Source organism: Lepidochelys kempii, chromosome 2, assembly GCF_965140265.1.
Source record: "Lepidochelys kempii isolate rLepKem1 chromosome 2, rLepKem1.hap2, whole genome shotgun sequence".
Lineage (NCBI taxonomy): Eukaryota > Metazoa > Chordata > Testudines > Cheloniidae > Lepidochelys > Lepidochelys kempii.
In genome coordinates, this window is record NC_133257.1 from 180,060,736 (window position 1) to 180,132,824 (window position 72,089).

The following is a 72,089-nucleotide window of genomic DNA, read 5'->3' on the forward strand; positions in this document are numbered from 1 at the left end:
GGTGGTATGTGGGAGGGTGGCCAGGGAGGCTCACAGGGCAGAAGCCTGATGTTGAGTTCCAGAGGGCCAGAGATGAGAAGTGGGAAGTGAGCACCCTCCTGCAGGACCTGTACAAGGAAAGTGAGAGAAGCAGGAGGCAAGGAGCACATGACAGGGGATGCAGATGGTGGAGCGCTGTTATACCAATAAATTAAAAACCAGCAGGATCTTATTAAAGGAAAAAAGGCAAAATACCACATTTATTGTGAATACAGAAAGAAACATAGTAAGCAGTTAGTTATAGCTATGACATTCCATTCAATCTCATATTTATTCACACATTCATTCATTCATACACACACACACATACAGGTTCTGCAAGGTTGTTATCATAGTTACCAGCCTTAGAGTTGCTCATGCCAAGCCACTGGCCAGGTGGCCTGGACATGAGGAGGGAGCAGGGCCTTGTCAGATGCTCATCTGATGCTCCTGGAAGTTGGTTTGCAGAATCAGACCCCAAAGTTCACTTTTTAGAGTCTATTTTTATAGGAATTTCTTCCTATGCCAGTCTATGGGAATTGCTTCATCATGCTGTTGCTGAATCAATCAGCAGATAGCACATTCCTGACGGCTCCAAGATGTTATCTTGTTCTTTGGTTCTCCCATTCTTGAAGCTGTTGGGTGGATTCCAGTCTGCCCTCCGGGGGGGTCCTCTGGTTATTTCCACTTGACGCCTTCTTCAGCCGATGGACACTGGATTCTTAGGCTGGCACCTCCCTGATCATTCAGTTATTATCCACACCAAGCATCCATCCACATACATCCTCTATCTCTATTTTAATCACAATTGTTAATACAACAAAAGGGTGGGGAGTCTCTGGGTGCTGTTTCTGTTGTTAGAGTATTGCTTTGAGTCTCTCTCTCTGTGAATTGCTTTGAGAACAGACTCTGTCTTAGAATGTACTAACACAATTAGCAGCTTGCACGTTTCACACATAGAGGGAGAGAAACAGTACCAAAAACCAAGAGACCTCTTAATTAGTAATACCCTGGAATTTAAACTCTGGGGAATCAAACTCATTTGTGATTTTAATACAGAACTTCTTTAATATGATCCAACAGCGCCATGAATTGACCAAGCCCTGTGGGGTCCAAGAGGTATCGGAGTCTGGTGCCAACAGCCAGGGTCATCCTTGAGTGCACCAAGGGGGACTCACTACCTTCACAAGAAGATGGGGGTTGTGTAGCCAGGGTTCTTGAGGAGGTTCTCCCCCTCAGAGGCCACTACAGACCTGTTTGCTGAAATGAGCTTCCAGGTCCTGAGGAGGTCCTGGTAAAGATCGGCAGCTCAGAGAGGTCTCAGGAGTGACCTCTCGCTTGGAGAAAAAAGAGCTGCCTGTTATATCAGAGCCCTTAGAGGCAGTGGAGGAAGGTGAACACCTGCATGCTCCATGCTGGACTACATGCAGTGTAAAGGAGTTTCTGCAGGGTCTGAAGGTGGAAGATGTGGACCTGGCTGCAGATGCAGACCAGGCCTTGTCCACCCTCCCGCATGGGAAGGATTAGTACACCTGCAAAGACCCAGTGCAGTCCCAGCAAGAAAAAACTCCAGGATCTTCTTCTGGAGGCTGGCCAGATTCTTGGGGGTGAGGTCAATGTGTTGAACTGGTGCCAGAGCATGGACGGGACCAGCTGGTTGATCATCAACACCCTCCCCTGAAGGGAAATCAAGCAGTGCATAGCTGCTGTTTATAATGGGCCCAGGTTCCCCTACCAGCCACAGGTAAACTGGTGTAAAATGCAAGATGGGACCAGACCTTATTTTGGAGCCCAAACAAAGAGCCAAATTGAAAGGACCCAGAGCTGAGGCTGAAGACCCTAGCAAGGGCAAATAGAATGTTAGTTACTGGACTCTATAATACCAAGCCACTGAAGACCCACCAAGGTTGACAGGCAGCCTGTCGTGGGCGCTTGGGGCAAGAAAAGGACTGCAGTACCACAGCCAGTCACTAGCAGGTATTCAGGAGGTAAGTGATCCCATTACAGTAGGACAAGAAGTAATGGGCTTAATCTGCAGAAAGGGAGATTTAGGTTAGCAATTAGGAAAAACTTTCTGACTATAAAAAGTAGTTAAGTTCTGGAATAGGTTTCCAAGGGAGGTGAATTTTTGCAGGTTTTTAAGAACAAGTTTGACAAACATCTGTCAGGGATGGTCTAGGTTTACTTTGTCCTGCTTCAGCATAGGGGGCTGGACTTGATGACTTCTCAAGGTCCCTTCCAGCCCTATATGAGTTAATTAAGGGGTGAGCTATAATGAAGACTATTTTGTGAACATAACTATCGTGCTCATTACCAGCATGAATGATCTAGTACACATTAGCAAATTAATTGGTACATTCTACAGGAGTGTTACTAATTGGTAACAAAATATTTCATTAGGGAGAAAAAGTTTATTTTATCACTGCTTTTTATATATAACATAAAACACAGGTGGACAGATAGATGTATAACCATTTAGCGACTTACGTTTTAACTGTTACAGATAGATTTTAGTTGTGGCTTAGACTATTCAGATCAATCTCTCCAAATACATATTCAATGCTCTTCAGTGCATGCTCCTTATTAGATGAGCCGTGAACTGCATTACGCAAAATATCTTGTGCAAATTGAGCTCTAAGTGAATCAGGAGAAGACTCTTTTGCCTCGTCTGGATCTGCTGGACCCATTAATTGCCTCCACTCCTCCACAGCATTTTCTTTAGTTAGGATCATTACCATTGATGGACCCCTGTGAAATCAAGATATACAAATATCATATGTACCACGAGAGCTTTGCAACTATAGAACATAGAACAACACTGAACCCTTTACTGAATAGTTAGCAAAATTTAACTCCTGGGGAAAAACTGTTCCTTATTCACTGCAGGAAGAGAGTATGTCTGGCTTTAGAGATGGATGAAAATTAGTTCTGAGGGTGAGGGGATAGATACTGTCAAAAGTCTCCAAAGTATAATGTGATACGTTTAACAAGACAGTCACATTTCCCTCATATACCCCTCTGGGTCTGCATTTGAAAGACCACCTGGAGAAACGTATGGTGAAAGATTGGGGATGCAGAAAGAGTGAAGATGCGGAAGTGGTTTTCTATTGAAGAGGCACATATTTAAAATGAAATTTGGATTCTTAAGACCCTTTGAACAGAAAAAGTCTTATTTACTGTTTATCCAAGTGGAAAACAATGGCCTTAAACAATTCATTCCCTAACAACTTCAGCGGTTAGATGGTTAGCCTATTTTCCCATTCTTTGTCCTTTGCAAAAAACAAAACAAAAACAAAAAAAAGGTGGGGAGACATAAGTAGTTGCCCAGGATTCTCTTTTTTTGAGGAACAAATCCAAAAAGGTGGTCATAATTCAGTTCAGTGTAATTCACAGGTTCTCTAAGTGAAACCCACTGCCTAATAAAGGAAAGACACTGTATTCTAAAAAGGTAATAAATATTTAAGTTCTTTTTATAAACATTCTAAAAATTCCCTACATTTGACACAGAAAATGACAAAGAAGTGCAGAATTCCAAGAGTCTTCTTTTGTTCAACAAAAACATTTTGCCTGCTCTATAAATTCAAAGTTATAACTGCTACGTTTACATAGCACAATATTGTAAAATCAGACACTTACTCAGACATGTAATTCACTAACTGGTCAAAAAAGGGTTTTCCTTCATGAGTCTTATAAAACTGTGTTGCCATTTCATGGGTGAAATTTATTTCTTTCATCTGTGATACAATAAAGCCAGCATTTGTAACCTTCTGCAAAATGTTATCTAGGAGAAAAAAATACATTGGTCTTAATTTTTAACATTATTTTAAACACATGTAGAAATGATAACCTTGAAAAATTCCAGAAACTGCTAGATTTGTTTTTTACATTTGGCTAATTCATATAATCATGGCTATAAACATGCTATTTATAATACAGAACAATCAGGAGTGAGATCCTGAATAGATCAAGATTCCTTAAAAACCTGCAACAAGTCATTCTCATCAGTCATTTACTAATACATTTCCATAAAGATGGCACAAAAAGAATTACTATTAACAAAAAAATTCATCCCATTATCTCTCATTGGACAGTTGAAATGTGACACGCACCAGCTGGCCTGGTAAGATCAAACTGCATAGTTCCAAGAAGGGAAAAGTGAGATTCACAAAAATGAATGGAGACATATAAAAATCAAAATAACCACTAGAGCTGTTACTATAAAACAGAGACTGTTTCTAATAGTGGTGGGTCCAGATGAAGAGGTAAAAACAATGGCAGTAGCAAGTTTAGGAAGACTCGACTCCATTTTTTCTTTCTCTGACTAAAGGAGATTTTATCTTTCCTTTGATACGGCTTCCTCTTTCTTTTTATATATCTCATTCTCAAGGTTCCTTCCCCACTCTGAACTCTAGGGTACAGATGTGGGGACCTGCATGAAAAACCCCCAAGCTTATTTTTACCAGCTTAGGTTAAAACTTCCCCAAGGTACAAACTATTTTACCTTTTGTCTCTGGACCTTATTGCTGCCACCACCAAGCATCTAACAAAAATAACAGGGAAAGAGCCCACTTGGAAACGTCTTTCCCCCCAAAATCCCCCAAAGCCCTACACCCCCTTTCCTGGGAAAGGCTTGATAAAAATCCTCACCAATTTGCATAGGTGAACACAGACCCAAATCCTTGGATCTTAAGAACAATGAAAAGGAATCAGGTTTTTAAAAAGAAGGATTTTAATTGAAGAAAAAGTAAAAGAATCACCTCTGTAAAATCAGGATGGTAAATACCTTACAGGGTAATCAGATTCAAAACACAGAGAATCCCTCTAGGCAAAACCTTAAGTTACAAAAAGACACAAAAACAGTAATATACATTCCATTCAGCACAACTTATTTTATCAGCCATTTAAACAAAACAGAATCTAATGCATATCTAGCTAGATTGCTTATTAACTCTTTACAGGAGTTCTGACCTGCATTCCTGCTCTGGTCCCGGCAAAAGCAACACACAAACAGAGAGAACCCTTTGTTCCCCCCCCCCTCCAGCTTTGAAAGTATCTTGTCTCCTCATTGGTCATTTTGGCCAGGTGCCAGCGAGCTTATCTTAGCTTCTTAATCCTTTACAGGTGAAAGGGTTTTTTCCTCTGGCCAGGAGGGATTTAAAGGAGTTTACCCTTCCCTTTATATTTATGACACTCATAGTAAAACATGAATTCATCTCCACCTCCGTGGCCTGTGAGAGGAAGGAACCATAGGCAAGTTTGGCTAATGCAGGGCTCAGCAACCTGAGGCACGTGAGCTGATTTTCAGTGGCACTCTGCTGCCAGCCTGAGGTTCCGTCCACCGGACCCGCTCAGTCCACTGCCTGCCTGGGGTACCGGCCGCGGGCCTGGGGCTCTGCTCCTGGCCTCGGCCCAGCGCTCTGCAGGCACCCCCAGCTGTGGTCCACTGGCCCCAGCCTGGGGCAGTGTGGGGTGCAGACAGGGACAAGAGGGGGCACAGCTCAGCACCCTCACCTTAAAAATTGTTCCAGGCCACTGGGATATTTTTAAGTCCAGGTTTGCTGCTTATATCAGACCACATGGAACAGTGTACTGTGTTTGACCTTGTGCGTGCCCTCTGTCTCCATTTTTTTCCCCACTGTCAGTTGAGGGATACATTTGACAAAATGTCAGCTAAGAAAGCAAAGTTAGATGTCCATTCATTTCAGCCTTCTTGGACAGACACATTTGGAATTATTCAAAAGAAAGACCGTGCTGTTTGTGCTTTCTGTTGTGAAAGTGTTGTTTGTCGCACATCAAGTGTTCAACGACATTTTGAAACGAAGCATGAGAAAACCTTTCTTGATGAAGCAGACAAGACTGAATCGATCAAAAAGGCAGTAGAAGGATGAGAAGCAAAGCAGTGTTTTTAAAAGCTTAAGTGTAAGTAAAAATCAAGCCACAGAAGGAAGTTACAAGATTGCACAGTGCATTGCAAAAACCGGAAAGCTGTTTACAGATGGCGAATATATAAAAGAAGTTTCTCAGCAGTTCGGAGGTTTTGTTCAATGATTTGCCAAATAAAGATACGATCATATCTAGAGTAAAAGAACTGCAGGAACAGTTGAGAGACGCATAAGCGAAATGGCAGAAAACATTAACGAAAGGCAGACGACTGCATTAAAAGACACAGCAGTGTTTAGCGTTGCAGTTGATGAGAGCATGGATATAAACGACGTTCCACGTTTCGCAGTTGTTGCAAGATATTGTACTTCCGATGAAATCCAAGAGGAACTTTGTTGCCTAAAACCCCTCCATGGCACAACAAAGGGGGAAGATATAGTGGAAAGTTTTGTAAACCATTTTGAAGAACGAGGAGTTGACATCAGAAAAATATTTTACATGACAACAGATGGTGCACCTGCCATGGTCAGAAAACTGAAGGAATTTGTAAAGTTACTTGAAGATCAAATTGGCCACCCGACAGTCAGATTTCACTATCATCCATCAAGAAAACCTGTGCGCTTAAATTTCTAATTCAGAGCTTAATAATGTGATGAATACAGTGGTGCGAATTTCCTTGTTGCTCGATCTGCTTTGACTCACAGACAGATTCAAGAACTGCTAGAAGAGATGGACAGTGCTTATAATGACATTCCACTTCACAGTAACATTCGGTGGCTAAGTCATGGCAAAGTTTTGGTGTGCTTTGTAAACTGTTTTGATGCAATCAAGGCCTTTCTGTCGGAAAAAGGACAAAACTACCCCAAACTGGATGATGACAAATGGCTATGTAAGCTCATGTTTCTAACTGACATCACTGCTCACCGAAACGAACTCAACCTCTGTCTCCAAGGTGTAGGGCAAATGGTTCTGGATCTTTATGAAGCCTGGAATGCATTTGTTGCAAAACTAGCAGTTTTTTCTTGGGATATTTGAACTTCGACTTTCCGCTACTTCCAACACATAAAAGAGCTATTGACATGTTGCACCGTCAGTGTCAATGAGACTGGAATGTACCTGCAAGAACTGGAATCAGAATTTTCTGACAGATTTCAAAATTTCCAGTGATTTGGCATAATGCTTTCTTTTCTAATTAAACCTGAAAAGTTCAATGAAAGCGACTTGGATTTGTCTGTATTTCAGTGGATGGGTGTTGAAGATTTTGAAATGCAGCTCATTCAGTTAAAAAGCTCAGAATTGTGGGCATCAAAGTTTATAGATCTGCGGAGTGCACTTGAAGCTACTGAGAGAGATCATGGGACCTCTATTCTGACCTGCTGGATGTCCCGGCCAATGAAATTTAACTGTTTAAAGAAAATTGCGTTTGCAATGCTTTCAGCATTTGGATCCACGTACCTGTGTGAACCGGTATTTTCACACATGAAATCTGTCCTCTGTCCCTCTCGGAGCCAGTTAACAACTGATCACTCAGAAGCCTGTGTGCAACTTAAAGTATCCAAATACATGCCAGACATTGGAAAACTCAGCAAGGAAAAGCAAGGGCAAGGATCACACTAAACTGATAAGATCTCCATTTTAATTTAATTTTAAATGAAGCTTCTTAAACATTTTAAAAACCTTATTTATTTTACATATAACAATAGTTTAAAGGAAAGGAGTACTTGTGGCACCTTAGAGACTAATAAATTTATTTGAGCATAAGCTTTCGTGAGCTACAGCTCACTTCATCAGATGCATTCAGTGGAAAATACAGTGGGGAGATTTATATACATAGAGAACATGAAACAATGGGTGTTACCAGACACACTGTAAGGAGAGTGATCACTTAAGATGAGCTATTATCAGCAGGAGAGTGGAGGAGGGGGGGAGAGAACCTTTTGTAGTGATAATCAAGGTGGGCCATTTCCAGCAGTTGACAAGAACATCTGAGGAACGGGGAGGGGTGGGAATAAACATGGGGAAATAGTTTTACTTTGTGTAATGACACATCCACTCCCAGTCTCTATTCAAGCCTAAGTTAATTGTATCCAGTTTGCAAATTAATTCCAATTCAGCAGTCTCTCGTTGGAGTCTGCTTTTGAAGTTTTTTTGTTGAAGAATTGCCACTTTTAGATCTGTAATCGAGTGACCAGAGAGATTGAAGTGTTCTCCGACTGGTTTTTGAATGTTATAATTCTTGACGTCTGATTTGTGTTCATTTATTCTTTTACGTAGAGACTGTCCAGTTTGACCAATGTACATGGCAGAGGGGCATTGCTGGCACATGATGGCATATCACATTGGTAGATGTGCAGGTGAACGAGCCTCTGATAGTGTGGCTGATGTGATTAGGCCCTGTGATGGTGTCCCCTGAATAGATATGTGGACACAGTTGGCAACGGGCTTTGTTGCAAGGATAGTTTCCAGGCTGAGGTTGATCCACACAAGAGATCCACTTCCTGGACACTATGGTGCTAATAATCGATGGTCACATAAACACCACCCTATACCGGAAACCTACTGACCGCTATTCCTACCTACATGCCTCCAGCTTTCACCCAGACCACACCACACGATCCATTGTCTACAGCCAAGCTCTACGATACAACCACATTTGCTCCAACCCCTCAGACAGAGACAAACACCTACAAGATCTCTATCAAGCATTCTTACAACTACAATACCCACCTGCTGAAGTGAAGAAACAGACTGACAGAGCCAGAAGAGTACCCAGAAGTTACCTATTACAGGACAGGCCCAACAAAGAAAATAACAGAACGCCACTAGCCATCACCTTCAGCCCCCAACTAAAACCTCTCCAATGCATCATCAAGGATCTACAACCTATCCTGAAGGACGACCCATCACTCTCACAGATCTTGAGAGACAGGCCAGTCCTTGTTTACAGACAGCCCCCCAACCTGAAGCAAATACTCACCAGCAACCACACACCACACAATAAAAGCACTAACCCAGGAACCTATCCTTGCAACAAAGCCCGTTGCCAACTGTGTCCACATATCTATTCAGGGGACACCATCATAGGGCCTAAACACATCAGCCACACTATCAGAGGCTCGTTCACCTGCACATCTACCAATGTGATATATGCCATCATGTGCCAGCAATGCCCCTCTGCCATGTACATTGGTCAAACTGGACAGTCTCTATGTAAAAGAATAAATGGACACAAATCAGACATCAAGAATTATAACATTCAAAAACCAGTCAGAGAACACTTCAATCTCTCTGGTCACTCGATTACAGATCTAAAAGTGGCAATTCTTCAACAAAAAAACTTCAAAAGCAGACTCCAACGAGAGACTGCTGAATTGGAATTAATTTGCAAACTGGATACAATTAACTTAGGCTTGAATAGAGACTGGGAGTGGATGTGTCATTACACAAAGTAAAACTATTTCCCCATGTTTATTCCCACCCCTCCCCGTTCCTCAGATGTTCTTGTCAACTGCTGGAAATGGCCCACCTTGATTATCACTACAAAAGGTTCTCCCCCGCCCCCCCGCTCTCCTGCTGATAATAGCTCATCTTAAGTGATCACTCTCCTTACAGTGTGTCTGGTAACACCCATTGTTTCATGTTCTCTATGTATATAAATCTCCCCACTGTATTTTCCACTGAATGCATCCGACGAAGTAAGCTGTAGCTCATGAAAGCTTATGCTCAAATAAATTTGTTAGTCTCGCCACAAGTACTCCTTTTCTTTTTGCGAATACAGACTAACACAGCTGCTATTCTGAAACCTAACAATAGTTTAGTTATATAATATAGACTTATAGAGAGAGACCCTCTAAAAATGTTAAAACGTATCACTGGCACGTGAAACCTTAAATTACATCGAATAAATGAAGACTTGGCACACCACTTCTGAAAGGTTGTCGACCCCTGGGCTAATCAAATGTCAGTAGTGGGGCAGCATCAAGAATTATTTCATGCCTATAAGAAGGTTTATAAATATAGCAAATGCATTTAGGAAAGACAAAAAGAATTGATCTGCTATAACTCACTGCAAATTTTATATTGCTAATATTTTGTAGGAATGAGGTCCACAGTTATTTTGGAATGAGATCCACAGGCTTGGTATGCTTGTTCTAGAATGTTTACCTTTATGTTCCTTAACAGCCGTGGGTTTGATAACTGCCAAAGTGTGTTCCACAGGGAAGAAGAACTCTAGTTCCTTCTTAGCTTCACCAGGTGATGCACTGCCATGCAGCTGATTGAGAGGTACACTCTCTACTGCATACTCTGAACGTAAACTAACAATTATTAAAACAAGGTTGTTCAATGACACGACATTTTCATGCATAAGTATCCCTACGAATCTCCTAAATTAATGTTAATTTTGAGGGGTGAGATGGTGGACACTGGAGGCACAAAGGATACTTACAAACCTTTTGAAATGAATAAATATATTCTAAACCAATCATTTTGGCTTTCAATGGGATTTATGAGCTTAAGTTACTTAAGTGCTTTTAGAAAAAGAGAACTTGTGGCACCTTAGAGACTAACCAATTTATTTGAGCATAAGCTTTCGTGAGCTACAGCTCACTTCATCGGAAAGCTTATGCTCTAAGGTGCCACAAGTACACCTTTTCTTTTTGCGAATGCAGACTAACACGGCTGTTACTCTGAAACCTGTCGTTAAGTGCTTTTGAAAATTCCATTCCTGTCTGCTGCCACCAGTGAATGCTCAACTACTTCAGAACGTTTCTGTGTCCTGTTTCTTTATGTGATACTAATGCTATGTCTATATTATGAACTCAGGATGTGATTCTCTGCTTATGTACACATACTTGGGCTAGTTCTCATTAAGCTAACAAATATACATAGCAGTATAGCAGAGTATAAATAGCAGCATAGCACGGGTAGCACAGCAGAGGCCCAGCTGAGCCACGCCAAGTACAAACCCTCCTGAAACTGGTGGGTATGTATTCTGCACAGCTCAGCCATGCCTCTGCTGATGCTACACACACTACTACAGCTACACTGCTATGTATACTAGTTCTAGCTTGAGGAGAACTAGTGTGAATATGTGAACACAAGCAAGGAATCACACCCCTAGCTTGTAGCACAGATGTAACCTAAGACCCTGGACTTGGAAGATTAATTGCAGTTTACCTACATTTAGCTATAAATACTGCAATTTTTAAACTAGTCACTAATTCCCATTATGATCACTAACAACAGGTCTTACTAAATGATAAACAGTACCACTGCTATAGATGACAGACACTGTGAGTGAATGTCTTAATACCACAACAGTTACTGAAAACAATGTTACAAACACTATCTGAAGTACCTAACATAATTATTGATACGATATTTACAAGAAATTAGTATACCTGAAAAGAAAACTGAGCCATAAATAGAACACTATACTTACACAAAGGCACCCAAATTTAATTTAGCTAAGACATAGGACACTTTTCAAAGAAGAGAATAAGTAAAACAGAAAACAATTTCAAGCAGATATATCATCCAGAGTAATATATAATCAATGAACAGTTAGAAAATAGAAAATAATTAGCTGACAGCTATGTAAATCACAGAAATAAATCAAACTAATCATTATGACTCAACAGATCCCTCTCTTCTCTTCAAAATCTTGCATACAATGTTCTTTTTTAATTTGAACTTTCCACTATGTTTACTAGCCATGTGTTGTTTTTTATAAATCCAGTTGATGCTGTATGTGCTAAACTATATAATCAAGAAAATCATAAAAACTTTCAGAAACATATCACTTTTCAGATGACAGCATTATAGTTACATTGGTTACACTGGGGTCTAAATGTATACATTGATTATGGATGTATATTGCAGATTATGAATAATGTATAGCTATTACAAATACTACCTGGCTGGACTTTTCTCCTTAGCCTCTTCAAGACTCTTTGGGCCTAGTAAATCTCTCCAGCGTTGTACAGCATTTTCTCGTATTAAACCAAGTGCAAGGGTTGGACCACTGTTAAATGTGATGGTTAGTATTAAAAAAGCAATTGGAAAAAAAACCCTAAAATATCTCTTAAAATAATTTGATTAAATTCAGTGTAGCCAGGGAAAAGGTGCCTTGACATTGGAGAGATTTAAAATCCAATATACAGTTAAAAAGCTGAAGTTCCGGTGAATTTTTTATATTTTTGGGCAGGGGTGCGGGGCATTGGGTGAAGGTAATTTAAATGAACATACTACTGAACAGTGCCATTAGATGCAGGGGATGTCATCAACTTACATATCGGGGTGAAATCCTGGCGTCACTGAAGTCAATTGGAGTTTTTTGCCATTAACTTCTACGGAGCCAGGATTTTTCCCCAGATCACCAGACCAGTACCATAGAGAATGTTGTGAAGATGTTGGGGAGAAGAGTCTTGGCCAAACTCTTTGGAAATTGTAATTGCTTCTGCCTGAAATGACTGTTGTCACTTTGCTTGAGGGAACATTTTCACTGCAGTGACAGCCACACCTACTTACCATACTCTGTTGACAACATAGGAGGATGAGTGATATTTGTCAGATGTTTGGGGAGAAAATAAAAGTGAGTAGAGGAGGGTTAATGGGCTGAATTAGAACAATCATTATTATTGTTTTTATATAGTGTTGATAAAAACACTTTTGATTTTTCAAATACTGTTTTTGCCATGACTTACTTTCTTGGGATCTAATTATTCCCCAGCTCTGTAGTGAAATTCAGAAACCTAACTATTCTTAAAGTCTGGAACTAGTCAGCTACAGGGGGTGGGGTCATTCCTTGAGTGAATTCTATCAAGAGGTAGCTAGCTTCTGGATAATACGTCTGATGTATCTGTGAATGTTCTTATTATCCATAAAACTCATTTCACTCACACTGAACACAACTGTATCTTGTGGCAATGAGTTATACATGTTTATTATGCATTGTGAAAAATATTGCTTCCATTTGTAAGTTCAAACTTGCTGCCTTTCAATTAATGTACCTTGTCATGTGTTCTAGAAGGGTTGGGAAAAAATCTTCATTTTCATGTTCCTTGTAAAACTGATGTGCTTGTTCTTCTGTCAGAACTATTTCCCTTTGCATTGCTATTGTAAAGCCATCATCCTTAATCCTTTTCAGAATAGAATCTACATATAAAACATTGAAATAATGCTGGATTGTCATCATTTAGTTCATTTTGTACTTGTCATATTTCCATATTATAGTTTTTCCAGTCATTTCATTATAAAGTTTTCCAAAAGAGTTAACTTGTTCATTTTGGAATATGAAAACTATAATTCGTAACAAACTATAGGGGTCCAATAATCATTGCTTGGACACTCAGCAAGAAGTTTTCTGCCTTTTTAAGGAAGGAAGGAAGGAATGTAGAGAAGTCACATTTAATTTGATTTAGCTCTCTGTCTTTGAAGGTTCTGAAGATGTGCCTGACTAATATATAGGAAAGGTAGACTGCTTATGCATATGTAGCGTGCAATTACACTTTCTTAAAAACCCTTCTACACACATTCGTTCTCAAGAGCAAAGCCTAACCAACAAGCAGCATGACCCAATTCATTATGAGGTCATGAGCTTGAAGAATGTGGATTTAGGTACCTAACTTTAGACATTCAAGTTTATCAGCTGCTGCTAACTAGCTGGGTTTTTTTTAAAAGCAAAGAACAACATTTTGAAATCATGGATTTCTCAATTGTAACTGATTTTCACTTGTTGTTTGTTTTTTACTGAACCTCTTTTTTTTACCTGCAGCTGTTTTGGTGAATGGCAGAGCTAGTAGGGCACAGCATAGCTCAAAGTATGCCTGATAACACTCTCCTGGATCAGAATGATTGTTCACTGCTACAGTATTAAAAGTCACCCTTATCGGAGAGACACTCATATTGGGCTTCTAGCTCTCAAATACCACTGGCTGATATGTCCATAAGTAAGTTACAAATATCACCTATAGAAACTTTATCCAGTCAAATGAGCGTTAGTCACTTGGGGTTTCAATAAGTTTGCTGATGGAAATACAAATGTTAATACTATAGCATTGATCATTCCAGCTGACCTCCACTCAATCAGCAAAATCACAAAAATACTCAGAATACATTGGGAAAAATTGGGTTGGGACTGTGGATCTGCCAAGTAAATAAACTTGAAGAACTAAAATTCAATGTCAAGTAACTATTTTTTCCAGAGAAGAAACGTCAATAAAGATTCTCATTCTGAAATATTATTATTATATTATATATTATTATATATAATATAATAATATATTATATTCTCATTACAGTCCCCACAAAGGAGGGTCCAGGAGTTCTAACAGAAGGCATAATTATGACTGAATTCTGTGGCTATTTTTGCAAGTATACACTATTTTACATGAGCAAAGGTGGCAGAATCAGGCCCTATATACGGACTGCAAAACTGCTCTCCCAGTTGCATGAGAACTAGATGTCAAATCAAGAAAGGAATGCCATGTAAATGTAAGAAGAGTGCTCCAAGTAGTACCCTTTCAAATCTATGTAACAGACATTATTCAAGCTAGCCATAGATGCTGCCTTGGACCTGGCAGAGAATGCTCAACCACTCAAGGACAGTGGTGCCACAAGTACTTCTTTTCTTTTTGCAGATACAGACTAACACGGTTGCTACTCTGAAAACTAGCTAAATTGTTTTAGCAGAAAGCATAACTCATTTAAATATGTTTTAATTAGACTCATTGATTTTTGATTGATGCAATTAGACTCATTGATTTTTCTAGAAACCATAATTATATCCCAGAAAGGGGATCTATAGAGGCAATTTTTGAAGAACTGATCTAGGAAATAAAATGCAAAAAGAAAAGGAGTACTTGTGGCACCTTAGAGACTAACCAATTTATTTGAGCATGAGCTTTCGTGAGCTACAGCTCACTTCATCGGATGCATACCGTGGAAACTGCAGAAGACAGTATATACACACAGAGACCATGAAACAATACCTCCTCCCACCCCACTGTCCTGCTGGTAATAGCTTATCTAAAGTGATCATCAAGTTGGGCCATTTCCAGCACAAATCCAGGTTTTCTCACCCTCCGCCCCCCCCCCCCCACACACAAACTCACTCTCCTGCTGGTAATAGCCCATTACCAGCTATTACCAGCAGGAGAGTGAGTTTGTGTGGGGGGGGGGGTGGAGGGTGAGAAAACCTGGATTTGTGCTGGAAATGGCCCAACTTGATGATCACTTTAGATAAGCTATTACCAGCAGGACAGTGGGGTGGGAGGAGGTATTGTTTCATGATCTCTGTGTGTATATAAAGTCTGCTGCAGTTTCCACGGTATGCATCCAATGAAGTGAGCTGTAGCTCACGAAAGCTCATGCTCAAATAAATTGGTTAGTCGCTAAGGTGCCACAAGTACTCCTTTTCTTTTTGCGAATACAGACTAACACGGCTGTTACTCTGAAACAGGAAATAAAATGATATTCACATAAAAGTAGGTAAAAATAGAATAGAATGAATAAATTGTATTTTTCTGATATACAGTTCTGTCAACTTAATGCTGAGCACAGAAACTAATTTGAAGACAGCATTGTCTAGTGTGTAGAACGCTGGACTGGAGGACTGGATTCTCTTCCTGGCTCTACTACTGGCTTGCTGGGTGACCTGGGACAAATGAGTTCATCTCTCTCAGTTTCTCCATCTGTCAAATGGGGATAATTATATTGACCCACTTTGTAAAGCACTTTTGACATTTATTGGAGAAAAGCGCTAGGTAAAAACTAGGTATTATTCATTAAAAGATACCAGGATTTTTGAAATCCAAAATATAAGGCCTTCTTTGTGTACTGCAGGTGAAAAATGTAGTTATTATCACTTACTTTTTCTTTCCTTTAATAGAGAAGGTCTAATTAAGGCCAATGTTTTTTCAAGATTTTGGCCAGTCTTCTTTTTACCAAAATCTGGGAAAAAGAAGGCAAGTTGCCTGCTAGCATCTTCTACACTGTCTTCCACATGACATAAATTTAACATATTCTCGGATTCCAAAACTTCTTGCAAGCTAATAAGAGACAAATAATACATCTAAATTAATGTATCCTTTATATTCATTTACTGTTTTACACAAACGTATCAATAATTGACTTGCTGAAAAAATATATTTTAATACTTTAGTAAAACATATAAGAATAGAATGCCAGTTACTTTATGATTCTGCATACCAACAAAAACCAGCAGTTCTAAGGAATGAGTATATTGTCCATTCTTAACAGAGTATTAGTTACTTCCTGTGTCATACCATAAGTACTTTGAAAGCGAAATCTCAGTCATGCAATGTTTCTACTTGGTCTGCCTTTGAATAGCCTCTGTGCATTTCACTGGACAAAATTAACACTGACAATGACAGTTTCTAAAAAAGGATTGATAAGGGGATCATGCTTTATATACCTAAAGCATGATCTTTGAAAACACAGCACTATAGAAATTCTTTGAAAAAGAAATAATTTTTATTGTGACATGTTTATAATTGTGAGGATCACCTATATGTGATCACTCTAATATTATCATGTCAGACTAAATTTATCCAGGAAAGGCTACTGCAGCTGTAAATCAGAAAGACAAAAGAATAATGACTGGTTCTTTCTAACATCTTTACATTCATGTCAGTACAGGGTCATGTAATTAGATTGAATTGGGTCAGTGCAGGTACATATAATTAGACTGTGGTAGCACTGTGCAGGCTGTACCATCCTTTAGTGTGCCTAGCCCATTCTGCAAGCCACTTTGGGGGGACTGCAGTTGTGATGGGCTGTTGTGTATCCCACACATGGTTAGGGAGACTCTTGCTTACTCCCTGCATCTGTTCAGCTGTGCATATAAGGGCATGTGACAATATGGCTCTTAATATTTTTTTTTATGATTTCTCATGTAACTGCATAAAACTTAAGTGTCATTTGAATTTTTCCAGTTACCTGTTTGGCTTTTCAGGCTGAGGCTCTGCAGATATATCCTCATCTGATTTACCCAGTTCTTTCCATTGTGGAACAGCAACAGTTACCTCCTTTGGTTTAGAAACTATCAGAATATGGGATGGTCCACCAGTCATGATTGTCACAAAATCTTCAAAATCAGGCTAAAAAACAAAATTTCTAAACTATATACTACAAAGAGAACTGTTTGACCTTATCACCAGAAATCAAACTATACATGTGCTGTATAACTTGCTCCCATCTCACTATTGTATTTACAATCACCATATACAATTCTATATGAAATATCTGATAAGATTTTGTGATAAGTCCATTTTAGTTCAAGTGATAAAACAGTATTATAAAGTATGCCTCAGCCTTTACAGTAAATATATGATCTTGAGATAACTGAAATTATACTATTGCATACAACTTGTGTGCCACATGTTCTCCCAATCTAATGTACCAATAACTCAGAGATGAGATCAAATGTGATGCTTATAGTATAGTGGACTGAGGCACATGATGTAAAGCAACAAAATATACTGCATTTCCTGACATGATTTTTAAAGTTCTATAAATTCCTGATTTTCAGGATATTCTCAGACACTTACTTCCTTGTTTGTTCTTTTCTCCCCTTCAGTCTTGGCCTTCATCCACACAGAGAGATACTTTCATGGGAAGCAACCTCCTGGTGTATCTTCATAACTTGGAGTCACTTTTCCACCAGTGCTGGAATTCTCTTCATTCCCTCTAAGCCCCCCATTTACTTCATTGCCAATCTTTCTTTAAACCTTTCTCTTTGCTTTAACATATGATTGAGTCTTTCCCCCGCCAACATCTCCCATCCCTTAACTTACATAATATATTTCTCCTTTCATACTAACAGGATAGTAAGCAAGAATATTTATTTGTATTTTACTGTTTTTAATGTGTAGTTTTTCTTTTTTCATATTCTGATTCATCTCTATGTATTATTTTACCTTTCAGATTTTATGGATATATTGTAAGGACACTCAATTCTACAGTTATTTTTCTCTTGGTGTAAAGCATTTTGGAATATGATAGTTTGCATGATAGACATATAAAAATAAATTAAATGAAAGTGAATAGAAAAATATATTTTAGTACTAAGAATACATAAAGTGTGTCTCTACACTGAAAAGTATTGCAAAAAAATGTTTACTATCTCGGTGATTTCAAGAGTAAATTTGCTCCATCAACAAATAAGAAGTTTTATCTAAACTGCCAGTCCTACAAACACAACCTGGTATCTGAAAAGTCAAGTTGTGTTCTTTCTGATTCATTCAAAATCCCCATTATAAAGATTCTATAGGCCAAAATTTGCTCTCAACTACACCGCAGCAACTCTATTGTCTCCAAATTCTGTCTTCAGTTGCACTTACGTAATCTCATCATTTTCAACAGGATTGCACAGTTGTAAATGAGGGCAGTATTCTACTTTCTGAAACAGTTGAAGTACATACAGTGTAAACAAGTACTATTTTTACACACTCATTTTCAGAGTAGAGTAGAATCACACTTTGAGACTAACAAGGAAATAACTACGGCAAAGAGTCCTGTGGCAATGTGTAGACTAACAGATGTATTGGAGCATAAGCTTTTGCGGGTGAATACCCACTTCGTCAGATGCATGTAGTAGAAATTTCCAGAGGCAGGTACAAATATGCAAGCAAGAATCAGGCTAGGGATAACGAGGTTAGTTCAATTAGGGAGGATGAGGCCCTCTTCTAGCAGTTGAGGTGTGAACACCAAGGGAGGAGAAACTGCTTTTGTAGTTGGCTAGCCATTCACAGTCTTTGTTTAATCCAGAGCTGACGGTATCAGATTTGCAAATGAACTGAAGCTCAGCAGTTTCTCTTTGAAGTCTGGTCCTGAAGTTTTTTTGCTGCAGGATGGCTACCTTTAAATCTGCTATTGTCTGTCCAGGGAGATTGAAGTGTTCTCTTACAGGTTTTTGTATATTGCCATTCCTAATATCTGATTTGTGTCCATTTATCCTTTTACGTAGGGACTGTCCAGTTTGGCCGATGTACATAGCAGAGGGGCATTGTTGGCACACGATGGCGTATATTACATTGGTGGACATGCAGGTGAATGAACCGGTGATGGTGTGGCTGATCTGGTTAGGTCCTGTGATGGTGTCACTTGTGTAGATATGTGGGCAGAGTTGGCATTGAGGTTTGTTGCATGAATTGGTTCCTGAGTTAGAATTACTATGGTGTGGTGTGTAGTTGCTGGTGAGAATATACTTCAGGTTGGCGGGTTGTCTGTGGGTGAAGGACTGGCCTGCCTCCCAAGGCCTGTGAAAGTGAGGGATCGTTGTCCAAGATGGGTTGTAGATCACTGATGATGCATTGGAGAGGTTTTAGCTGAGGATCGTATGTGATGGGCCAATGGAGTTCTGTTGGTTTCTTTCTTGGGCTTGTCTCGCAGCAGGAGACTTCTGGGTACATGTCTGGCTCTGTTGATCTGCTTCCTTATTTCCTTGTGTGGGTATCATAGTTTTGAGAACGCTTGGTGAAGATCTTGTAGGTATTGGTCTCTCTCTGAAGGGTTGGAGCAAATGCGGTTGTACCTCAGTGCTTGGCTGTAGACAATGGATCATTTGGTGTGTCCAGGATGGAAGCAGGAGGCATGAAGGTAGGCATAGCGGTTGGTGGGTTTTCGGTACAGGGTGGTGTTAACATGACAGTCACTTATTTGCACCATGGTGTCTAGGAAGTGGGCCTTCCATGTAGATTGGTCCAGGTGGGGTGGAAACTGTTGAAATCGTGGTGGAATTCTTCCAGGGTTTCCTTCCCATGGGTCCAAATGATGAAGATGTCATCATTGTAGCGTAGGTAGAGAAGGGGCGTTAGTGGACGAGAGCTGAGGAAGCGTTGTTCCAGGTCAGTCATAAAAATGTTGGCATATTGTGGGGCCATGTGGGTGCCCATAGCAGTGCCACTGGTCTGGAGGTATATATTGTCACCAAATTTGAAATAACTGATTTCCCACAGTTCACAGCTCCCTCTGAACTAATTATATATTATATACTCTAAAAAACAACAACCCATACATATATGAATCGTTGTTGGTTTTTAGAGTATATATAGCTTTTGCTGTTTAGAGTATTTACCTTATGTTATTCTGACTATTCCACTGTTGGCTAATGAGTTGGTTGTGTTAGGGAAAATAAACCTCTATTGCTTCAGTATGTACCAAGGATTGTATGCTATTCCATTGTTATTTAAATGCAATGTTGGAACACCAATAACCACAGGCATCGTACAGGAGTTGGACTGGAAAACTGAAGCAAAGAAGATGAGACAATCTTTTAATTTATTTTCTCTCTGTGTCATCAATAATTTTAATTAACTGAAATCAATTACATTTTATAAATGTTTTACAAGCCATATAGATGATATTATTATCAATATAGCCATCTCTATTTGTGTAGGCCTTTTACCTGTTCTATATTGCGACTGTAGAAATTTCTAACTTGCTCTTCAGTTAATGTCTTCTCCTCTTCTGCCGCAATGCCAAAGCCCGCTTCTGTAATCTTCAATTACAGATCAGCCATCAGGTTCAGAAGCATTTGAGGGAGACATATAGCAAATCAGCAAACATTAGTTTACATATTTTTGCCATGATTCTAAAAACTGACTGATTTTTATGTAGAATCTTAAATGAGGTAATACGAAATATCACAAATATAGTAACTTCTTCATTCAGCCCAACTAAATTTCCAGCTTTTCAAAGTACTGGACGGTGTTCAAGTGTGACACCCATTAAAATAAAGAAGCCTTTTGTTACACATTATGTACCTCAATATACAGATTTTATTGAAAATCTCTACTATTTGTAAAACATGTTTTATCATTATTGATTCCAGTAATGCAAATAAAGCAAACCTATGGGAAGGCAGCACATAATCATTCCTAATGACTGACAGTAAAAGCTTTATTATGCAGCAGTCAGTCATGTACTTGTAAAGTATTTGTACATACTTCGGAGAAATTGGTCTACCGCCATTACAAAGTATATATTAACTTTTTATTATAGTATATTTGCTTTTTGATTTTCGTATGCAGAAATAACATGAGTATCTATTTTTTAAAATTCCCACTAGCATGGTAGAAATATGTATACGTAGAGTAGGCATGCACTGATATGATCTGGATCACCATGCGTACTCCCTGCACAGCATATACCCACTATACGTGTGCATGTCCACAATTCAGCATTTCTGGAACTTAAATGAGCATTCCTCTAGTACTATGTTCTGGAGGCAGACATGATGTCTCCTTAACCAAATGTTGTGTCTGCCTATGCATCTAAATCATTACCAGTGTATATCCTGTGACTTTACTTTCCTATAAGCATGAGCTTATGTATGTCTGCATACAGTGGTGAGCTGGAGCCAGTTCGCACCGGTTCGCTAGAACTGGTTGTTAAATTTAGAAGCTCTTTTAGAACCGGTTGTTCCGCAAGGGACAACCGGTTCTAAAAGGGCTTCTAAATTTAACTGGCCCAAAGTGGCGCCTTAGGCGCGACTCCCTGGGTACTCCAGCTCTGGAGCACCCACGGGGAAAATTTGGTGGGTGCAGAGCACTCACCGGCAGCTCCCCGCCCCACCCCCAGCTCACCTCCGCTCCACCTCCGCCTCCTCCCCTGAATGTGCCACCCCACTCTGCTTCTCCGCCCTCCCCATTCCCTCCCCCCCCCCCGGCTTCCCACGAATCAGCTGTTCGGCGGGAAGCCAGGGAGGACTGAGAAGCAAGCGGTGGCTTCCTACTCGGGCCCAGGAAGGCAGAGAGGAGGTGAGCTCGGGCGGGGGGAGCGCAAAGAGGGCTGCCCACGCCACAGCAGGTAACCCGGGGCGGGGGGGAGTGCAGGGGAACCGCTCCCCACCCCAACTCACCTCCGCCACGCTCAGCCTGAGCGGGAAGCCGCGGCCTGCTTCTCACCCCTCCCCAGCTTCCCGCCGAACAGCTGATTCGCGGGAAGCAGGGGAGGGGGGTGCGGAGAAGCAGAGCGGGGTGGCGCGTTCAGGGGCGGAGGTGAGGTGAGCTGGGGCTGGGGAGCTGCCGGTGGGTGCTCTGCACCCACCAATTTTCCCTGTGGGTGCTCCAGGGCTGGAGCACCCAGGGAGTCGGCGCCTAAGGTGCCACTTTTGATGTGATCAGTGGGGGGAGCGACTGCTCCCCCTGCTCCCCCCCAGCTACTCTCCCCCGCCCCTAGGAGCCTGAGGGACCTGCCGGATGCTTCCTGGGAGCTGCCCCAAGTAAGCACCGCCGGGACTCCCCACCTCGCCCCCCGGCAGGTTCCTCTGGCTCTTAGGGGTGGGGTGGGCACGTGCCTCTGGCTCTTAGGGGTACGGTGCCCGGTTCTGGGGGCAGTCAGGGGACAGGGGAGGGGGATGGATGGGGGAAGGGTCCTGCAGAGGGGGTGTCAAGGAACGTGGGGGGGTTGGATGGGGCAGGAGTCCCGGGGGGCAGGGGTGGGCAACGACCCCCTCATGGGGTGAGGAGGGAACCCGTTGTTAAGATTTTGGCAGCTCATCACTGTCTGCATACATTCACACACATATGTAAAGAACTGGCTAATCTGTAGGTCTATTTGTAGGTCTAGAATTTTGAAAAATACTGCTGTGGCAAAGAAAATATTTTCCACATTTGTGAAATTATTTTCTGTGACTCATCTGCCCTATCCCAGAATTGACGGGTAACTCTCACCCCTGCCATCAACTGCAGAAAAAAATAAGGAACTGTTGGGAGGCTGTGTAAGCAACTTACCGCGCTTCAGTTGGAATACTTGTGTGTCAATCAATGATCTGCATAGTATACTTCAGTACATACCTCTTCCAGTACCATAAAATATGTTAAACAGCATCAGTGTGAAAATCATATTGCTCCAGCCACAACCATTTTATGTTTGTCAGTTTTATAGGATAAATATTAGCAGATCTGGCTGTACAGTTTTGTCCTAAATTAATATCCAATTATACTCCCATCTCATATCTTGGCACTTAACCAGAGACGATGGTTGGGTTTTTAAAAAATTTCGTTTACCTTTTGTTTAATTTCTTCTACTCTTCCATCTGCAATGGCATCAGGTTTTATAATTGCAACAGTGTATATGACTCCTTCTATAAGAAAAGGAAGAATACATATGCATATTTATAAATATATTTACTGAAATATATACACAGACTAATTTACTTTTTATACTTAAAACCTGAGCTCTCCATATGCTTCCTTTTAATTTTGGATTCTGCTCACCAAGATATAGGGTCCTGGGAACCAATAGCAGTAGAGGTTCAAATGTGGATTATAAACCTCTGTACATGAATCACACACTGAAATGCAATTCCTTTTCCCAACTGCTCACACCTTAGTACTACAACTTTGAAAGCAGAGATAAGGGAGGGTGAGTGTATATATATGAAGTAGATCCATTAAGAGAAAGAAAAGCTACTTATCTATAAGTGGAGTTCTTCCTGTACATACAGATCTGCCTCAGCAGACTCACATACCTCAGTATTGCAAATCCTGGAATAATTTACAACTATAAATGCTCGGGGTAGCACTCACACTTGCTTGTGGAGTTCAACATTCAAAACAAGGTTATAAAGGGCTCGGTTTCATTCTGTTATCTGTAATGGAAAAGACTCTGAAAAAAAAGCCAGGAAAGAGGGCAGGTAAGTGAGAATCTGCAGAGGAAAGATACTTGCATAACACCATTTAGAGGTGGACTTCCTTTTTTAAAGTATTAATTTTATGTTTGAGATTAACAGCTGATGGTCTGACCCACAGTTGGCACTTGGGAAAGTCTCTGACCATTGGACAATTGATCTCCAGCATTGCTATATCATGACGTAGTCACTATGTTTCTGGTGACTTCCATGTGTATAAACAGCAAGAGAATTATAAAGAGTAATAACATGAATGGTATGTTCACAGTGGTCAGACTTCTTACCAAAAGGTTTTCCCCATGATCAAATATTATAAAAGATCATGATGGCAGAGTCCTCACTGAGGGTGATGACATTAAATATAGGTGGAGACATTACTATGTCAATATGTAGTCTCAGCAGAGAGACTCATAATACAGGATGACAGAAAAGAGTACAAAGCCGGAGCCAGAGCCATCAATCCTGCAAGAATAAGTGGTGCATACTATTATGAAAATAAGACTGTGAAAGCACCAGAGGTAGATACTGTGTCTGAAGAACTGTTAAAACAATTGGCAAATGTGGTACTGATCTTATGTTGAAAACTTATAATGATGTATGGATGACTAGAAATTGGCTGGAGGACTGAATGAAGGGAATCTTTCTGTCCTTACCAAAGAAAAGGAGGCATAACAGAACGTAGTAACTATCATATCATCTCCCTGGCATAGTACACAAGCAAAGTTCTGCTCTACATAATCTAGGACCTCATGAAAGGAAGGCTAGAAGCAGAACTATCACCCCAACAAGCTGGTTTCAAAGAGGCACAAGTAACCACATCGTGAACATCCATCACATCATTGAAAAATGCACACAGTACGATCACCCATAGATCATGTGCTTCACTGACGATTCAGAAGCATTTGATATGGTCTGACATGACTATCTTTTGGAAGATATTAGCAGACATGAGGATTCCAAAGCATCTTATTGAGCTATCTGCAGGTCTCTAACACCAACAGACCATGGTGCAAACAGCAGTAGGCAACAGTGAGTGGGTTTTCCACTGGGCAAGGAGTATTTTGTCCCCAAGCCTCTTTAACACATGCACAGAATTTATTACGAGACAAGGTTTGGAAGGTTTTGGCAAAGTGGAAGGAGGTAGGATTTTCATTGGTGGACCTCTCCTAATCAACCTCAGATCTTGTGATGACACAATGCTCTTTGCTACAACCACCAATGCAGTGCAACAAATGTTTGGGTCTGCAAAAACAACTAATGAGGAATACAGATTATTCCTGCTTACAACGAAAACAAAATGCATGAACGTTAAACACAGCTAATAAAAACAGGATGCAAGAGGGCACCACCATTAACAGACCAGTTGTAGAGGCAGCAGATGAAATTTAATTATTTAGGATCATATATATCCAACCAAGGAGCCTGTTCCAAAGAAACTGGAAGAAAAACTAGGGATGACTCGCTCAGCTATGGCCTCCTTTGTATATTTCATGATGCCACAGTTTTTCTCAAAGATGCAACTGGTGAAAAGTTTATTTTTTTCCATAGTGGTTTATGGATGTGAATGGTGGGAAGATAATTTCGCTGACAAGAAGGGAACTGAAGCTTTTGAGGTGTGGTGCTGGTGAAGATTCTTGTGGATCTCTTAGGCATTTGCCTTTTGTCCATGTTAGAAATGTTAGTGGAGAGAAGCAGACCCTGATGTCAGAAATCAAGAGATGTAAATTTATGTACTTTGTCACATTAGGAACAGTGATGGAAAAAATCTTGAGAAAGTTGTTATGGAAGGAATGGTGGAGGGTCTTTGTAGTAAGGGATAACCAGCAAGGAGAGATGCAAGGATGGTGTGCAGTAGGTCACTAAAGGTTAGCTGCTGAGTACTCGAAGTTAGCGTTGAAACGTGAAAGCTTCGAAAAATTCTGCTATGTTGTCACTGATATTCAGATATGAATAAATGGATTTACTTAGCTTCTTTCTTCTTTGAGATTTGCCTTCGCAGAACCCTATTTTGGGGAGAATGACAAGCATTTACAGCCCTAGGAGCTAGGGCTGAAGAGTGATAAATTTAACAGAGATTGAAAAGAACTACCTTCCTGAAACAAACAACTGCCCTAATTCTTGCATGAAAGCTCTGAAGCAGGGCCAGCTCACAACATGTTGGCACCTGAGGCGGGGAGCTCAAATGGCGCCCCCATGACCCCTCGCTTGGGCCAAAACTTTGAAAGGTCTCAATTCTGCCTTCTTCCTGTTCTACTCCTCTTGTGGTACTGCTCTGCTACCTACCCCAATAAAGGAGAACTAACAACTTAAAAGCCTCATTCAAAAATTTTAAGTAACACTTAACTTTCAAACGCCTGAACAGCAAATGTAACTTTTCTTGTCTGCATAATAAACACTGGCATTTTTATCTGTTTGAATAATCGAAGTGGTGCTTTCTGTGCCTTCTTGGTTGCAAAGATTTGAACTGCTTCCCGAAGGTCCACAGTCTGGGCCAGCTCATGCTCTATTGAGATGGTTACAAGGCTGACTAGCCTCTCCTGTGTCGTTGTGGAGCGTAGATGTATTATTATTAACTTCAGCTTGGAGAAGTTGCGTTCTCCACTGGCAACTGTTACAGGAAGCGTTAGAAGTATGCGCAGAGCATACTTCTAACAAAAGCATCTGGAAAGAAGGTGGTCATCTTATTTGTGCACATATATTCCAGAACAGCCTTTGGAGTTGATCCTGCTGAAATGTATCTTGAAAGGGCTTTCAGTTCATCACCTAAATCACCTGCATCAATATCGTGCATGTCATCATTTGTCAACACTGTCTCTAGTGCCCTGCATTGCTGGTGTGGGTCTTCTTCAGGTATAGTGAGGAGTTTTGGAATATCATACAACATCCCAAATATACTGCTGTGTTTCTTGAGCTACATGAAATGTTCTTTGACTGTATTGCACAATCTAGCACCTGGTTAAAGAATTCAACTTTGAATTGTTGTTTGGGGTCTCTTATGGAATTATCCCGTGCCTCGTAATCAAAATGTCTTCTTCTTCGGTGACTCTTGTATTCTTGAATGGGTGGGAAAATTGCTTCAGTGTGAAGTTCCTCGGCCAACTTCTGTGCACTCTTCAGAACGTTTTGAAATCCCTCATCTGACCAGTAAGACTGTAGGTATGACTTAGCTTTGTCCAGTTGTTCCTTTGCTCCAGATATATCAAGGTCAACACCTTGGAGTCTCTTGCTCACAACATTTATTTCAAACAGTATGTCATGCCACAACACTAAGCCACACAGAAATTTGAAGTTACGTATGTTTCTGGTGATTCCATTTCCCTCTACCACTGTTCTCCCACAAACAGTTCCTGTCATAGCATTATCCTCCATAATGGCAACTATGGCATCATCTATCTTCCCAATTTGGTGTTTGATAGGCTTTATCGCCTCCACTCAACTTTCCCATCGTGTGGCACTCAGTGGTTTCAGTGTCAGAGAGGATATTCCCAGATGTTGCTTCAAAATTTGCTATCTATGAGTTGATGCAGAGAAAAATACATAGATGGTTTGAATTATATTAAAGAATTCAGCAGCCTCACTAGAAGCTGACGCTGCATCACTGACCACCAAGTTCAATGAATGAGAACTGCATGGGACAAAAAAAAGCTTGAGGGTTTAACTCTTGGATCCGTGTCTGCACTCCTCTGTTCTTTCCTCTCATGTTGGCACCATTATCATAGCCCTGACCTCTCATGTCAGCTATCGTAATTCCCGTATCTTCCAGCTTTTTAAGGAGCACATTTGTCATACCAGCTCCTGAAGTATCATCAATGTCAATAAATTCTAGAAAATGCTCTCTGACAGTCACCATTGCAGGGACATTTTCACTAGGTTCTGTTGTTGTTACAAAATGCACCATTAAAGTCATTTGTTCTGTATGGCTGATGTCAGGTGTGCAGTCCAGAATAACAGAGTAATATCTTGCTGACTTCAGATCTGCCACAATCTTCTGTTTGACTTTTCTTCCAGTAACTGTATGATCTCATTTTGAATTGTTTTTCCAAGGTAGTGGGGTGGTGAGTCTTCTTAGATGCTCCTGGAGTACAGCATCAAACTCAGCCATCAGCTCCACAGTTTTAAGGAAGTTTCCATTGTTTGGCACATACAGCTGATCTGAAGTGCCACGCAGTGCTAGGTTTTGGGTAGCAAGCATTCTCACAATGGCAATGAGCCTTTTCAGAACATTTTGCCAGTAAAGAGACTCTGATGCAGTCTTCTCTTGATGCTGATTATCTGTGGTGGCCTTTAACCTTAGTCTCATCTCAAGCTCTTTCCACCGCTGGGATGCTCTCTGGTGATTTGCTGCTGTCTCATGGCATGCCAGATTTCTAGCCAGATTTTTCCAGTCCTTTGTTCCTGTAGAACCCCATGTGTCTGGAACATTAGACTGGAGGAGTTTGCAACAAAAACAGTGTGCAGCATTCTGGGCTTTTGAGTACATAAGCCATGGCCTCTCCACTTTGTCACCATTGGGGATTTCACGCCAGTAATGTGTTGGATGGAAACTTCTATTTTCATTGTCTTTGGGGAACATGAAGTTTTTCACTTGCTATGGCCCATGCAGTACAAGAAATTCCCTCAGGCTACTGCTCAAGTGGGTCCACTCAGTCCTGGATTATCTAGACTTAAGGAATTAAACTCAGCAGCAACTGTTTCTTGCACCTACACCACTCTCTTCTCTGATCTACACTTTTCTTCAGGAATGTGCACGGTTACATCCATTTGAGATGGAGATATGGATGCTGCAGTAGCTGCCAGGTCACCTGCACTCTAACTGGAAGATCAGGCATCTCCTCATCACTCACATCCTCACTGGGGCCGGAAGGCTCACTGTGAACATTTGTGTCTATGTATCTTAGGAGAGCTCCTTCCTGTTTAGATAGAAAAGCTTCCTTTGCTTTCTTTCTTTTACCGAATGCTGCCCCAGAGGGGTGTTTTCTTCCTTCACTCATGACTGCTGTTCTGTGCCAGCTATAGTGGCTCTCAACACTCATTTGAAGGGGACAAATAAGCAGGCTGGTAGCAGGGCCTGAGTGAGGAAAGATATCAGCGTCTTAAAGGCCTAACTGGCTCCTACTACTTCAGTTGACTGCCTGTTCTCCTCAAGTGGTTTCAGGGAAGCAGCAGGAAACAGGAAGCTCCCTGAGAAGCTGGCGTTAATCAGGCTCCTAGGGGTGCTAGAGAGGTACATAAGAGGCTCCTCCTCCTCTCTCCCTGCAGCTCCTGCTGCTTTCTGTTATTCCCTCTCACCTTTTCTCCTGCCTACCAGTTATGTCTCTTGTGCCCTCCTTCCTCCAGCACAGCACTCCACCATCTCTGCATCTAGAGCAGAGAGAATACATATGCACCAGCAGCAGACACAATTTTCTACATTCTGGGTCCTAGTGGCGCCCCCCCCAGTCTGGCACCTGAGGCGGCCGCCTCAGTTCGCCTCATGGTAAGGCCAGCCCTGCTCTGAAGTCGCATTTCAAAAGTGTTGTTTCAATGAAGAAGAGCTGGATAGAAGTGCTAAAGGGCTGGAAATACTGTATCGCTGTTGTTAGCCTTCAAATTGCCTTTTCTCCTGGGCCTGTTTTGCTTTTTGCTGATACTACAGACCTCCCAAATAGTTGGCCTGCAACTGCTTAGATTGTAGATGGTATCTAATTTGACTTTCCTTAATTAAGTCTTATAAATCCAGGGATTTGGTAGTTTTACTCATCTCTTAATTTCTTCATTGGGTCACTAGTTCTACCAGGCATTAGAACAAGCCTGTGCTCCAAAATGCATGAGCAGTCATTCTGACTTGCACTTCTTGTGGTAGGCCAGATGGACAAGGCCACGTGAACATCTCGGAAAAAACAACGCTGCTACAGATCTTGTAATTGCTGCACTCAGCATATTTGCTGACATTTTGTCCTTCATATGTACCACTAACAAAATCAGACTCCTTTCTGTGAGACTCTGGAGGATACTGTATGCGAAACGGGGCTCTCATTTGTTCCCCAACAAAATTCATACTCTTAGGCCTTTACAAGATGCACAGCTTTTAGGTGCCATGTCATTCTTGGTCACCATTTTTTACCATAACTTTTCTGTCATGGATGCTATATTACGTTAGAAGATAATTCAAAGTTCAAATTAAACCCTTTGCTATAGACATTGAGCGCTCCATCATGTTAAATCTTCATAGAGCTGGATCCAGATCTCAGACATTATAGAAATAATTAATAATAACAACATAAGTATGTCTGTTATTAGTTTGATCATTTTACGACATTCATATGCATCTGCATGTGATATTTGACTCCTTCCACAATAATCTCTCATAATCTCAAATGAGCCAAAGGAAAATGTTATGACTGGACACACATAATCCTAATACCAAATACCTAACAAGATACTTAAGTTTTTTCTTTGTAGTAGTAATTTTAAAATAATTAAAATATCTTTTACCTTCAAGTTGGGTTTCTTCAATATAATCTTCTGATGCTTTCTCTTCTAAAAACACAAGCTCTTGTACCTAAGAAAATTGCAGTTTTCATGTTCTTATTCTGATAAAATTATACTGTCAGTATGAAGTTAATATTGAGGCAGTATGGGCCAGTGGATAGCTCACTGGGAATCATGAGACCTAAGTGCCATTCCTGACTATGCCAGTGATGTTGAGCAAGTCACTCCTTTGTTCTTTCTCTGCTTCCCCTCTCTGCAAAACTCCCTGCAGCGTTAACTTAGTGCAAGATAATACCAACATCAACATTTAAGCTGCTTCTTTTTCTGCTTCTAAACATTTTTTGCAGATTTTGTGAAACCTTGTGCCAGCCCAGAAAGAAACATAAAGATGGACATAACTGTGGAAATGTCCAACCTATTTCTCTGCTAAATGTAGAATATAAAGTAAACACCAAAATTCTAGCAGCACAACTAAATTATTTAATCTCAATTATTCACAAAGTTCAAGTGGGTTTTGAAACGGGCAGGCTTGCTGCTGCTAACACAAGAAAAATAATTTATTTAAGTCACCAAACTCAGTTACCAGTTATCTCTTCAGCAGTTTTATCCCTAGAAGCTAAATAATATATTTGATAGGGTATAATGCTATCTTATGCAGAACTAAGACAATTTGTTCTGATTTTTCTTAACTGAGTTGTAGTCCATTACAATTTATCTTTTGCATCTATACAGATAAATAGAAATCTTTCACCTGCATTTCAGTTGGAAAGAGGAATTCGGTAAGAACTGTCCCCTTTCCCTTATTCTCTCGAGCCCTTAGTAAAATAATAAGAAAAATCTCCAGCATTGAAAGTATAAAAATAAATAAAGAGATAAATACAAAATTAGTTTTTATGCTGGTTATATTTTTGTTAGTGAAGAATCCCTCCTCTGCATACAGATCAGTTTGTAAAATTACCAGTATCATGTGGATGAGTACCACTTAATGGAAGTTTCTAAAAGATGAGATACATGCCAGTTCATGGTAAAGATAGTGGTATCCACAAAAATGAAAACGAAATATCAACAGTAAAAGAAATAAAAACAACACCACACACGGAAAGAGACCATGCAAATGTAATAATAATATGCATTTATATTTAAACTTGATAAGACAACAGTTATCTAGTGAGTACCTGAGGGCGTTCTATTTCCCCGGCTAAAATTTTCCTCTCTTCTTCTACTAGCTCTATTACTGTCTTACTGAGAAGTGGTGCATTTGTGCCTCGCACTAGTGCTATAATTTTGCCATCCTGTAAAAAATAAATGATAAAATAAAACTCTCAGTAAGATCTACTAATGTAGTTTTGCACATTTAATTGACCTCTAACACAATCTATTTTTGACCAGCAATAGACAGTTACCATGATACGGTGTTCTAAAACTAAAAGTTGTAGCAATGTATCACTGCAGATAGACTGATTTGCAAAACAGGTGATGAATCAAAAACACAGGGCTAAAATTAGTGCTATCAAAGAAAACTGACTGTTATTCCTATTATTTGTTATTCTGTTATTGTTTAACATAGCTCTTATCTCAAAAGTTTCAGAGGGTTTACATTTTAGAATCTGGCATTTTCTTATTGAAATGGCTTGACCTGCGATGGAGTTCAATGTCTAATTTAAGAGATGTGTAATGGGATACAGAGCATTTCATCTTCAACACATCAAATATAGCCTAGTTGGGTGACAACCTAAAATTATCATCCAACTGCTCAACAGTGTCCTACATGAAATGAGTAGGTGGTCTCAGTCAAGTTCCTATTGAGCAGTTGTCTACTTAGCACAGACCACGGTCACAATTGGCAATGACTGGACTGTTACCTGTGTTGGCAGCTCCGCTGAAAGGCCAGCAGTTGAAAGGGTATAGAGCAGTGGTCCCCAAACTGTGGGGTGCAGAGGAATGTTCAGGGGGGCACGAAGCTGAACCCAGGCTAGCCCGCAGCCACAGCTCTATTCACCCCCTGCTCTGCCCCCAGTTGCAGCTCCACTCCACCCCCTGCTGCAGCTCCGCTCTGCCCCCAGCCACAACTCCGTCTCTAGCTACAGGTCCTCTCCCATCCCCAGTTCTGCCCCCAGCTTCTCCTCTGCAGAGCCAAATGTGTAGTAACGGGGGGAGGGGGAGAGGAAGCAGGCATGCAGACAAATTCTGTTACAGGTGAGGAGGGGGGTGCTATAGGAAAATTTGGGGCACCACAGGTATACAGAATGAACTTCCTTCTGATTCAGTGCTTAATTTGTGCCAGGACTTAGCCTTTCCACCTCTAAGCTTGGGTTCATAGCACCAGCACCTTTGGGCTTGCTGCATCAGTTATGAGTGTAAAAAAATTGCTTGAGCTCCGGCACCTTTTTCATTACAAATTAAGCCCTGTTTTCACCATCAGAAGTTCTTCCTCCAAATTGGGTATGTGGCAGGATAAGGATGCTACTACTATTGATGCCCAAGCTGTATTTGTTCTGAAATGGCCAAAATTTGCTATCCTTATTTGAGCAAAATTCCTATTGGAGATAATAAGAGTTTTGCTCAATTAAGGACTGCCAAATCTGGTCCTCAGTAAATAGTGCAACAAAATGTCCCGGGCTAGCAATCAGACACCTTGCACAAATTCACTTAGAATTAATTTGCTCAAAATTCAAAATAAATTTGAAGGAAAGAATTTAGAAAGCCTGATTCTTATTTACACTAAAATCCCTTTACACTGTTCTAGCTATATAAAGAGGCATTAAAGCATGTGTAAACATAATTTATATCCACAATAAGGCCCATTTACATTGATAAAATGGTGTAAAGGGACCTTAGTATTAATGAGAATCAGGCCTAAATTTTCCTTCTCTCTTGCTGTTCTCTGTCCTTGTTTCCATCTCTTTCCATTTTCCCATCCCCATTTTTGACTACTCTTGTTTTTTGGTTACTCGCTTTCTCCTTTGGGATCTGACCTTTAGCCCACTAAAGTTAATCACAAAGTTTCCATTTACTTCACTGGTACAGAGTTAGACCTTTCTTGCTTTCATTTCCTATCCACCTTGTTCCCAGGTTTCTTCCCTCCACTGTTTGTCTCTCCTCATCTCAGTTCTAGTTCCTCCATTTCCCCACAGCTTCCTTCACTACTCTTCCTTCTGTGCTTCATTCTTCTGCTCATTGCCCCACCATGTATATGCATGAGCAGCACAGTGGAACTGGATAGCTTTTGGTGAGATCAGAGATGCTGTTAATTTCATGTGGCTGCAGTCATATAGAGTGGAGTCTGCTTAATGCACCCTGGTTATTAGTCCCTAGCTGCTGGAATCCAAATCTCAAAACTTCCAAGTAGAAAAAAAACCACTTGCCTACAGAGTTAGCAACCAGGCCTGGCATAATGTACTATAGTAGATGGAGAATTTTCTTTCCCTGTTAGCAGAAGAACTATGCTAATACCCCTTCCTCTCTGCATGCCAAGAACATATAAAATATGATTCACTGATAAAATGACTGGTATGTACAATATGCAACAATATCCTATACACTAAAATTGTAAAGATATAATTCACATTTGTACAACTTTACATTTATTTTCATATACTGAAAAAACAACAAAAATAGGCAGCACGAAAATAAAAGCTGATGATGATTGTTGAACTTACAACACAAAAGAGAAAAACAGGTTCACATTTGTCTCTAAATGTCTGCAGGGTCACAATGCTGTCAGCCTCTGCCTAAAATAAGGGCAAATAGATTATGAATTATAGCTAGCTAGCTAGATATTTGAGAACTTTTACAGAATGATTCTCAAACCGTGGTTCTGTGGACCAATAGTAGTCCTTAAAACACTTGCGGGTTATCAACTTTGTTGGTCACATGGGACAGGCTTTCCTTCTTGTTTACAGCTGCTAAATCACATTAAAGGTACTCTGTCCTAATATTGCTTTTTGAGGTAAGTAATGGCTGTAATTGCCATTGGAATGCCATAGGATCACACATAGGAAGGTCCCATGACATTTCAATGGGAGGGAAAGTGGTCTATTGTATTAACTCTCTGTTAAGATGTGGTCCACACTATATAAAGATTTGAGAATCCCATGAATAACATTTATTAACAGTAACTTCTTGTTTTATGAATGTATTTTACATATACAATACACACAAATCCAAAAACTGTTTGAACTAACACTGGTAAACTATACTTGGCAAGGTTTTAACATAGTATTTATTTTAAAATAACTAGATCACAAGCACTATATAATATTGTTGTTCAATGTATTGATAGCAGCGGTACTAACTAAAGGGAGACCTGAATGGAAATGAACTGTTTACACTTCTGGGCCACCAAAGTCCTGAATTAATACTAAAAAGAAAAGGAGTACTTGTGGCACGTTAGAGACTAACCAATTTATTCGAGAATAAGCTTTCGTGAGCTACAGCTCACTTCATCGGATGCATACTATGGAAAATACAGAAGATGTTTTTATATACACAGACCATGAAAAAATGGGTGTTTAACCTTAATTAATACTGTCACTCTTGGGTGAAAGGTATGATGTTAATGATACGGTATAACAACCCCAAATAATAATATTGCAGATTTAAACATTTACATATGCTGATGGGAATAAATTATGGATGTCAAAGTAAGTGCAGATGAAAGGACAGCAGCTAGATGTATGAAAACAGATGGAATGAACAGGCTTAATCTTCTCTTATTTTAAAAGCCACGCATGGTTGCAAATAGCCTGGATCATAGAGATATGGCTGAAAACCTGGGGTCTGATTCTGATCTGACAATGGTTTTGCATTAGTATAACCTCATTGACTTCAGTGATATGAGATTACAATCCACTGTTTGGTGTTTGGGCTTGTTGCTCTATGTTTTGTATGTACACATATACATACCTATGTATGTATGACTATTTTAAAAGCTTTAAATATTTGATACATATGGGGTTGGATTTTTAGAATCTGAGTTTAATAGGAGGAGATCTGTGTGCAAAAGATCTGTAGGATAAAAACCTTGCTGACTTGTCTGTTGACCTAATGGTAGTGATCCACATTTGTATGTCGGACACCTACAATGATCCCCATTAAAAGAGCATTTGCCAATAGTCACCACACAGTGGTATCTATTAGACAGTTTTGCTCTGTTTACAGCTGAAGATGTCAGTGGTAACTCTTATGGTAATGGTTAGCGCATGATGCTTTTTAATGGCTATTGCAGTAGGCAGGACAGGTTGCTTCTGTCATCTTGTTCTCTGGAGCTTCAGAGAATGCAACAAAAACAATCTGCAGCCATACTAACAAGTATTATAAGCTTGATAGTTTAATATCTGGATGGGAACTCAGAATGAACCTGTGAAACACATCTTTAGTGCATTACATTGTAGCTGCCATTTTAACCTGCTCTTCTGGTTGAACTTTTTCTCAAAAACATTTTTATTTTTTTAATCTATTTGTTTTTCAGCTTCCCCCCTTCGTTCCTTTTTATATATAACATAGGAAATTATACGGAAAAGCAACGGAAAAACAAAAAGAAGTTACTGACCTGATTTTCAGAAGTGATGAACACCCACAACTTCTATGGTCTTCAGTGGAAGTTGAGGGTGCTGAGCACTTTTGAAAGTCAGGCTATATGGTTATGCATCGTTAAGACTTGGATTTTTAAATGTGCAAGTCAGTATATTCAGAGATAAGGTTCCCCCAGTAATCTCAACTCTATCTCATAGTATGTATGCATTATAAGAATGTTCTTCATTACACTATTGTCTAGTATGTCTTTTCCATTATTAACTTGTATGATTCTAGCCTATCTCTTCTCTTATTATAGATCCTTCCCTATTCATTTTAAACTCTGATCTTCCTCTTTTAAGAAGACATGCAGAAAAAGAGACAAGCCAAATTCATCACCGACTCCACTGGTACTCAGATATTATGGTGATAGGTATCCTATAAATAGATAGCTAAAGAAACACATTTGACACTGAATTTCTAAATAGAATTTACATCCTTACCACAGCAAAATGCAAAAGGTCATCTTCACCATGATCATTTTTTAGTTTTTTGAATAAATTTACCACAGCTTTGCAAGGCCCACACCACGCCTGATAAACGTCTATTACTGAAAGTATAAAAAGTTAGAATGAAACTCATCTGCTTCATATAGTTTATAAAATAAAATGTTTTGGTAAATGTATAGGGTAAGTCCTGCAGTGGCACTAGCATACATGTATTTCTAAATCTATTTGTGGTCTCTTTTTCTTCTGAAAAACATTAATTTTTGGTATTATCTCTTAAACAAATTAGGTTTTAACTTAAATGTCTTAGTCTGTCAGAGTATTTATTTATTTATTTATATTTTCTGTGATGGGGAATGCAGATATATGAATGTCTCCTTCCCCTATCACTTTGTCTTGGTGGCCCTTCCTTTCCTGTGCCCACTGTTAGTTGTCTCTCCCTCCTTTGGCCCTTTTATCAGTTGTCTCTTTCCATGTCCTGCCCCTCCTTTGTGTGCTGTTTCCCTCCTTCCTAAGATCATGTATGCTATCTCTCTGTCAACCTTACTCACTACCCATTGGTTCTCTCTCTTGAGCCCCTGCTCACTTCACACACGATCTGTTCTCCCTCTTTAGACAGGATTCCTAATAAATTTAAGAGATTCCGATGCCAAGCTTACATACAAACTGAGGGGAGTGGAGAAAATACATACTATGTACACTCTTGAAAGCACACAATTTATAACACAATTGCTTTTGTCTTATTCCAGATACAATTGTGCATGAATAGGAACATAAAACTCACTCTGCTGATTAGTTCAATTTCACAGGGTAATTGAAAATATTGACCTATCAGGACTTTCACTTACCCCTTCCCAGACATAAAATCATTTCAAAACTTTTTTTCTTTTTTAAACACCCATGCATGATATCCAGTATGGTTTAAATTCCCAGCTTTGCAAAGGAGTATGTGAAAGGCACTCATCACTACAGAACCCTTTTGTGTTTGAATTGCAGGCAGACACAGTGCATTGGGTCTTTGTATCTTTCGTGTGATAGGATTAATATTGTGACGGTTCTGTCATAAATATAAAGGGAAGGGTAAACCCCTTTGAAATCCCTCCTGGCCAGGGGAAAGCTCCTCTCACCTGTAAAGGGTTAAGAAGCTAAAGGTAACCTCGCTAGCACCTGACCAAAATGACCAATGAGGAGACAAGATACTTTCAAAAGCTGGGAGGAGGGAGAGAAACAAATGGTCTGTGTCTGTCTGTATGCTGCTCTTGCCAGGGACAGAACAGGAATGGAGTCTTAGAACTTTTAGTAAGTAATCTAGCTAGGTATGTGTTAGATTATGATTTCTTTAAATGGCTGAGAAAAGAATTGTGCTGAATAGAATAACTATTTCTGTCTGTGTATCTTTTTTGTAACTTAAGGTTTTGCCTAGAGGGGTTCTCTATGTTTTTGAATCTAATTCCCCTGTAAGATATCTACCATCCTGATTTTACAGGGGGGATTTCTTTATTTCTATTTACTTCTATTTTTTATTAAAAGTCTTCTTGTAAAACACTGAATGTTTTTTCATTGTTCTCAGATCCAAGGGTTTGGGTCTGTGGTCACCTATGCAAATTGGTGAGGCTTTTTATCCAACATTTCCCAGGAAAGGGGGGGTGCAAGTGTTGGGAGGATTGTTCATTGTTCTTAAGATCCAAGGGTCTGGGTCTGTAGTCACCTAGGCAAATTGGTGAGGCTTTTTACCAAACCTTGTCCAGGAAGTGGGGTGCAAGGTTTTGGGAAGTATTTTGGGGGGAAGGACGCATCTAAACAGCTCTTCCCCAGTAACCAGTATTAGTTTGGTGGTGGTAGCGGCCAGTCCAAGGACAACAGGTGTAATATTTTGTACCTTGGGGAAGTTTTGACCTAAGCTGGTAAAGATAAGCTTAGGAGGTTTTTCATGCAGGTCCCCACATCTGTACCCTAGAGTTCAGAGTGGGGGAGGAACCTTGACAGGTTCCAAAATGGCCAGTGTGAGAGACACAGTTGAGTGTTATATGGAGGAGTCATGAGATCTGAGTTTACATGGATTAATTTGCCAGGAACTTCTTTTATACAATAGGTGGTATGGAGTGCCAGTGACCATACATCCAGTCTTTAGGCTGGTGAAGCAGATGTGGAGTGGCTTCAGTGCAGCCCTGTGTTTTACCCCCAGTTTAGGAGTGCGAATTTCAAATCCTTCAAGTCTTCATGTAAAATAGCTACACAACACATATTTACTTAGGCTTTATGGCGGTTTCTAGCATTCTTTGCTTTGAGGGGCAAGTCACAGGAAGTGGCAGTAAGACAAAGTGTATGCACAGTGAGAAGTAACTGGGCAGGAAGGGGGTCACAAAAATAAAAAGATTGATAAAAATGCACGCACGTTTCATTATGTGAGATTAATAGAAAAAATAATAGTACCTGTTACACCTTTAGTCAGCAACATTTCATCCCATTGACTTTGACTGGTTAGTACTGCCTGAAATAAAACAAACCCAGAATTTAATATCTCTAAAAATGTCAACAATTCTATTGAACTCTAGAATTATTCAAACAACAAACAAGAGTTATACCTGTAGCTGAACTTCTTTCTTCTTTCCTGCCATTTTCCTGTGATTACATGAAAAACAGCAAAACATATAACACTTTTAAAATATACTCGACGCTCCGTAAGTTTAGCTCCATGTAAACTGTGGTATGGGAACTGATTTACACAGAACGCCTTTTCCACAAAGCTGTGTTCTATGGGCCATTAAGATCAGCATAGCTCCACTAAAGTCAATGTGGCTATGTCCATTTACACTAGCAGAGGATCTATCCCTAAATATAGCCGACTTCACTGGAGCTAAACTGATTGGCACTAGCTAAGGATCTTATCCTGAAATTCACCATTTATTTACAGAATTAGATATAGCACAGGAAACCACATGACAAAGTTCACATTTTCAACATATTGGGGTTTTCTGGACATTTCAGTCCCCATGTCGCTGTATCTCCCATTGCTCTGATGAGACCGCCTACACAGCGAATGGGCGGAATGGAAGTTGTTGTGATGTGAACATATTTCCACAAAGTATTGGAGTGAGAGCTTCAACTCAAAGGGCATCAAATCAAACTTTGTCATTCATTATTTGAGATATATTTAGCCTAATGACCTGCACATAACTCATTATAAGCTTAAGATTTTTGTCACAGTTATTTTGAGTAAAAGTTATGGACAGGTCACTGGCAATAAACAAAAATTCAAAGAAGCCCACGATCTAAACTGGTGGGGGGCAAACTTTTTGGCCCGAGGGCCACATCTGAGTGGGGAAATTGCATGCAGGGCCATGAATGTAGGGCTGGGGAAGGGGGTTGGGGTGTGGAAGGGGGTGTGGCAGGGGGTGCGGTGTGCAGGAAGGGGCTCAGGGCAAGGGGTTGGGGCAGAGGAGGGGTGCCAGGTGTATGAGGGGGCTCAGGGAAGGGGATTGGGATGCAGGAGGAGGTGCACAGTGTGGAAGGGGGCTCAGGGCAGGGAGTTGGGGGGCAGGAGGGGTGTGGGGTGCAGCAGGGAGTTGGGGTGCAGGAGGGGGATTGGGGCAGGGAGTTGAGGTGCAGGGTGCAGGCTCCAGCCCGACGCCGCTTACGTGGAGCAGCTCCGGGGTGGCAGCGGCGTGGGGCCAGGACAGGCAGGCAGAGCCTGCCCTGGCCCCATGCCACTCCCAGAAGTGGCCAGCACCACATCCTAGAGGTCCCCTCAGGGAGGAGGGGGGCGGGCAGAGGGCTCTGCACTCTGCCCTTACCTGTGGGTACCTCCCCCGAAGCTCCCATTGGCTTCGGCTCCCCGTTCCTGGCCAACGGGAGCTTCGAGGGAGGTATCCACAGGCAAGGGCAGCACATGAAGCCCTCTGCCCCGCCCCTCCCCCAGGAGCTGCTGGGAGCTGGTGCTGCTTTTGGGAGCGGTGCGGGCACGGAGGTGGCAATCCTGTGGGCCAGCTCCAAAGCCCTGAGGATAATAATGCAATTAGTGTTTTAGAGAGTGGCTAAAGGGTAAGGAGGGGGTCCAAAATATTCCTCCTTACAGCCCCAATAGTGTAGCATTACCTGTGTGTGCACAACAGACAGCCTGTGCACACAACTAGTGCTATGATGCACATGTGCACACACGTGACACTGGCACACACCTGTACACACAGACAGAAACACGAAACTGACCCCTTGACACATGTGTGTAACAGGGGCACGCGCTTGCACGCACACACACGACACTGGCACGCGCTTGCACGCACGCGTGACACTGGCACGCACAAGTGTGACGCTGGCATGCACACGTGTGACGCTGGCACGCAACAGACACACACGTCCAGCACTGACGCACACAGACAAGCGACAGACACTCAAGCCACTGACACACACGCACCGGTGCACACACCCTGAGCGCTCCGGCACACGCTCCGCGCACGGCTCAGCCTACCCACGGGGCGAGCGGCGGATAACGGCCTCTCCCCCACGCGCTGCCTTCGCCGGGCGCTCCCACCCAACGGGCCCAACCAGAAGCAGAGAGGCCGTTCCAAAACCGTTGGCCCCCCCGCCCTCGTCACTGCTCCACCTCCCCCCGCCCCTTCCCTCAGCCCCACTGTCCGCCCACTTCTCCACCCGCCCTCGGAGGGCAACGCGCATGCGCGACTCTGAGGCACTGGGCCGGTGCGCGCTCTCAGGGAGGCGAGGTGGGGCGGGTGATGAGCTGGAGCGCCGCCGCGCGGGGTTGCGGTGTGGCGCGGCCTCCCTGCTTCCCTCCCCTCCCCTCCCCTCCCCTCCCCTCTCTGGCTAGTGATGGGGGAGCGGGCAGCTAGTCCGAATTCCTCCCCCTTCTCCTTGCTGAGCGTGTAGAGTCTAGCTGGTGCCGCATTGCGGTCTGGCAATGGCGAAGGTCGGCGGTGCAAGGATTTTGGAAGGAAGGAGAGGTTTGAGGCAGTAGGACGTTTCCCTCAGATTAGTCCTTCCTCGAATGCTCTTCCGAGGGGCGGGGGGGACGGACTTCTTTCCGTGGGCAGCGTTAGCTCTGGCTAAGCGTGGTCTGACATCAGTCGCCGCCGTCCTACCTCCACCTTTGCATTGTCGGGGATTTAGCAGACATATGGCCTGTGCCTGTCCTTGTGGAAGGAAGCTCTCAGTCCCCTGAGTGGAATGTGCACTGCAGGCTGCTTTGTTCCTCTAGCCCTGTGGGCATGCATGGTCCTTGACTAGGGTGACCAGATAGCAAGTGTGAAAAATCAGGACAGGGAGTGGGAGGTAACAGATGACTGTATAAGAAAAACTCCCAAATTTCGGGAGTGTCTTTATAAAATGGGAACATCTGGTCACGCTATCCTCCACAGCTTTTAGCTATGAAACAGGAAAATGGGCAGCTCTCAAAATTCAGTTGCCTTACTTAAAGGCATAGATTAAGGTCCTTGTTTAGGGCTTATAGAAAATGGCTTTTGCTCATGGGAGGGGGAAAGCAGCCCACTCATTGGACACCTCCCAGGATGTTGGAAAACCTGCGGCTTTAGATTAGTTATCTGGTCCTAGGCTGTGCAGGGATGTTAGAGTTTTAGTTCTCCTTATGCAACCCAGGGCATTAACGGGGAGCCCACTGTTATCTAGCAACTTGGAAAAATCTTTAGGTGTTTAATTCACCTTGCTCTTTATCCTTTTCTGTGATATCTGAGGTTTAATTAGGAAAGCCACCATTCTTATATCTGCTGTGCCAAGTAAAATACTTGTGGGAAGGGGTAGTAAGTGATGCAACTATGGAAAGCATATATAGGTCCAGAGCTGAGTGACCACTAAATACGTGAAGAGTGTTTTTGTTTTTTTTCACACGTACTAATCACATTGTAATTATGTGTGTGATGTACAGGAAATAGATATGGTCTAGATCATAGGCTGATCCTGATCCATAAGATACTTTGACTTACGTTGGAGGAAAGTTGTTTGCATAGTATATCAAAACAAAGAAAGCAGAACTTAATCCTCTTTCAGTAAAGCTGGAAGCTTTTATGTTTAAGAGTGACTCTAATTTTGTTCTGGAAAAGAGACAAGAATTGATATACTAGAAATCAGTCTTACAGAACACACAACCATGTAAGGTAAAACTAGTTTAAAATAAAATAAAACTACATCACAAATCTAATGATTTGAAAACTAGTATCTGCCTGGAAGGGACCTTGAGTCATCTAGTCCAGTCCCCTGCAATCATGGCAGCATTAAATATTATCTAGACCATCCCTAACTGATATCTGTCTAACCTGCTCTTAAAAATCTCCAATGATGGAGATTCCACGATCTCTTTAGGCAATTTATTCCAGTGCTTAACTAACCTGACAGAAAGTTTTTCCTAATTTCTGATCTTAACTGCCCTTGTTGCAATTTAAGTCCATTGCTTCTTGTCCTTTCCTCAGAGGTTAAGGAGAACAATTTACCACCCTCTTCCTCATAACAACCTTTTATGTTCTTGAAAACTGTTATCATGCCTCTTTCAGTCTTTGCTTTTCCAGACTAAACAAACCCAATTGTTTCAATCTTCCTTCATAGGTCCTGTTTTCTAGACTTTTAATCATTTTTGTTGCTCTTCTCTGGAGTTTCCCTAATTTGTTTACGTCTTTCCTGAAATGTGGCACCCAGAACTGCACACAGTGCTCAAGTTGAGGCCTAATCAGCATGGAGTAGAGCGGAAGAATTATTTCTTGTCTTGCTTACAACACCGCTACTAATACATCCCAGAATGATGCTTGCTTTTTTTGCAACGGTGTTACACTGTTGACTCATATTTAGCTTGTGGTCCACTATGACCTCCTGATCCCTTTCTGTAGTATTCCTTCCTCAGCAGTCATTTCCCATTTTGCATGTGTACAACTGATTTGTTCCTTCCTTAGTGGAGTATTTTACATTTGTTCTTATTGAATTTCATCCTGTTTACCTCAGACCATTTCTCCAGTGGTCCCGATCATTTTGAATTTTAATCCTATCCTCCAAAGCACTTGCAACCCCTCCCAGCTTGGTGTCATCCGCAAACTTTAAGTGTACTCTCTATATCATTTTCAAAATCATTGATGAATTTATTGAACAGAACTGAACCCAGTGTTACCCACACAAAATTCTCTGTTACTTGCACACTCTAGGGTCACCCACCTTTATCCAGTTCCTAGGGCTAAGGGTGTAACCCTCTTAATTTAGACACGAATTCCTAGGGCTCAGGGTGTAACCTTCTGCGGGTTTGTAGGATCTTTAACCAGTGAAAAGCCTTACACAGTAATATCTTTATCCTCTATTTATTAACAGTTACCAAGCAGAATACACATGCTAAGCATACAATGCTATGTTCACCAATCCTGATCAGGCAGGCGGACTTTCCCTGTTGGCCAGGCAAGGTCAGTCTCGTTTAGATTCTGGTTGCTGCACGACATGGTCATGCAGAGGATTCTTAGCCGCTTTGATCTTAGGCTGTGTCTTAGAGGTGAGTTCTTCTTCCTTCAGGTCTTTCCTTCTTATTCTTCCGTTCTTTTCCGCTGGTCTCCTTGGACCCCAGTTTATATAGTGAAACTTGAGTCCTGCATAGCTATAACTTAACCAATCATTTTGCTAAAATTTTACTAACCAATCCTTACATATTGTAACAAAATTCTCTAGTCATACTCTACCACCTTAATTTACACTTAGCAAAATTAATTATGTAACAGACAGATACAGGCCAAGAACCAGACCAAGATCGTACAGACAAACAATAGAGAAGTGGGGGCCATAAAGATAAAACAATAAAGAAATGAGGATTTCACAACCACAACTATTGATAAGTGGTTTCTTGCCAGACAGAATGCTATTCAGACTAAGTTTTCTTTAACCATTTTAAGATCTTTTTCTTTATCTGATGATAGTGGATGCTATTAGGACAGGCTCTCCTTATCAGCCCAATATTGCATTGTTTTAGTGTAATTTAGATGGAATGTGAGGATGTGACTACCTGATCTTGGCTAATAACTGCTGCTCTCCTAATATGGCTGCAGAAAAAAGCCTTAGGCCTTACAATATGGCTACAGGAAAAGGCCTTATCCTTACACCAGAACTGATCCCTACATGACCCCACTCAATATGCCGTTCCAGTTTGACTGAACCACTGATAACTACTCTCTGGGAATGGTTTTCCAACCAGTTATGCACCCACCGTATAGTAGCTCCGTCTAGGTTCTCCATCAGGGTTGTCGCAACGAATTTTTTGGTGGCCTCAGAGTGCAGCCACCAACTCTTGCTGTTGGCTGTACTGACACTTTTTCCTAAAATTATTTATTTTTCCTGAAGTTAATAAAGTAATATGCACATATATACATCCAAATCATTGTAATTTATTTATGAAAGGTTTTTAGGTTTTTTTGCAGACTCAATAATAAAAGTAATGTACAGTTACCTCTCTTCTTTATCGGACCTGGGTGTAGATGTGGTCCCCCCATCTCAAAAAAGATATACTGGACTTGGAAAAGGTTCAGAAAAGGGCAACAAAAATTATTAGGGATATGGAATGGCTGCTATATGAGAAGAGATTAATAAGACTGGGGCTTTTCAGCTTGGAAAAAAGACGAGGGCAGGGGGTTATGATAGAGATCCATAAAATCATGACTGGTGTGGAGAAAGTAAATGAGAAAGTGTTATTTACTCCTTCTCTTAATACAAGAACTAGGGGTCACCAAATGAAATTAATAGGCAGCAGGTTTAAAACAAACAAAAGGAAATATTTTTTCACACAACGCACAGTCAGCCTGTGGAACTCCTTGCCAGGGGATGTTGTGAAGGCCAAGACTATAACAGGGTTCAAAAAGAACTAGATAAATTCAAAGAGGCTAGGTCCATCAATGGCTATTAGCCAGATGGGTAGGGATGGTGTCCTTAGCCTCTGTTTGCCAGAAGCTGGGAATGGATGACAAGGGATGGTTCACCTGACAGTTAGCTGTTCTGTTCATTCCCTCTGGGGCACCTGGCATTGGCCCCTGTCAGAATACAGGATACTGGACTAGATGGACTTTTGGTCTGACCCAGTATGGCTATTCTTATGTTGTTATGACCTAACAAAATAGAAGCACAAATAAAGTGCTTTGCACATTCTTGGCTTTTTTATGATTGTTTCTTTTTGTTTTTTGGTAAAAGTGGTTGTCTGTACAACAATTGTAAAGTAAATTTAAAAATGCTTTGACATAATAGAAGTCCAAATAATAATGAAAAAACATTTCTGCAAATTGTTTCAATTTTTTTATTTCAGAAACAGACAAAAAAAATCAATCCAATCCAGTAATTATAATATTAACAACAAACATAATCCTACTATTTTGTATGTTAGAAATACAGTGTGATAATAAAAGTTCTGGGTTTTACCACATCCATTGTGTGGATCAGATTACTTACAAAATCTCAGCAGCTCTTTGAAAGGAAAGTCTGCAGGATCTCAGGTCTCGTGTGAGAAGAGAAGCTTTGAGGTTGGCATCAGTGAGGTGGTTTTGGTCCTTGTTTTTCAGAAAATGAAGTGCACTGAATGCCCTCTCATACAGCACAGTAGTAGAAAACAGGGACAAGAAAAGCAAAGCAACTTTAGCTAGGTGCTTGTAGGTGTCCTCAAACAGGTACACATTATTCCAGAACTCCTGTACTGTAACAGCAGGCTGGCAGAAGTATGTGTTCATTCTTGAATCACTGCACATTTTCAGCATGAGTAACTTGAGAGTCCTTAAATCCAGAGCGTCAGAGGAAGCTAATCTGTCTTTTTTTAAAAATCTGTTTATTAAAGGAGTTTAAATGAAAGGATTTTGCCCAAGTGGGAAAGATCCCGTTGCAGGACCAATATCTACAGAAGTGTTTAGAGAAGAGAAGAAGGGCTGGGGTATAGCTGGTTGCCAAGGTGAGGGCTGAATCATGGGTGCTGATGGAACTGTTGATGCGGGCATTGGAGGGTTTAGAGAGTATATGTCTGTTGCAATGGATGGCAAGCTTACTGGAACAGCAGAAGGAACCTTTCTCTGCAATAATCCTATCAGCTCAAAAGTTGTAGTGTTAACAACTCGTAATTGCTCAGAGAGATTGGCCACTGTTGCTTTGATTGCCATCATATCATTTTGAAGATCCTTTATAGCTCTTTCAGATGAGCTATTATCTTTGGTTGGGAGATTTGCTAGACGATCATGGATCCTTTGTAACAGGTCCGAGGTCTTTACCTCCGTCAGGCTTGTCTCGTAACTTGGATTGTCCATGGCGGTCTGAGATGCCTCTACCGCTTCTGGATCCAGATTCTCCAATAGCTCGTCCATGGTGTGACCTGTTAGCTCGTCAGTCGGTCAGTGTATTTGTGTCACCTGTAGTCTTGCTGCTTCCTGTTCCAATTGTCTCCTCCTCCGAGTTCCCTTCCGTATGGATGCTTGTGATGCGTGTTGTGACTTCGGACCCTTTGCTAACTGTATTGCTCCTTGTTGTATGCTTGCCATGATTCAATCTACAAAGTGGTTCGACCAAACACTTGAAACGCGTGTCCTCTAGCTCAGTGTCCATCTAACATATTTTTTTTAATGTTTGTTTGCAGCCAACAAAGCTGAACCAGAATTGTTGAATGGGTCAGTCACAAAGGTGTACTGATGGAAAAAGTTTCCCTCACTGAAACGATTTTCAAGATCCTCCGAGAGGATGCTCAGGTATTCGGTTACAGCTGAGCCAACTTTTTGCTGCACAGTCTCATCCTGACAGCTGAAAAACTGACTAAGCTCGTAAAAAACTGAAAAGTCCTGTTCCTCTTGTAGGTGCTGGACTATGTCAGTGATTGCCATTCTAAATGTATTCATTATTTCAGTGCTATCAAATATTGTTAGCTGAGGTTTCTGAAGCTCCAGATTCAAGGAAGGAAGCTTTGGTAAAAACTCTTTCAAAAAGAGGAGGCAACCTTGTATTTCTGGATCTTGTAGTTTTTGAGACAGTTCTGGTGAAACTTTATTTACAACCTCAACAAGCTCTTCCCAGAGCTCAAATAGCCTCTGTACACTGTAATTAAAACTAAGCCAGCGGCCTGGGTTGTAATTCAGCAGCACCTTTGTGTCTTACAGCCCATTTCACACAGAGTTGCAAATCTCCCTTTATTGACACTGCTGGTTTTGACAGCACTGCGGCATTTTTTCACTATGGATTCAACCTCATCCATACTTTCCATTGAAGCTTTGCTGGCAAGTACTTCTTAGTGGGCAAAACAGTGAAACAAAAGAAGTTTCTGAGTGCACCTTTCTTGGAAGCAGCTCAGCACTCCTACTCGTGCACTTTGCATAGCTGCTGCCCCACGAGCTGTCAAACCGCAGAGATTGTCAAAGCTAACACGGCACTCCTGCATTCTTGCCTGAACACATTTAAAAATGTAGGCTATCTCTGAGGCTCACCTGACATAAAACACCTTCAGAAAAACAATGGCGATCACAGTCCAAAAAGCAAACACATATGAATACTTTGGGACTCATCATGACATCAAGGCTCTCATCCAAGCACAGGCTGTAGAAAGGACTTGCTGTGACTTTTCTAGCTATTTCATTTTGTAGAAAATTTGCCAGATCTCTTATGCTCCTCTGTAATGTGTCACTGCTCAATGGTATCTCTCTGAAAAGCTTACTTTCTGGTTCTACAGCCAGAACAATTTTTCTCAGTTCTCCATCACTGAATGGTTTCCTTGCTTGCCTCAAAAATAGTGCAACTTTAAAAGCAGCCACTTGAATCTGATCCTCTTTACTGAAAAAATCTTTGAGCCGCCACTGTTGTCTTTCAAACTTGGTTTTTGCATCATGTAACAGTTTGCGCCTCCGAAACTCATTGTGGTAATTCTGTTCACCCCTGCATGAGTGCTATAGTGATGTCACATTGCATAAATTTTGATTTAATGAATTTTTCTCTTACAAACAGCGCACACTGCAACTTGCTCAGAAGCGGAATCAGACGGCTTCAGAAACACAAGAAACTGCATTTCCCACTCGTCTTGAAATGTTCTTCCTTCCATGTTCTGCTTTTCTTAGAGGTGGCTCCTGTGGGACCATCTCTGTGTCATAGTCACGGGCACTATCTGGCACTGATTATTTGAAATACTTTCTGATATTCATTTGTGTCTTTAACTCTTTTGCCTTCTGCCACAAACAGTCACAGCCTGTTCAAACACCACCCAGTGGTTTTGCCGATGATGAAGTTGACCAGTAGCTGCTTACGGAGCTACAGTAGTGAGAGATGTAAAAACACAGTGTGAATATGTTTTGTTATTTGAAAGGAAAGCACATCTACGTAATTCAGCTCTGCCTGCGCTGTAGCAATATTTAGAAGAGAATGATCTGCATTATAATTTATGGTGTTTACAAGGCAACTTTAAAATTTATATCTCAGCGATTGTTGGGGTGCTTTGGTCTGGTGCATAGGAGTATTTTAACTTCTGTATTTGGGGGAGCAGGGATGTGTGGATTTAACCAGGACTGAACTGGGCCTTATGGGTGGGTGATGTGAACAACCGCCCATGGTGCCCTGGTGAGGCGAGCACCAGAGACAAGAGGCAAGGAGTGGGGCAGGTCTGGGGTGCGAGGCTGTGGAAGGGAGCTTGGGACAATGTGGGGGAGGCAGCAGGGCCCATGGGTGATGGGGTGGTGGGTGGGGTGCCTGGGAGGCAGCGGGAACTAGGGGCAATGGAGGCAGTGCTTAACTTATAATGAAAGAAGTGTCAGGGCTCAAGCTGGGTGGCTGCTGGCAGGCACCCAGCTCTGAAGGTAGGGTGGCATTGGGGTGCTAACTGTGCTGTGGAAAGTGATATTTGTATCTTTTTAAATACCACTTTTCACAGCAAATCCTGGGAAATTGAGACCTGGATGGAGGGGTGGGAGATGAGGGGCTGAGGCCGATGGATGGAGGAGGCACCACCACCACATGTCCGGGGCTGATGGGCGGCACCCTGGGTCAACACCTGCAGCATTCCATGGTTGATGCCCACTGCCATGTGGCTGGGGGTCAGCACCTGGGGCCAATGCTGTGTATTTGTGTCTGCTGCCGCATAACTGGGGCCAGGGGTTGGTGTCCAGGGCCAGCACCTACTGGAGCCTGCTTTCCTGCGACAGGGGCCGAGGGTTGGTGCCCAGGGCCAGCACCCACTGGAGCTCACAGTCGGCACCGGAGATGTGTACCTGGGGCTCCCCCCGCCTGCCACTTGCCTTGCCCCTCCCCTCCTCACCCAACCCCGACTGTCCATGGGCGGCGGGTATAATAGGTGGCACTGCCACAGCAGCCGAATCTTTGGTTGCTAGGTTTGGTGGAGAAGTTTTTGCTTTATTATGCCCCATACAGGTTCCGGGCCAGCTGAGGAGGTACTATGTGCTATTCAGCTTCCTGGATTCCTCAGTAATCTGCCTGGACTCCAGGGAAATTACTGAGGAACCCAAGAAGCTGAGTACCACATCCTCAGCTGCCCCAGAACCTGCCTGGGGCATAGCAAAAGCGTCTTTGAAGAGATGCTTTTCCCCTGGGCCGGCTTGGGTCTGGGGAGGGGAGGTCCGACTGCGGTTGGCCTGGGACTTCTCCAGGCAGGTGGGTGCCGGGGCTCCTCCAGGCAGGTGGGAGCTCTCGTGGCTTTGGCCGGCCTGCAGCTCCTCTGGCCGAGGAGGAGGGGCACTCAGGGCTTCTCCAGGCAGGGGGCGTGTGGCTCCAGCCACAGAGATGTCAGGAGGTTTGGGGGCTCTAGCTGCCGGGAGGGGGGGTGCAAGGATTGGAGTCCTTCTCTTTGCTCCATACCAGGTAGCAAAAACCATTTTCAACAAATGCATACACTGATATTATACCTTTTAAAACTGATCCTGGTAACTCATCCTCCATCTTTGGTACATTTTCCACTGAATCTGGCAAGTCGTAATCATATTCAGTAACTGTCTTTCCATTTCTAGGCTATGGTGTTATTTATCTTACAGTACCAGTATTCATTCTTCTGTACCATGAGTGGGTTTACAAATTTTAACAAGGAACATGCAACCATATACAGCATGATTCTACACACCTGGATGGCACCCTGCAACAGAGAACAGAGAAACAATTAGTGCAATGTTGAGGTTATTGGTTACCCTTCCACTCCTTACGTTGTGTAGAGTGGAACCATTTGAGGAGCCTTTTCTTGCCTGACTTAACCTCTACCTGATAGGTAGTGGGACTGGCTTTATTTGTTATCACTACCGGATCCACTGACCAAAGCCTCAATGGATGATGTTTTTCAGAATAGAACTGGTACAGGACCTTGTCCCCGACGTGCCACTCAGTAACTCTTAAGTTTGAATTAAGCTTCTTGTCCATTTGACATATGTTACATTGTAGCTGGACAGCTACCTCCCTCTACGCGTTACTGATGGTTTTGAGTAATTGGCCCATATATTGGTCCATTTGCACCAGAGGTTGGTACAGATCTGGAGGGACCCCTCCTCCCAGCCACAATAGTTCTAGGGTTCTCATGGGCCTCCCTGTTAACACTTCATGGGGCGTGTACCCATGTGACCCTACAGAGGACCTAATTGCCATTAATACAAAAGGCAGCTTTTTGGACCAGTTTTTTACTGAAACTCACTATAATTTTTCGGAGTGCAGTCTTGATGGTTCTATTTGTGCATTTAACTAGCCTGGAGCTCTGTGGGTGGCCTGCTATGTGAAACCTTTGCTTTATGTTTAGAGCCAGGCAGATGTTTTTAAGTAGGTCCCCGACAAAATGAGGCCTCTGGTCCGAGTCTATGATCTCTGAGAGGCCAAAGCGGGAGAAAATCTGCTCTAATAGTAAGCGTGCTATGGTGGCGGCGATGTTGTTTCTCGCTGGGTAAGCCTCCACCCATTTGGAGAATGGATCCATCACTACTAGACAATAGTAGTTCCCCTGCCCAGAGCGTGGTAAAGGGCCAATGTAATTGATCCGGAGGCGGTGCCTTGCCCCCCTGACTAGCTGGTGTAAAACTGGACCCTTCCTGACTTGGTAGTCTAAATTGTTCTCAGCATAGATGAGGCAATTCCAGATGTGTTTTCAGCATCTTTTACAACCTCTGGCCACCATCCAACTGTTAAGATTCTTTTGACCATCTTTTCCATACAGAAATGTCCTTGCTGATGGGCGAGCATGATTAATTCTTTGCTGAGACAGCTAGGGATGACCAGAACTGGAATTTCATCTTTAACCTCTATTCTTCTAGCCATGACCAGGCCACTTTGACATTGGAAGATATTGTAGTCCCTGTAATGTTGTTTCTCTAGGAGGTCCTTGATCTCCTCATCTCGCTTTTGTAGCTGCACAATATTCAGATGACTTAAGACTTCTGTAGACTGCAGCTGGCAAATAATATCTTTAGATTTGTTCCACAATGTTTCAGGGCCCATGAGTGCAGGTTGTTTGGGTAAGCTGTCCACTCTGTTATTCAAAACTGAAATTTTGGCCATGTTTTTTCTGTGGGCTCTGACTTTAAATAGAAATGTTCGTCCTTTCCTGCTCTTTGCCAATCTCCAAGCATGCACGAGGTATCTGGCGTGTGCCACAGACTTCTTGTGAGCAGTCCTCATATCTCTTGCCATACATATGGCCCTTAAGACCCAGTCTGAATCTGAACAGATCATAATGGCCAAGTCCAGGTCTGTGGCATCTAAGGCGCCTGCAATAGCTACGATCTCTGCAGCTTGTGCAGAGTGTGGAACAACCGTACCTTGCAGCACCTTTCTAGTGTTGACTTGGAGCACAGCATATCCAGTGTGGGGACTTCCTTGTTGATGGTAACTGCTACCGTCCATGACCCATGTATCTCTGGCTGCTTCTTTTGCTTTCTCCAGATGGAATGGAGATATGATGGTAGGTATCTCTTCTGTCAGCAGTGGACATTCGTGTTGCTCACCCTGGATCAAAAGGGCAGATGGGACCGTTGACAAGGTTGTCACTTTGTCCATTTGAACCTCCCTATTAAGAAGGCTCAGCATCCATCCTGCTAGGCGAGGACTGGAGACTCTGCCATCGTTAGCCCTCCCAGATAAGATGTAGCATACTGGTGTGTGGGTAGTATGAAACACAACTGGGGACATACCGATGATGTATTCCCAATGTTGCAGGGACCAGATAAGGGCTAAGACCTCTTTTTCACACACTGAATACCTCTTCTCCACTTCGGACAGATGCTTAGATCCATAAGCCACCAGTTTTAAACTGGCTCCACTTTGTTGCAGCAGCACAGTGCTTAACCCTTGCTCTGTAGTGGCAAGCTGTAGATGAAAAGGCTTGTCAGGATATGCAAACGCCAGAGCTTGCACGAAAGCTTGCTTAATCTTGCATACCGCCTCTTGTTCTTGTTCTCCCCATACCCAATCCTGACCTTTCCTTAGGAGGGCATAGAGGGGATGAGCGATTTCAGTGTAGCCGTCAATAAAGTCTCTGGAGAATCCTGCCAGGCCTAAAAAGGATCTCAGAGAAGAAACATCCCTGGGTGCTGGTAGCTTACAGACGAGATCAACTCGATTTGCATCCGGGCAAGGGCCATTAATTCCCAATTCCACTCCTAAATATGTTATGGGCTGCTTTACCAGCTGTGCCATGTATGGACTTATTAAAAACCCAGTCTGTTGGATGACTCTCAGCACCTCATCTAAAACCATCAGGTTTTCTTCTTGCGACTTAGTGGCAACTAGGATGTCGTCCACATAACTAATCACCTTATCCTTGTGGGCAAGATATTTCCACATCCTAGTTATGAAGCGGTGGCGTAACAGGGATCCATTATGGTAGCCTTGGGGTACCCTTGTAAAAGTTACTCATTGGTTATCAAAGGTGAAAGCAAATTTATACCAACTACTGTGATTCCAGGGTATTGAAAAGAAAGCGTTGGTAAGATGAATAACAGAACCACTGCGCTCCTGCCACTATTGCTGCCATGATTTCAGGGAATTTCACTACTACAGGTGCTAATCTCCGTGTAACTTGATTTAGGGCTCAGTAATCAACTGTCAGCCTCCAGAACGGGGCATAACAGATGCTGGCAGTTTCAATTAGGACTCCCTGTGCCTTTAAAAGGTCTATGGTGCTGTGGATCCCTTCCTGGGCCTCTCGTGAGTATTTATATTGCCTTTGTGGCCTTGGGTCTGGACCCTCCACCATAACCTCTGCCTGTATCTTGCCATATAGTCTAATTTATTTTTGGCAAACTTATTAGGGTACTTGCCAGTAATTTCAGCAATGTCCAGTTCCCAAAGAGGCTTTTCTAAACTGGTTGGGACTTTCAGCGCACTCACCCTGTGTGAAATGGGCACTATGACACCTCCTTCCCCATTCTGACTTTGGGCAAGCATTTGATTTGGGAGGTCTACGATGACATTTAACCTTTTTAAAATATCCATCCCCAGGATGCCAGGCCCATCTAGTTTTTGTATTCTGAGGGAGGCCTCCACCATCAATATCCCAACTATGCACTGAATGGGCTGCGAGAATGGCACTGTGCTTTCTTTCCCGTTATAGCTTTCAAACACTTTAAGCTCTTGGACTGGTAGTTGTTTAGCTAAGGGGGCAGCTTTTGTGCAAATGATTGACATAGTGGCCCCAGTATCCAGGAGCATTGTTTGCTGAATGCGTCCAAACTCCCCAGCCAGCCAGATGTCAGTGACTGGCCTCCTCCCCCACCTATTGTTGTTAATGGTGGCCACACATGAAGGGAGCGGGAGAGCTTGGCATCCTCAAAATGAGCACTGCAGCGCTCCCAATTTAGTGGGAGCTGCTGCTTTGGCTGCTGGCTGGTCCCCTTCATACCTGGACAGCCTTCTGAATAACTCGTCTGTTGGCAGACGATCAATCTGGTCCCTGATTTAATAATTGAATAGTCTTTTCCAGAGAACCAACCTGAAACCCCACGACTCATTAGCAGTATCCTGATTGTAATTTGAGTCCCGAGCTTTAACATAGTTGTTGTTACCGTTCTTATCTTTAAAATCATTGCCCTTTTTATAATCAACACCCTGAACGGGAGAAACCTTTTCCTTGCAGCCTGAGCTGGGATAGGCTTCCCGTTGCAGTTCATATGCCTTCCTAGCTCGGCTTTCCAGCTCTTTTAGGCTGACAATTCGAGGGTTGGCAGGTCCCATGGTAGCTGGAAGTAGACCCTGCATGAACATTTCCCTGAAATCAAGGGTGTCACAAGTAGCAACACCGTTGGTAATAGGTGACATAACCGTTAATCAATTTAGTAGACGTTTCCATGCAAGGAACTTTTCAGGACGTTCAGAAGACTTTTGCTTTTCTGAATACATTTTACCCAACGCATTCTCATAAGGGTGATACAGTTTTATCACAGCCAAGTATATTTCTACTACCTCATCAACACTAGCCATTTGGACTTCATTGGGTAAGGCCCCAAACTCATCATTGTTCACACACTCCTGAATTAATGCTATGGTGTGCTCTTTGCTTAGGCCAGCTGTACTACTTAGCTTAGCTAACCAATTGCGGGCACTTTCTTTATTTAATGGGGCCATTTGTTTGCCCATCGCCCTGGCCTGTTCTGGCCCTAAGGCTCAGATCTCATAACACGGGTCTCTGGTGGCCTATTGAGCACTGCAGTGGTAGTGATGGTGTAGCAGGGATGAGAGATTTCAGAGTGGTAGCCGTGTTAGTCTGTATCAGCAAAAAGAATGAGGAGTACTTGTGGCACCTTAGAGACTGACAAATTTATTTGAGCATAAGCTTTCATGGGCTAAAACCCACTTCATCGGATGCATGCAGTGGAAGATACAGTAGGAAGATATATATATACACAGAGAACATGAAAAAATGGGTGTTGCCATATCCACTATAACGAGAGTGATCAGTTAAAGTGAGCTATTATCAGCAGGAGAAAAAAAACTTTTGTAGTGATAATCAGGATGGCCCATTTCCAACAGTTGACAAGAGGGTGTGAGTAACAGTAGGGGGAAAAATAAGCATGGGGAAATAGTTTTTACTTTGTGTAATGACCCATCCACTCCCAGTCTTTATTCAAGCCTAATTTAATGGTGTCCAGTTTGCAAATTAATTCAAATTCAGCAGTTTCTCATTAGAGTCTGTTTCTGAAGTTTTTTTGTTGTAGTATTGCATCTTTTAGGTCTATAATCGAGTGACCAAACCGGACAGTCTCTACATAAAAGAATAAATGGACACAAATCAGATGTCAAGAATTATAACATTCAAAAACCAGTCGGAGAACACTTCACAGAAATATTTCTTTTGTAGCTTGCGTTCGGAGGGCCCTGGACCTCAAATCACCTGACGACCAATTTTGGATCGAGGCGAGAGGAGCACAGGATCGGACTGGATCCAGAACCAGGTAAGTTGATGACTCTGGATATGCAAGATACCAGACAGATAAGTGCAGTTAGATGGTATATGTCCTCCTTGACAACGCTGGTCTCTTGGTCCGTCTCCCTCCAAAGGAGCTGCATTCGACTGCCTCTCAGATGGACAGTGACAGCTAACAGTCATGGAATCCTTTTTAAAAGCACCAGGGTGCCAAAGTTCCACAGTGACTCCTGCTGGAACTGGATTTCATACGAGAGTCTGTCTGCTTTTTCTGACCTTAGCGCAAAGCACACAAAAATGTCCAAGAGGACATAACTTTACCCCAACATTGAACAATTGTCATAACTATTCATACAAACAGTACTAAAACATCATCGAGCACACAACACATATGTTTTTATCCAACAATGGGTGCCACTGGAGGGAATCTTCTCCCCTCCTCATATGTCTGTGGTTCTAACCCTTCTTCAGGGGCAGTTGGTGGAGTGTAACTGTCAGTGTACTCATGAGGTGCTGTACAGTTTTCAAACCTACCCCCTCCCGATTCACCAGACTCATAGCCCCTCAAAGGATCTGTGTGTATTGCACCAATGACCCCTTGTTTTTTCTGCAGCTGATCTTTTAAATTTTAGATTTTCTGATTACAGCTTACATGATTCCCAGTTCCTTCTTTTACTTTCTTAACTTTCTTTACTAGTTCTCTCACTGCAGTCTGGGAGTCTTCAAGCTTTTTAGAACATAATTTTCCTTTTCTTTCTTTAATAAGCTGCTATTCAGGTATTTTAACTGCTGCTCAAGCTGATTAAGCTGCAATGTCTTATTGAGAACCTGTGCTAATGCTGTGTTATATTTTGCTGTAATCTTCTCTATTTCAGCTTCCTTAGCACTAAGGTGGCTTTGAGTTTTGGAAGCTGCTTCCTGATGGACTTTTAACTGTTTGTCTCATTCTTTTGCCACCATGACTAATCCATAAATCAAGGCTCTTTTCTTTGCCTTTTTCTTGAGAGAGAGTTTGGAAACCATGAATCTTTCCCAGGTCTTACATAATTTGCCTAAGGCATCCTCCCCCGAAAATAGTCCCCTGCCCACAGATTCTGGTTTTCCCAAATAAATTTACAAAATACTCGAGGGAGTTTTTATTTGTCTGCCTTGTCCAGCCTGTGATGATGAAGATCTTCTCTGCCATCTTACCCTTAGCAGTAGCTGGTGCCCTACAGTACCGGAGTCCGAGTGTGCCTGTGCCAACCGGACTTGCTTCCAGCTGGGGCTTTATCGACACTTTCTGGGCCCACCTGACAATTAAGCGAGAAGGCCGGGATGCAGCCCACATTCACTGGACCTCAGTGGGTCGGAACACAAAACGGTTCTCACCCGAGTTTCACTGAGTGAGCCATGACCACCAAGCTTCCACGATCAGGACTGACCAGGTCCGTGGATCTGAAAGCCAGACTCTATGCTCATCGGGCCTTTCAGCCAGGGTGAAGCAGCACACCTAAATGGTGCCCGCTACTCTAAGCTTGGTCTTTCCAGTTGAAGAGAAGACAGCTCAGTCGCTATCCCTTTCCTTCCCAAGGCCTAGGGACCTTTATGTTCAAACCAATCTGGGTAAATAATAAGGTAAGAAGTGGGCAATTTAAAACGGTTCCAAGGTGACTAAAGTGGCAGTTGGTATTGCGATTAATGTGGCAGCTAATAACAGGATTTTAAAGCTGGGTCCTGCCGCATTGGTCACCAAATCTATTGTCCTCTTAATGTTGTAACAGCAGTTGAAAAGTAATCAGAGATTGGTGTTCACACCCAGACGCAGTATCTATCACCTGTTAAAAATCCTCATTACCCACCCACCTTCCCAGGTGAGTGAAAACTGAACCCAGATTGAAGGTGCAAATCAAAATGATTTTATTTAGGGAAACAAACACAACTGGGAACTAAGGGGATAAACAGAGAGAGAGCAGTAAAATAACTCAGTGGTTTTGAACCAGTTGGGCTTGAAGCCCGGCTCAGCGTCAGCTCGTGTACGACCCTTAACAAGCTATGAGTATCTATAATAAAGTCCGTTTTTATACTTGCAGGTTGATGTAAATAGCTCATGATTGGACAGCAGACAGCTGATCTCGACCCAGGTTATTGCAGCAGCCGTTAGGTTCTGGACCTTCTGCTGCTGAAGGCGGTGTCTAGCAGGAGGAACACAGAACCTGATGGAGCTGTTGGAACAGCTCAGGACACGCCTTGATGATCTGCAGGTGAGTACTGGCGACAGATGTTGACTCTCGGAATGTGTGCATATAACTGGTTTACAGGCCACCTCTGTGGCGGACAGCGTTCACGCTGGGCGCGACGGCCTTATATAGACTTTAGTGCGTGAAAATCCTAACGTGAGAGACCCTTCTGGCATCTTCCCTTTCTTTCCCACCATTAGGGAAAAGGGGCATCAAAGTCCAATATAGAAGAGCTTACATTATGGAGTCCAACAACTGTTTAGACATATTCAAAACGACAAAGCCAACAAAATGACTGTTGTGTACATAAGCATCAGATAAACCCTATATAAACAGTACATTAACATGACATAATACAGAAACTTACAGAACATTACAGAAACCTAAAATAAAGTCCTACAGTGGAACTCTGCCAGAGGATGTTGTGAAGGCCGAGACTATAACAGAGTTCAAAAAAAGAACTAGAAAAATTCATCGAGGATAGGTCCACCAATGGCTATTGACTAGGATGGGCAGGGATGGTGTCCCTAGCCTCTGCTTGCCAGAAGCTGGGAATGGGCAACAGGGGATGGATCACTGGTGTTGTTCATTCCCTCTGGGACACCTGGCATTGGCCACTGTCAGAATACAGGGTACTGGGCTAGATGGACCTTTGGTCTAACCCAGTATGGCCGTTCTTATGTTCTTAAGAACAACAGTTATGGTGTTACCCCATGATTTGGGCCAAAGACACTCCAATACTGGCTTGCCTATAACCATAAATTGATTGTCAATCTATTTTGTCCAAATGGGTAATAAGGTGGTGACCCGCCCTATAAGAATTGCCAGGGTTTTACTAGGGGGCTTATCTCCGACCGCAGAGGACTCTCCGGAGCAGGCTGATCCTGCTAACTCTTGGAAGGACACGGATTGACATACAAGAAGTAAGTTTTCGAAAATAAAGTATCATCTTTTTTTTAAAGGAAATAAGCAGTTACAGTATATTTAATAAAGCCAGAAAGAGTACATTATATTCTAAAAAATAACATTTAAAATGGAATAATAAAAAATAAAAGACACAGATATCATAAGAACGGCCATGCTGGGTCAGACCAAAGTTCCATCTAGCCGAGTATCCTGTCTTCTGACAGTGGCCAATGCCAGGTGCCCCAGAGGGAATGAACAGAACAGGTAATCATCAAGTGAGCCATTCCCTGTCATTCATTCCCAGCTTCTGGCAAACAAAGGCTAGGAATCATAGCATACATAGATGAATATAGCAGTTATAATGTGATACTTAAGGCATATAGAGATCTCTCATACACCTGCATAGAGTTCTAATGCAGTGTCATTATACAGTATCACAGTTGCTTACAAAACAACAAGAAGAGCTTCTTTTCACTTGTACAAGAAGGCATTACAAGTTTATATATTGAAAAGGCATTACAATTTAATATTACCATTCTGTGAGCGGTGGCTAAACGATCACAGAATGGGGTGGGGTGGATCACACTCAGGAGCAGACAGCTTTATTTTCAGGCATACCCAGTCATTCTTTCAAAATAGATATAAAATCATACTTCTTCTACAATCCCTCTGGATCGTCTCAGTCCTTCTGTCTATTGCCTGCAGTCTTCTCCTGTTGCTGCTTTTCTCTGATCTTCTCCACCCACACCCGCCTGTCAGCATCTCCTTATATTCTGTTTCTGCCCTTCTCTGGTTGGTTGATCTTTTAAGCTCAGTAATTAGCCTGCGCGGGTGGCCGCTGTTCAACCAATCAACTCTGCCTCTCATTTGAATGTCTCCTCCTCCTAACCCTTCCCTTCAGGTGTTTTGGAGTGAGTTGAGTCATTCCTGTTTGAACTTTATTTCACCCCTGTTTCTGATCTGCTATTGGCCAATTTAGTCTGTGTCCTCCATCTTTGATGTTTTCTAATGTAAAATCATTACATTTTTTGCCATTTTGGATTTTTAGCTATGCACTAGTATTAATTATAACTTATCTATAGCCTCAAATCTAAAACTAACTACTGTTTTATGCAAGCCAAAACATCATAATACTGTCACCACCATTGTTATGCTACTTTGGGGAGATAAGTTTTTAACGATGTGTCTTTCCCTCTCTGCCATTGTCTGTCAGCATATCTCTGTCCAGGGTGCTGTGAGAGTTTTTCAGAGCAGCTGAAAAGCAAAATTCTTCTTGCTGGGTTGTAAACTTGTTTATCAGTTCAGCACTTCATAATTGGGTGAGTTCCATGGCTCTGTGATCTTGTCCAATGTTGGCTCAAGGCTCTCATATTCTCTGAACAGACATGTCTTCGTACTGGCACAATTCCTCACTACTCTTGATTCCCACCTTGGTCACACTTGTGTGCCTAAGTAGTTTTGTTTAATGCTTATGGATAGTATATACTTTAGCTGTCTGAATTTTCGTTTAGTCCAGCACACCAAAACAATAAGCATAATTGCCATCAAAACTTGGAGTGCTAAGATTATCACAATAGGATATAAAATCATATTAAGAAATCCTGTGGCTGTGGGAGACCATCCCAAAAGCACTTCCCACCAGTTATTTTCAATACTACTTTTTATACGCTCAATTACTTGTTTAATATTCTTTGTAGAGTGGTGAACAGTAATTGTAACCCTTTGTGCATTCTTCTCAGCTTTTTGTAATTGTTTTTCCAATTCAGGATGATCAATTAATTTCTTAATTAAACTTATATCTAAAGGTATGGGGTTGATCCTTTTATATATCTGATATTGATCCTCAATTTTTCCACTCTCAATTTCAGGTAGTGTGAAATTGAAATCACAACCAATCAGTGAAGTAATATTACAAAAACATTTGTTCTCAAAAGAATTATGAGTTATACATGTGATTCACCAGTTTGTGTCGCTGTCCTCAGTCTAAACTGCTCGTCATAATTAAACCAAGACATGCCCCCGAATGTATTGAATGCTCACCTAATTATATCCATATATTTAAAGAAGGCTGAGCTTTTCTCTGCTACAGCACCTGCATAGATAAGAAAGGCAGCCTCCCAATTTTCCCATATTCTAAGTATCCTTGGCCACATAGGTATCTCTCTGTTCCACTTGATTTGTCCTGGCTTACTATCTGTCAACACCTCCCTGTGCAACAGTGATAATATGTACATGTATTTATCTCTCAGGATTTTATCTCTAGTAGTATTGAGAAGGTGAACTCCCATTGGGTCAGCCACCCTAGCATAACAGTACTTGGGACTGACCATTAGGGCATCCTCAGTGCCCTGCTGCCCCCCAGCTACCCCAGGGAGAACAACTCTATCCCATGAGGTTACAATCCTTGACAATGGGAGAGTTGAAAGGTGCCTAGAACTCCCCTCCCCCAAAGGGCTCCCCTGCCCATGCAGAGGGTCTGCACCACCTGCCTATCGCCTGTCTCCCAAACTTGTGCCCCTGCTGGGCATCCATTACTACCCCATCTAGATCCTTCACTCATGGATGCCGCCAGCTGTTGCAACAACTGCAAGTTAGTTTATAGCCGCTGAGCAATACCATTAGCCTCTGTATAAGGGGTATACATACTAGGCAAGTTTGGTACAGCTTCTAGGACTCCAATTCCTCACCCTGGCCTATTTATTACCCCCTTTAGATCCATCTTCATTTCCCCCATGTAAAGTCTCAGAGGGACAAATTGGGCCCCCTACAATCGATACCTGTTGCCACATTGTGTTGCCAGGGCTCACCTGCACCACATGTCCCCGTAACCTCCAACCATTGCAGATCTAACTCAGCCCTGCAATCAGCAACCTTCCTCTGTTGCTGATCCAATTCACCACTGCCAACGCTGTCACCCTCATCTCCTGCAATCAGCTGAGATGAGGTATGCCTCTGCTCCAGCGTCTGCTCACCCTGTCAGAGTGCAGAAGACCGCCTACTCTATCATCCTGGCTGTCCTGCTCAGGGACCAGATGAAGGCATTCCTATAGCAGTGGCTGGGGGGGGAGTCAAAGTGACTGCTGTGGAGTTTCCTATGATGCCCATGTCACCGCGCCTCAGTGGGTTACAACTGAGAATACCAAATTCAGGACAAACTGCTGAGATATAGGACAGACACACCTCAAAGCTGGTGGTTATTCTCCCATAAGGTATATTAGACAAGCAACAAAAGTAAACTTCTGTTTCACCACACTGGCTAACAAGAGGTCAGAAAAGCAGTCTCCTTAGGTATTCCAGTCCTGTATCACCACCATAAACACTAGACTTAATTATGAGTGGTTATTTAAAACCAATTTCATCAACCAAAGGGTTTTTCTGATTCCAAAGGACCAGCCACATACCAAAGTCAGTATATAACTCAGATCTTACCCAATAATCATGCTGTTGCCAATTCTTTAATATCTAAAATCTAAAGGTTTATTTATGAAAAGAAAGAAAGGTGAGAGGTGCTGGGTCATCATCCACTAGCACTAGCTATTGCAAAAATACTTGGTGTACATTAAATAACACCCTGGTCCCAGAACGTGGCAATACCAAGAGTTAAGATGCAAACTAAGGAAATTTTGTTTTGTTTTAAGCTTTAATTTCCTTTGCTATTTGGTTTTGTCTCAGCCTTAATTGTGTCTACAGCTAAATGATTTTTTATATAACCTTTAAGGATTTCCTTGATATTCCCCAACAGTAATATAAATGTTATAATGAACAAAATAAACCAGCAGATGGCATCACTTGCATTGAAATAGAATTTCAAAGAGCACATGCTAGACAGCAATTTAGAAACTTGGATGGAATCCTGTATACAATCACTTCAGACTCATAATTTCTGTAGTGTAGTGACATTTCTTTGCACTATTCATGAATATCATTACCATGTGTGGCAACCAGGAAATTTACCCTTTGAAAGAAATAAAGGCATCTCAGATCAAAGGGGTATCACTCTCACTCTCCTGGCTGAACACATTATTTCTATTAGTATTAATAGGATTTAGAAACATGAATCAAGCAGAATATGTAACCCTGAGGCATCTGCTTTTGCTCTGAATACTCTGGAGTCTTAATCTGAACCTTTCTAGTGAGAACTTAATAGGTTCAAAGATCAACTAAAAATAAAATAAAAACCTGTGTGGCCACCTGGAGGTTTTTTTAAGAGGGTTGCAAAAGGAATTTGTGTTTCCCTTCTCTGCTTTGTTTTTATTCTGTATGTTAGATTTTATTTTTCTCACTCCCGTCTTTTCCTCTCACCTACCTTTTCATTGGATTTTTGTCTATTTCTGCTCCTCTTTCTAACTCTGGAAGCCACAGTGTTTCATTTGATTCAAAATCAGGCAAGTTGAGTTAATTCATCCCTGCTTTTGTGTCCTGAGACCTAGCTTTAAATCAGAGTAGGTCACAACTGAAATGAGGTTTTTTTTAAATTGAAATATCTAAAAAAAAAAGAGAACCTGTAGTCCATCATTTAGATTTATGATATGAAGTTCACTGGGCTGTTCATCAGTCTCAGTGAAATATTTCTCTTTTTAGTAGCTAAGTTTTCCATAAGCAGTTTATTAAATGTTCCACAAACTGACCAGCTAAAAGTGATAAATGTAAAGTGAAAGTATCACAATACAATTGACTTGATTCTCAGGGTTTTGACAGACTGAAACTGAAGATAAAAAACAGCAATAATGGGTTTAAGTGCAATCTACTGTAGCAAAACTGAAAAGTGGAGGAGGAAAGTCAGGTTAATTAATGTTTATGTTTGTACTTTATGCATGATCAACTCAGTAGTTGGGCCCATCTGAAAGCAAAGGTATGGGAAGGAGCAGATAGAATACAGTACAAATTATTACTCTAAATGCAGTACTGATGGTAGATTAAAAATCATATCTGAAGACTCCCTTTCTGGAAGGGAGGGCAGAAAGTGTTGATATATGCATGAGAAATTACTATATACTTTTCTAGCTAATTCTTCTTCATTGTGGAAGGAAAAATAAGTGCATGAAGTGGAAATAAAATTTGAAAGAGCTCAGTTGCTTAACATATCTGTGAGACTAATTTCCTTTGAGGGATTTTTTTTAAACAGATTGTGATATGCTCAACTACAACCACACTAAGCCTCTTTGACACTGTGGAAGTCTTCATGGTAAACAGCTTGAAATATACCATAATTAGTAGCTAGTGTGGGTTGAGAGTGTGATACAAGATTAAATCTTTCTATCTACTTTACTATCAACTGTCCCCGTTAATAGGTCAGCTCTGTCTGTGGTCTCCTTCTAGTGACCTACAGACTCAGATTATTTATAATCTCTTTATCAACATTCTGGCACTGCATATGTGGAGTAACTGGCCTGTACAGTCCTCTTGCTACAATTAGTCCCAAAAGAAAAGAAAAAATATCAAATGAACCTGTGAAAAACTAACCCATTAAGTCCTAGAACTGAGATCAGATATTGATGGCAATATCTATGAATAGCTAAAATGAGGTTCAGGAAACTTTGGAGCATCATTGGTGTCAAGGTTTTGTTTTTGTCTTTTTCCCCTCACCTTAAATTTCAAAGTGGCAGTGAGAAACACTGTGTGGAAATGGGTGAATTTCCTAGTATGAAATTGAAAGCTAATTGACTGTGTGGCTGACCTGACTCTTCAGTCCTGTCGCAGTGTCTATCCTGTCGCAGTGTACTGGGAAGTGGGATAACTAAGTTCCATTCCCCACCCCCCATCCCTCTTGGTGATTCTCTGCAAGCCTATCTTTGCCTCCTCCTTCACCAGCCTCCTCTTCTATGTGTCCTCTATATTGCTCCCATATCCTCCCAAGGCATTAACCCCGTCCCTGAGCTCCCCTCACAATCTGTCTCTTTCAGCCGGGTCAGTTCAGACATATGGGTGCCCATCATTTCGTCGGCATAGTTGCACACGAAGATGTCAGTAGCTTCACATCTGCATATGCCACCCTCCTGTTGATCCCTCATTCCTGGACCTGGTATCTGCCATCGCGCTGGGCCCAGCTGAACGGCATCCATGCCAGGGCTTTTATATGTTGTTCAAAGGTGGCACTTTCCTGTGACCACAGATATGTGTGCTATGAAGTGCTAAATACCCAGTGCCTTGCACCTCCCCTGTAGTTTCCTACCTCCGACCATATCTTGGAAGCTGTTGATTGTAAGCAGAGGTAGGTGCCTAGGTGTTGACTCTGAGCCCAGCAACTTAGTTGCATAACTGACATGTGGCTGCTCGCCAGGGAAAAGCCTGTGCATTGACATGCCTAAGTCACTTTGTGGATCTAGCCCTAGGTCTCTGTTGCACATGGGGTGAGGGTCGGGTAAGGATAGTGAAAAGGTTTGGTGCCCGTGTCCAGCAGTACCACCTAGTGGCGATACTCTGGGCTGTGTTGCCAAGTAGCAAGAGTCAATAGCTGTGTCACCCAGTGGCGAGAATCGATGACCAGGGAGGTAGGAGATCCTAGGCCCTCCCAGCTCCACCAGATTCTAGCCCAAGGCCCAATGAAATATAATTCAAAATATGGGGAGTAGGGGCTTGTACACCTGCTCCCCAGGCCACTTTCTACCCCAGCTCTGGTTCCTCTGCAGGTACCATTGGTTTGCTTCTGAGTCCCCCTGGAGTCCTTTCTGGTCACGGTCTAGAGGGTGTTTCTGCACCATACAACTGCTCTCTTGTTCGGTTTGCCTAGACTGAGCTGAGCTGCTCCGCTCCCTTTTGGGGTCAGCCTCCATTGTGAGCATGCCCAGCAAGAGCAGCTGACTGTGGCTTTCTGGGCCCATAGCTGCTCTTTTACCTTTCCCTACCTGTACACCCCATAACAGTCCCCCAGAATAATTATTTGTTTATAACCACATCAAAGATGTATGCAGTCTTGGAAGTCTATCTACTACAGGGTAAGAGGTAGAGGTAGAAAGAGGTAACAATAAAAGGCAACAGTAGGCAGTTCAAGATAGAGCAATTATGCTTTTCAAACACCACATATCGATCCATTTTACGTACTGTGCAACAGTACAGTGCAGCTACTACTAAACTATTATCTTGCAAATAAGAATCTACTCTCTAATCTACTGAACAAACTGACCAAATTCCAGCTCAATGTTTAGACAGCAGTTGTTTGCTCAGATCTTACCACAATGGTGTGAAAGCAAGTGTTTTGTATGAAACTATTCTATTGTTGTTTAACAGTGTGATTAAAACTGTGATTAATCACGACTCTTTTTTTAACCTAGTTAATTTGATTTGCATGAATAGCGTGCATTAACTGCGATTAACTGACAGCCCTAATCTACAAATATGTGATATGTATCTTTGTGAGCTAGGGATTGTATTCTAGATCTATGAGGAGGAGAGGGTTACCGAGCTTCCTCCAGGAACTAAAATCAGTTGTGGGAGAGGGATGTAATTATTGCAAATCTCTAGACAAGTAAGTAAACAACGCCAGAGAAGTACCACCCCTGGGGGGAATTGCAGATAGTGGTTCAGACTGTGTTCAAGCAGCCCAGCAGACAAAGAGTGAGCTTTTGGTACAAAGGATTAGCCTGAACTGCCATAGCAACCCTCTTTTGAGCCTCAAACTGACATGAAGCTGTAATCAAAAGGGCAAAACCCTGCTGGATGGGTTTGAAGGACTAGAAACCTACCAGGGTCTCCATGGGGAAGATGGGTGGCACCAGGAAAGCTAGCATGCATGTACGCTGTTTTCTCTGTTATATTTTGTCCTAAATAAATGTACTGTACATTGTGAAAGCTGGCTGGTCACTGGTAAACGCTGTCTTAGCCCCTGGGAGATAACAGAACTGCAGACTCTGGACTAAGGTCAGACATCCTGGGATAAGCACAGTGAGTTGCAGGGGTACTACAAGCCTAGAACTCTGGTCTGAAGGGCAAGGAACACTGATTCCAGCTCATAGAAAGAGATGATGGCTAGAGGCCTGAGACCAAAAGGGGTGCCCTTGAACAGATCACAGAGGGGGCAGAGGTTAGGGTGACCAAATGTCCCAATTTTATAGGTACAGTCCTGATTTTTGGGTCTTTTTCTTAGATAGGCTCCTATTACCCCTCACCCCCGTCCTGATTTTTCACACTTGCTGTCTAGTCACCCTAGCAGAGGTGCAGTAAACCCCAGAAATGTAAGACCCCCTACCCCTCATATAGCAATAACTATACTTTTCCTTGTCATATTTTAACAGGTTTCCATGCCCTCACTGCATCATTGTGCCAATTGAGGCCTGTATTAGTCCCGCCCCCCTTTTTGTCCAATGCATTGGCCATATGCCTTTGGAAGTCCCTCCTACTCCTTCCTTTTGTACAGGTATGCATTTATGGTGCAATCAGCCATTTTAAAACACGGGTTTTTAAATTTAATTAATCTTTACTGAAATCAGTAAAAGTAAGTGGAAACATTTAGATTTTATGTCTCTCAGTTTAGACCAGTGGTACCCAACCTTATTACACAAGAGGGCCACATAAACCTAACCACAATCTTGTGTGGGCCAAACAGATTCTACATCTTTTAATAAGATTTAAAGTCACCTGTATTGATTTATATTTTAAGTTCTGCTTGTTTTTTATGTATTTTGATAGGTTGTTTCTATGTATGGTATTGTCTATTTAAAAACAAAGAAATCAGTGCATAAACATATATCAGAATTATGGAAAACGGGGAAAAAACCAGTAAAAAACACATAATCCTCTCCTTAATCGCAAATAAAGAGTGCACTTTCTGAGTTAGTGAAGCATCTGAGGTTGTTTCTCAACAACCAGTTTGCTGAAGTTTGGCTCAAACTGTGAGACACTCATCCAAAGTACAGTATGCATGTGGTCATCTGTTAGGATGTCCAAAATTAGGTATATACTTAATAGCCTCCTTCTGCAAATCTAACTGTGCCTGGTTTTTGGTGTCATTATGAAACACAGAAACTGGATACGTTATTTTCACATTTATTACTACTGGCACTTCAGGAGTTATAAAAAGCAACAGCCAATTAAACCCAAAGATAATTGCTCTGTACTGAATACTTATTATCTGATAGGCTGTTTTAAGGCCGTTTGGTCCCCATTGCTTCAACTGTACTGTGCCATTAGGAGATGTATCTTCAAGGGTAAAGCTACATGCTGGTATTTCAGATTGCAAGACATCACATCAGCACATATAGACTTCGCCTTTGTGAGTACAACATGAATGGTCTGAGGCTTTCCAAGTTCCTCTATCGGTGACTAACAGTATCTGAGGTGGTGATACAAACTCCTTTCAAATTATACGCTGATAGGTGGGTTCCGATACTCCTACTGGTAAAACTTTAACTCATGTGGTAAACTTTTGTGCTGTGCAGAGCATAAGCAAGAGCAATTCCGTTGATATATTACATGCCATCTCATGATATGTAACCTTGGTAAATTTACACACTTGACACCAATCTAACGCCTCTTTGTGATACCATTCCTTAGTTTGTCCATGATAATAAATGATGGTATTCTTTCCTCTTCTGTATTCAAAAACACACCCTTAATTTTGTCTAACATATAGCTTCTATAGGTGACAAAATTTAATGACTTGCTTTTTTCCCCACCAACATCATCATCATTTGCTTGATTAATTATTAAATGTACACTGTTTTATATTTGGTCAAATGCATTAACAATAGCTTTCATACTATACACAATTAATAATTCCTCTGCAAGTGTTCCTTTAGACTAAGAATACATGTTTTGTAAAATTGATGACAACCATTCTTGGAACCCTTATTCATGTTCCCGTAAGCTCTAAAGGTCAGTGCAGTTTCAAGTTGACATTCCAAAAAGCTTAACTCCAGCACTAGTGTCCCGGAACAAATTTCTTTTTTGTCTGGTTTTCCAATGCACATGGGCTGGTTTCCAGTCCTCCACAGTGTTGTTGCCTACAAAGTCTTACCCATAGTCCCAAACCATAGCTTTTTTGAATTCTGGGAACTTGGGGGAAAATAACTGTTCTGGAGTTAGAATGGCTGACAGGTTAAGTAACCCAGGTACATGCATAAACTGCATATCATTGTACAAAACTTCTTTTAGGGATCTTAGCAGTAATCCATTATCACACCCAGGCTCTTTTTCCGGACACTAAGGTTGGTTACTTTTCTCTTCCCCAAGGCTCTCCTCAGTTAGAATTTGGACTCTCTGTGGCTTAACCCAATCCTTCCATGTGACATAAGAATAATTGCCCTCATGTTGGTGATAAGCATATGGGAAATTAGTGGACACTACTTCCACCCAATAAGACCATGTCTGTCTTTCTTTCCTCATTTCTGGTTCCCTATCCGAGTCTGTTACTTGTTGTCCATAATACAGATTTACACTTTCATGTCACACACACATTTATCACTCCACCATTTATAGAACCAAAACTGCAACCATGACATTGTCCTAACTGAGGCACCATCATAGTTTTATTGATGTGCCTATCTGTACCTTGATAGTGGTTACATTTGGATCATATGAATCATGGAAGTTTGGCTACAATGGTGATATCAGCAAATTCCAGACCCAACCTTCTTGCTTTGTTCTCCTCGTTACATTAATACTCATGATTCTCCATCTGCCACTCAACTTCAAAGCCTTTCACCCTGAACTCATGGCCTTCTACCTTTCAGTCATATTTAAAGCCTTCCATTTTGAATTTTAGCCTTCCCCACTTAGAGCTCACTGCATCCCACCTGAAAAACAGAAGAATTATTGTGGCTCTTGAAAAGATCCCTTTAAACAATTTTAATTGAGTGGCATGATACCAGGTCTTTCTTTATCATGTTCCCTTGTCAATTAAAACAAGATACGCTGTGGGACTAGCTTTGTCAGTCTTTGTGTTCGGTCTCTTTGAAGGAATGCTACCTTTTCCGTGGAGGTTTGTATCATTACTTGATCTCCTGCTTGCCAAATCCACATTTTGGGCTTTATACCACGTGTATCATGCCTGAACGGTCTTATCCTGTTCTTGAGTCATTGTTACATACTTTTCCTTCAACATGTCGTGCAGCTCCATTATCCATTTTTCTGCTGATAGCCCATCATCCAAAGGTCCTTTTACTATCAGCATGTGCTATTCTGCAAGACTCATTTCTCTCCCTGTCATGGCTATATATGGACTAACCCAAGTAGTTTTACTAATAGTTTCTTGAATTAAAGTTAAAATTTCCAGCAAGCAGGCATCCCATCTACCTCTAGTTTCACATACCAGTTTGCTTAACATACTGTTTAAGATGCGATTTACTTGTTCCACTTTATCTATGTTTGTAAGTGGTACAGAATGTAAAATTTCTTACCAATTCCCAGCATTGTGTGTGCTTCCTTCATTACCTAGCCTTCAAAGTGAGGCCCCTGGTCTCTTTCCAGTACCAGATTTACCATGGTGCCAGTGGGGCCCATGTCAGAAGGGGCCCATAACGCTTGCTTCCTCCCCTCTCAGTGCATGGAGCAGCACACTACTTACTGTGACAACCAGCCTCCAGCCCCAGAGAACACCTTATCCCCCCACACACCAGGCCAGCCTGTGTTCCTGTGTTCCACATGCAGGGTCCAAAGGTGCTGAGGGACAAGATCTCTTTCCCTGCAAGTCTGCTTCTTTATACTTTTTTGCTTCTGCTTGCAGTTTTTCTACCTCTGCTTCTAACTCTCCCACCCTTCCTTTTAGCAATCACACTTTCTAACCAGCTGTTCATAATAAACAATTAAACACATACCAGCCATTTTGTCCTTCTCTTTGCTGTTTTTTAACCCCATACACCAACAGGCAACATAATATGGATATTTAGTTGGGTAATCATCATGTGTTGGATATCCTTGTTTCAATGCCTTGTCATACTGAGACAGGGCAGATTTTACAGCCAGCAACCTTACATCTACACTAAGGATATCATCTTCCTCTGATAAATATTGTGGGTTGTGCACAAACTCAGTTTTGTCCATCTGCAATGGGGGGTGGTCATCCTTCTTTATTTCAGTCATACAGCCAAAATATCTCCACAACAAAACTAATAAACTTACGCTACAATAGTTATAAAAGCACTAATTATACACTCTTCATATTGTGGATCACTGTATCCCTTCATCTTTCCCTTTTTTAACCTAAATATCCTCCAATCTCTAAATTTTTAAATACAATTCTATTTACAGACTAACAACAATTTTATTCAAAACACACACCCCATACTGAAATGCCCAATCAGCAGATTAATCCTTTTTCCAATTTATTTGATCTGCACAATTTCAATTTCCAATTAGGAGATCTGGGCCAGCCAACAATTAACTAGAGGTACTTATGGCTATACCTGCCCCTACGCTAACTGTTGGTCCTTATGGCCTCTTTGATTTCCCACTTCAACAATACTTAGTCAGAGGAACTTCCAGCTTAACCAGCTCCCACACTAATTACAGTGTCTTAAGACTGCAACCTAAATGTTTCAAAACTGCAACAAACCCCTTGAATTCCCCAACACCAAGACTTGCTCGCTACAAAAGGTATGAGAGTCACCAGTCAGGTCAGAGACACACAACCAAATAAAAATGAACAAACTCACCCTCTAATTTGATTGTAGGTTGTGATCCTAAAGGATATTTCTCACCCTGCTTGCTGTGCCAAGAAACTGTTGGGATTTTGTGGTTCCCAATAATAACCACGAGTCAGATGCCGGGCAGAATCAAGGGTCTTCGATTCAATTCAATTCCATTCAACAAGACTTTATTCAATGTGTACAGTGTGTCCCTGGTACAAAACTCAGCCAGAGTCCCTCTAGCAAGGAGCCCCTCCCATTGCTATTTTATAGCACATGGCAGTTACATAACAAGTTACATAACACAAACCTCTAACCAATCATATTTAACCTTTCTATATATGGATTTGATCATCACATGCTTGTACTTCTCCACTCCACATGTTGAGCTCGCCCCCCTCCCCTTGGTCTTTTCTAGAATGTTCCTAGTGTGGTGAGTCACAGCATGCTTCTTTATACATAAGTACCTTCTAAACCACATTTTGTTTAAAATGAACAAAAGCATACCCTTCAGGTGGGACTCAAAGAAGTGTTTGTAGTGGCTCTGGTTTGTTGATTATTTGGATCAGGTGTCTGTATAGTTTTAGTCACTATAGGCTTGTAAAGGTTCGGACTCACCCCTGTAGTGCCTCCTGGTCTTTGGGAATTAGCTCTTTTCCAGCTCTGACCCCCATGTCCCTCACAGACCCTGGTGCCCCTTTCTCTGAGATTCTGCCCTGTGGTAAGCTGGAACCGGTTCACTGGAACTGGTTGTTAAATTTAGAAGCAGGACAACCGGTTCTAAAAGGGCTTCTAAATTTAACAACAGGCCAAAAGTGGCGCCTTAGGTGCCAACTCCATGGGTGCTCCAGGGCTGGAGCACCCACAGGGAAAATTTGGTGGGTGCAGAGCACCCACCAGCAGCTCCCCGCCCCGCGCCCAGCCCCAGCTCACCTCTGCCCCGCCTCTGCCTCCTCCCCTGAATGTGCCGCCCCGCTTCTCCACCCCCCCGGGTTTCCCGCAAGTCAGCGGAGGGGAGCTGGGGTG

General features: G+C 41.9%; 1 protein-coding gene across 3 annotated transcripts; it reads right to left on the reverse strand.

Moving 5' to 3' along the window:
• Positions 1–256: 256 nt before the first annotated feature.
• NME8 (NME/NM23 family member 8) lies at positions 257–40,627 on the reverse strand. Of its 3 annotated transcripts, XM_073332871.1 has the most exons (16): positions 40,514–40,627; positions 38,634–38,670; positions 38,482–38,539; positions 36,046–36,152; positions 33,688–33,759; positions 31,204–31,320; positions 30,032–30,098; positions 22,935–23,011; positions 20,330–20,422; positions 16,861–17,021; positions 15,772–15,950; positions 12,912–13,056; positions 11,816–11,923; positions 10,063–10,214; positions 3,655–3,799; positions 257–2,766 (listed from the first exon to the last, which is right to left on the reverse strand). In XM_073332871.1, the coding sequence occupies exons 2-16, from the start codon at positions 38,664–38,666 to the stop codon at positions 2,529–2,531; spliced, it is 1,752 nt and encodes a 583-aa protein (XP_073188972.1). In that variant the 5' UTR covers positions 38,667–38,670; positions 40,514–40,627; the 3' UTR covers positions 257–2,528. The 3 variants fall into 3 exon arrangements, with proteins under 3 accessions (XP_073188972.1, XP_073188973.1, XP_073188975.1); XM_073332872.1 differs by lacking the exon at positions 33,688–33,759 and having other exon boundaries at positions 40,472–40,627; XM_073332874.1 differs by lacking the exons at positions 12,912–13,056; positions 15,772–15,950 and having other exon boundaries at positions 40,472–40,627.
• Positions 40,628–72,089: the final 31,462 nt, after the last annotated feature.

Coding starts and splice junctions, on each gene's coding strand:
- NME8 (XM_073332871.1), bottom strand. CDS start 38,666: ATGGCAGGAAAGAAGAAAGAAGTTCAGCTACAG. Junction 31,321..33,687: donor CTGTTTTTCTCTTTTGTGTT/GTAAGTTCAACA, acceptor TATTTTTTACAG/GATGGCAAAATTATAGCACT. Junction 20,423..22,934: donor TAGAAGAAATTAAACAAAAG/GTAAACGAAATT, acceptor CTGTAATTGAAG/ATTACAGAAGCGGGCTTTGG.